The sequence below is a fragment of the Pterocles gutturalis genome, unplaced genomic scaffold (genome assembly GCF_000699245.1).
Source record: "Pterocles gutturalis isolate BGI_N339 unplaced genomic scaffold, ASM69924v1 scaffold18588, whole genome shotgun sequence".
Lineage (NCBI taxonomy): Eukaryota > Metazoa > Chordata > Aves > Pterocliformes > Pteroclidae > Pterocles > Pterocles gutturalis.
In genome coordinates, this window is record NW_010118485.1 from 1 (window position 1) to 61490 (window position 61490).

The window sequence follows — 61490 nt, forward strand, 5'->3', positions numbered from 1 at the left end:
TAATGATTCTATGATTCTATGATTTTGCAACATTGCTCTGGTGTGTTGCAACTGCACAGTTCCAGGGCTAAGTTCCCCCTCCAAACATGAGTGCTTTCATCTTCTTTAGAAGTACAATCAAATAAGAGCAGCTTTGAATCAGGAATGTGACTAGATACCACCACAAACTTAAGTTGGTATTACAGGAGATTTAATACAATTCAGCAATAAAACCCAGCATCTAGGTTGTGGGAAGACTGCGCTTGCTTTGTCTCACTTGTCGATGCATTCAGTATGCTGCCATAACCCTCAATAAAGTGCATTTCATCATAAGATGGGTAAAGGATCTATTACATGATGCTTCGATGCACAGATTTATCCACGTGTCCTATATGACTGTCTTGCTAATACAGCACCTTTTTTTTTTTTTTCCAGCTAATACTGTGATTGTATCATGCGTGGATACCTGTTCATCCAATAACACCACTTTTCCACTTTGTACTTTTAACAATTCTTGCAAAAGATCAGTGCAACAAAGAAGAGAAAACCAGATTATTTTACTGAAGGCCACTGTAAATAATTCCAATTTCCAAAATATTCCTTGCATGTGCCAGTCCTCCAGGAGGGAACAACAATCCCATAGTGAACACACAGAGTGTGAATCCAAGAGAGATGTGAATGTTGATCATCAAGGATCAGGGTCAGTAGATAAAAAAAGTAAGTAGGGGAAGAGAAATGCTTAATTTTGAAGTAGTTAATTACAACATAAAAGACATGTTTTTATTTGGTAGTTAAAAGAAAATTATAATATGCAGCTGTCTCTCTCTGGTCTTTGCAAATACTATGAACAATGGTTTTTTTAGCTTGTCTTTGCATGACTAGAAAATGCAGGTTTTATGCCAGATTCTCAGTGACATTCATTGTTGGCTGTCAGTGAAATGTGTAGGTAGCAAACCACTGATTTATTTTCTTTGAGGATCTTGTATAAAAATGTGTGTGTGGGACTGTCATTATCTTAGGGGGCTTTGTACTGGTCTGCAAGGAGGATGCTTGAGAAAAGGGTGCCTTATCCAACAGCCACCTGGAAAATTTCTGTCGCAAATTTGACCTCTGCCATCTGGCTTTTATGAATGCTTTTGTGTCACCCTCTTTATTCTTTTGGTCTTGCTAAAATTTCTAAAATATTTCATTTATTTTTAAAGAGTTGTAGTTTCTGATCAGTTTTAACACCAAATTTGCTTTTAAATGTCATTGTGGAACTCTACATGTTGAGTGCTGGTATTATATAAGTTGTTAGCAAGTATCTGAAGAACTGATTTGAAGAAATTCAAGAAATAACTATTTTTGTGCTTATCATCTATGGTGTCCACAACTGTGTAGTATCAGAAATGGCCAGAATGTTTCATAGAAGGCAGGACTGGCCTAGCAATATGGAGAAAAGTTCACAACATCCACATCTTTTCAGATGTGCCATGTACACTTGCAAAGTATCTGGAAACTTTTGGGGAAGAGAATACTTCTCAGTTTTGCTTTCCTAACATAACCAGTGACAGAGGCAACAGGCCAGCTCCTAAATATAAGAAATATAGTTCCAACTGCATCATTTTCTTATTACAAAATAGCTGGCTTAACAGATATGGAAAATAACTAAACAGAAAATATGTGCACAAACTCTGTTTTCACTTATACCTGTGCAACTCTAACACTTTGACAGTGTCTTACCTACCTATGGTTCTTGTCGACGTTGTACAAGTCTCACAGCTTGTGTGGCTTGAAGTGAAACAAGGACCTTCTGCAACTGATAGCAGATAGACTACATGCACACATCAAATGTCTTTTGTCATATGTTGTTTACTTGTTTGGGTTTTTTTTCATAGCCTGATTTTTGTCTGTTACCTTTGAGAACAGATGACAGAACAAAAAAAAAATGAAAAGCTCTGAAGCTGGTCGTAAAGCAAAAACGGGGTTATAATTTGCAGGGGAACTATATTTTGTATAGATAATCAGTACTCTTCAGATCTATTCAGAATAATTTTACATGGCATCCTTTTGTCCATTTTATTATAGTCAATAATGTAAAAGCCTACTGTATGTTTTTTGCAAATGAGACAGAGAAATTACTTTATTGTTCCTTCTGAGAATAGTGTCTCTGTCTACCACATATTATATAACAGTTTTGTTTTAATTTTTAGTTCCAAAAGAGAAAGTCTCGCTTGAAGTGAAAACAGAAGATGTTCTCTATTTTTCTAAATATTTTAATTTCACTACGGTTTCCAAGAAGGAAGAAGTAGAGCATAATACTTACTACATTCTGGAAATTCACATCAACAATTCTATGGTCAGAGGAAGAACTGCAGCCGAAGAATATCTAAATCATTCATGTCTAGTGGCAATGATGGAAGACCAAAGTGACTGTATAAATATTTCACTGCATCTGAAGTCTTACGTGGAATGTAAGTTACAAAGGAGAGTTAAGTTACAACAGAAATCAAACCAGAAACAACATGAATCTTGCAAATAATTTCCAGTAGCTATTTCTCTGCTTTCAGCAACCAATTTAAAATATTTAAGTATTTCACAAGAAAAGAATACAATTTTGGTAATCCCTTAGCAAAAGGCCATCTTTAGAAGGCATTGGACTGTTTTTATAGTGATTTAAAGGAGGTGTAGCTGTGGCGCTTTTTTTCATATAATCCTGGAATGGTTTGGGTTGGAAGGAGCCTTAAAGATCACCTAGTTCCCACCCCCCTGCTATGAACAGGGACCCCCTCCACTAGACCAGGTTGCTCAAAGCCTCATCCAGCCTGGCCTTGAACACCTCCAGGGATGGGGCATCCACAGCTTCCCTGGGCAACCTGTTCCAGTGCCTCACCACCCTCACAGTGAAAAATTTATTCCTAATATCTAATCTAAATTTACCCCCTTTCAGCTTAAAACCATTCCCCTTCATCCTATCACTACACTCCCTGATAAAGAGTGTTTCCCCATCTCTCCTGTAGGCCCCCTTGAAGTACTGAAAGGCCACTATAAGGTCCCTCTGGAGCCTTCTCTTCTCCAGGCTGAACCAGCCCAACTCTCTCAGCCTGTCCTCATGTGAGAGGTGTTCCAGCTCTCTAATCGTCTTCGTGGCCCTCCTCTGGACTCCCTCTAAAAGGTCCATGTCCTTCCTGTGCAGAGGACTCCAGAGCTGGACGCAGTAATCCAGGAAGGGTCTCATAAGAGTGGAGTAGAGGGGGAGAATCACCTCCCTCAACCTGCTGGTCAGGATGCTTTTGATGCAGTCCAGGATATGGTTGGCTTTCTGGGCTGCAAGTGCACATTGCTGGGTGATGTTTTTCTTTGAAGCAACACCGCAAAGTATCTGTACATTTTTTTTTTGCTTAGCGGTGACAGACTCACAAACTGCATGTATGACAAAACCTGGAATTACTTTTTTCTCTCCCCTCCCTGATAATGGCATAACCCTGTTGTCTTCGAGGTAAATTTAAAAATTCCTATTATCTTAAGTGGCAGAAGAACCAGGAGACAGGTTTGACTTTTCTTAATGTTGTACTGCAATATCCTACTATATGGCTTTATTACAGTACACTTAAAAGAGAAATCTTCATCTGAGCTAGGCTTAGTTTTCCCAGAGGACAGCCTGTCAGCTTTTTAAATTTCTCTTTGTGCTGCAGCAGTTTTTTTGTCTGATTGCCTGACCATGGTCAGGGCTTCCGGCCTATCTATAAGCAATGCTTGCCATCTGGGAATTGCTGAATTATTACATTTATTTAGTTTTGTATGGCAAATGCATTTTATGCTGTACCTTTGTTGGAAAAATTACATGTTTTGAAGTTAGCTAAACTTATGTTAAATAAGTCCAGGTAAAATCGTAGAGAACAGAGGGCAGCTTAATTTTTTTTTTAATAAATAGGTCTAGCTATGAGAAGAGTGTAGTGTTTAACTTGCCCTGCGAATTTGTGTCATAACTATGAGCTAACCACCCTTTACTAATGGTGGAAGTAGTTATCTCAAATTAACAATAGAAATTACCAATGCCTTTTTTCTGTTTACTTCAAAACAAAGCTAGAGAGGTCCTCAGGGCTTTGATTAGGCAAGGCTGATATTCAAGTCATTACAAGGTACTACAGGATGGGGTAGAGTACTCTTTGAAAGGAGCCTAAATGACTGTACTGAAGTTATTTTTTGTTATTTTTTTATTTAGAAGGGATGAGCTGTGCTTACCTCAAAGAGCCATGGGGTTACTGGCAGTTACCTCATGACTTCTCAATGGAGAAGATACCCAAGGGAAGTTGATGTAGGTTTAATTATGCTATTTAAAGTCAAGGAAAGGAAAACAGTGGTTGGCTATAGTCTGTAATTTGATTTTGTATGAGTCATAGTAGCATAGTTGGTTTTTAAAATAGTTATTTGACAATGCTAAGGTATGCATTAACATACAGCTACCAAAGAAGTTCGAAAGGTCTTTCAAACAACCAGAGAGGAAAGTTCCCCACGTTCTTTCTCTGTGGTATATAGTTCTGGCTTGTACTAGTTACTGAACTAATTCCTTGCAGAATGCGGGTGCATTTCTGCAGCAGCTGTTGTCTGAAAGAGCACTCAGTCCCACACTGATTATCCCCGAAGGCCCCTTTGGTTAAAAGAACTTTTCAGAGGGGTCCTGTTGGTGGCTTTTCCTCACTTTTTGATAAGAAAATTTGTATGTGTAGAATATTACCTTCTCCTGTGTATGAAGATAGACCCAGAGGTTGAGAATGCCAGTGTTGGCCAGTGGACCAGTTCCTTCTGTGTTCCATCCAAACAAAGATGGGATATATATTACCCTTGTTCTACCTTAAATATAAATGTTAATGTTTGAAATATTTTCTTCCTGGATGAGTTGCATATAACACTTTATACAAATAGGAAAAGTTTTAATTTGCTTAGCTACATATAACTATTTCAGACATGAGGAGACAGATACTGGTGAAAATGAACCTAAATTCTAGATAGGAAACTTAATTTCTAACAACAAAGAAGGCTGAAAGGAAAAGGCATAATCTTATCTTTTGCTTTAAATTTTCATCTGTGGGGATAGGCATATTCCAAAAACCGACCAAGATAGGTTGTTCAGCTTTTTTTCTGACAATGATTTCCTGCTTCATTTTCTCTCTTCTACATTTTATGGACAGATCCAATGTGTATGATGAAGATCATTTGGCTTACTCTGATTTCAGTAGTTTTTCTGTTTACTATCTCAATCGTCATCTACAAAATAGTCCAAGAGAATGAACACCACTGTAAGTAACAAAAAGTTAATCGGCATGAATTTAAATTTCTATGCAATGAAAAATATATTAATTTACAATAACAAAGTTGTTGATATTAATGTAGTTCAGACACCAATATTTTAATAGTAATATGGTAAAAGCTTCTTTCAGAGGGACTGAAATACTCAGATGATTGATACTATCACCTCTCACCTCTGACTTGTGGATGCAAATCCAAGCTTGTTGCTGGTGAAAGAAATAAGTTTTTTTTTTGACAGATGCTTGGTGGCCTATGATCCTTAGTGATATGAACTTCTGTTTTCAGACTGATTCCAGTAGATAAAACAATTACAGTTGCACCTTGTTGAAGATCTTAAGCAGAAATACCAATCACCAGTATAAGCAGACTGAAATACCCTTTCATTCCTGAAGATGATTCATCTAGGTCATGGTCAAGAAAAATTACAGGATGAATATGAGGAGATATGCACTCCATTGTTTGCCCTAAAAACTGGTTATCTAAATTCAGCGGTGGTATAATCCTATACAGGGCAACCAAGCTGTGCCTTCTTAACCCCAGAGCTGAATTAAGCCCAGATAACATTTCTTCTCTTTGCTGTTATTTCAGCAAAGAAAATAGCGTTGTGATTTCTGAATCAGCACTATTGACTATTCCAAGTGATTAAAACCTTGCTATGAAATAACTTGTCTTTAGTTCAGAGACTGAAACAATTGTTTCTACAGAATGCCTTTACCAGCCAAGACAGGCTCTTCCTATGCAATTCACTTGGGATACAGGCTGAAATTGGGATTTACAGTATTTCTTCTAGCAATATACAATGAAGAGAGCAAGAATAAAAGTCTAGGAGTAACCTGAGCAGGATACTTTTGAGCAATCAAGATAAAGTTCTCTGCACAAAAACAATGCAGAAAATTGACCATCTGTCAGCTGCTGGTCTTTGTTTTTCATCCCGAGTCAGAGGTAGGTGGTACAGGGAGCACACTCCCTCTCATCAGTGTGAAAAGAGTGTTACTTAACCTGTTAGCTGAGATTATAGCTCTTAGATGCTTTTCACAGCAATTTCCTGAGACTTTCAGCCAGTGTCAGCCCTGGCAGAATGCCTCTGGACAGCCAGTATTCGGTTGCTACTACCAGGCAGATGTGCATTCTCTTTGTAGTCCAGAGCTGCTGAGTGGAGACCTTGGTCACAGGGGTAATAAAAAATGATGAGCTATATCCTTTCCCCTGATTATCCTTACTGTATCCACAGGCGGTTTTGTAACAAGAGAGCAACAGGAGTCTAGCTTTAATCATAACTGAACAGAAGGGAGAGTGCCCACACACAAAATGTTTCTGTGATTTTTTTTGCATAATGTAAATATTTTATGCGTATATTTTTAATGAATAAGCAAAATATTTGCTTAAAATGGCAACCCCCCTCAATGATTAGAGGAACTCTTTACGAGATTATCTTGGTTAAAATACATGATCTTTTACTTACTGCTAGACCCAAATTCTGAGAGCTATTTTATGTATATAAAAATCCCATAAAATATAAATTAGCTCTTTATAAGGGGGCTATTAAATGCTTTAATTTAAAGGAATTTTATTTTTAATTTCAAAGCTACCTATAAGTGTCATGAGTATGATTCTCTATGCTTTATAGAGTCATAACATTCCATTTTTAATGCAGACTATTAGTAGTGATTATTAATGATTTACTGCCTTTATTCTTAAACATAATATTTCTATTAAATACAGGTTTTTCAGAATTGTGGACACAAGCAGGGAGGAAAAGATTTTCTGTTAATAGAGGAATAGTGTTTTTATTAGTTAAGTTTACAATATATAACATTATTAACAACATCAATATGTTACTGACAAAAAGACATGCGCATAAAAATCAAATTTAAGGGTTGTATGCCTTATGGGTATGATGCCACCTTTAATTGCAAGTCTACATACTGCCTTTTACAGTGCTGCCCGAGAAACACAGCAGAATATTACTATGTGCCTAAAACAGCCGCTAAGAATTTTTACAGTCATTCTTCAGTTAATAGTTTTTCTCTTAATTTCTGAGCACTACTGAAAGCTGTTAAGACATATAGAATTATTCATGTCCTCTTGAGACCTTCCAAGACATTCTGCTAGGCAGACTTTGAGAACCTCTGAAACATTAATGAAGTTATTTCCATGAGTGCATAAAATAAAATATCAAAATAAACTTGGTGGAGGTCAGTACCAATCCATGACACAGGAGCTAAATTAGAAATTAGTCCTTTCGCCTTTTCCCTTCCACTCTTGTCTTACAACGACTTCCAGAGCTTCCTTTGACATTAACTATTACAGTGCATGCTTCGGCCTCCAGTGCACGCTTAGGGCTTCAGCGCGTTAGATCTGTGCTGGCTATTCATAAAAAAATTATGACCTAAATAATGCTAATTTAGTGAACTTCTTGAAGACAAAGTTTTCTAGTGTTATCAAAAGAAAAAGCTAAAAATCAGTTCTCTTATGCAGAATTGGAGCAAGCCTGTCATCAGAAGCTGTCTGAGCCCTGAACTGTTGTCGTTGTAGAACAGGGCTAACTGTAACAGCTGCACAACCAACTGCAGTAACCCCACCTAAGAGTTCAGTATTAAGAGAGCAGCAGAAGGATGGAAAGACTGAGGAGTCAGAGGTGTTCAACCCAGCTCTATCTTTCTCTCTATGAGTGATGTAGAGCTTGTTCTCAAACTGTGCTTCCAAGGATTAACATGTCACACTTGCAAAGAATCTGTCAGTTTCGTGAGATGCTAGTGCACTCCATCCTTGCTATTCCACTGTCAGCAGTGTGAGACTGAACCTGTACTAGAAGGTGTACTTCTTTGATAGCCTTCCAATTTTTTTTCAGGGTATACAGTATAGACGAGGGAATGAATAATTTGAAAGGGGCAAACCTGAACAGAATTTGCAGAAAATTTAATTCAGGAAAATATAAAACACTAGCCCTAGGTTTTCCTCATCACCTTATTTCAAACCTTCCTGTTTTTTCATGGAAGGTATTTTAACAGCTTAAGAATAAGGTGTTTACCAGCCTTCCGTCTAATCAGTGCCGTGTGTAGTTCTATAGTTGAGGTTAACACATTTTGTTTAAAACAGATTGTAAACACAGAGAAACGGCAGTTTCTGCTATTCTAAGAAGAAAGAGTTCTAGACATGCAAGAAGGACCATATCTGCTACTAAAATTCATCCTTTTCCTGGTAAGTAATGCAAAAGTAAAATAAAAGCCTAACAAATCTTGAGGCATGAGGAGGTCAAGAAAGACCTTTTGAGTCTTTACTGTCAGAGGATGCTTCAGATTTGTTTCAGAGTTACCTTGAGCCTACACAAATGTGATCTCACTTATGTTATGGAAACATTTTTATATCATAAATAGATAATTCTGATTATGAAACTATAAGAAGACTTATGTATATCATGCGGGAATGCTTATCCCAGTTTTCCAAATGTGTTGCATTAATGATTTTGGGTTTTTTTACCTCCTTTTAATTTTTGGTCATGTTGTGTGCCACATTTGAGGTTTGGCAGCTGAGTGCTTTGTCTATGAAAAGTATACAGACATGTACACACATGTATGTATGCTCTATTTGTTTATGGCTCTTGACAAAATTTGCTACCAAAGGATGGAATGGATGGCTGTAGCAGGACCCAGAGAATGACTCTGCTGACACTTTGTAGCCTATTTCTAGGGAAAAACTCCTACAAAGTATGATTTTCTAGTCTCAGATAAGAACTAAAATGTGGTCTTCTGAGAATGTAGTATGTTTACCATAGATAAATTAAATGGCATGGCTAAACTCAAAGCCTTGGTTCCAGAAATTATGATTTGGTAATAAATCTCTGTATGAAGGGAAATTAGCAGCTGTAGCTCTGAGTGTTACTGATATTGCTGGAAGAGTCATATTCTTGTATTAAATTCCATGGATTCTGGTTTCATGAAGGGAGCTCTATCTTTAAAAATATTAACATGGACATACAGAATAATAGCTCTGAATGGCAAACCATCCTCCCTCCAAATGAAGAACAACTACAAAACCAGCAAATGAAAAAAAAATTGTTTTAAATTTGGCTGGGCTTGGGTACCTCCCTGTTTGTTTTGTTGGTTCTTTAGGAGTAAGAGGAGATTCAATAATTTCTCTCTACAACTCAATAACTCATGGCATTTCAGTTTTACCCAAAAAAAAAGCTCCCTGTCTGTCTGAACTCTCCTGGGAGTACAATTTATGCTCCATGCTTATAAAGCACTGGCTGCATCTAAGATATATTTATGAGCTCATTATTTTTATCCTGCAGGAGAGGAATTATCTTTCTGACATCTTTTGTCTTTGGAGTTTTATGGAAATTCAAATCTAGTTTACTAGATTTTACTGAAGAGAATAGGAATCCCATATTGGTCTATCATTCTTACTTCTGTGTTCCTCCCTCTTCAATCTATCCATTTAACCCAGAAAGATGCTTAGTTGTATGAACTGCTGTAATGGGTTTTATTTTAATATGAAATTCCTTGATTTCACACACCATAATTCCAGGGAATCCAGTCAATTTCCCAATTTATACCAATATAATTTCAAGTGGAATCAAGACCATATGAAAAGTTTATTTTTTTCCGCAGTTGCTAAGTTTAAGATTTGCTACTGTGATAATGGATTATAAATAGCTATGATGACTTCTTCAACAGCCCTTGATAATATTTTTACTGTCATTAGTACATATCTTGGAATCTTGAAACAAAATATTGAGATCCACTGAAGACAATACAACCACCCTGGAAATACTGTAATGAGACTAAATAACTATGTACCTGAGAGGATTGTGACAGTATCTCATATAGATGAAAAGATGTATAGGTACTACTAAAAGGTTATTCAAAGTTCGGGAAGGATAAGGGAAGAAAAATAAACTTTTACTTTGTGAATGAAAATTATTTCCTAGGTAGACTCAGAAAATTACTGTCCCAATATCACCATGGTCCTACAAAAAGAGAATTTACAGCAGGGATGCTAGTTCTGTGAAACTGTTAGTGGCTCTTGTCCATAAATCATTACTATTAAGTCTAGTGACCAGGCGAAAGGAGAAAAAATGTACAGTATGTTCTTGAGGGTAGGATTAAAATTACAGCCTTCCAAATTCATGGTACTACAAAGGATTAAGCACATATATAGTGAGGACAGGGGAGCTTCAAACCATTCTGGACATAAATGTTGACTAAATATTGTCTGTGCTGTTAAGACAAACAAAGTATGCACTAGAGCATTGGCTGTACAGAGCGTATTTTGTAGACTTTGGATCTGTTATGATGTAAAATAGTCCCTTGAATCGTATGAATTGACGAAACACAGTCGCCCTTAAATGCAGCCACAAGAGAAGGGAAGGAGTACAGGGTGCTTTTTCTTCAGTGCAACAAGTAGGTATTCTTCAAGTGGTTGATCTGTATTTCCAGACACAGAGCATTTTTGTATCAAATAGTGCTTGATAGTAGTATCACATGGAAAATAATTCGTAGAGCAAAAGTCAGTTCCTTGCTTTGTGTTCCTGACAGAGAATCTTAGGGAGATTCACACATAAGAGACTTTTATTGCAAGAATTTCTTTGAGGAGCTTTCTCAAATTGAAGAGGCAGTAGAAGAGGTTTTGGAACAACTTAATAAATTAATAATAGCAATTAGAAGGACTAGACAGTATTCCCCACAGTGTTTTAAAAAAACTCAGATAGAAACTGCTGAGCTGTCAAGCAGCTTACTGCTTAAATCAGCCTCAGTTCCAGAGAAAGGGAAGGCAGTTATACTTGCCCTGGTCTTTTACCTTTCCCTTAGCCCACTTTCCCTAAACCACTTTAGAATCTTTTCCACTACTAGTAACTGATTAAGTATAGCTATTCTCATATAGCTGTATCCTAAAAAAAGATAAGCCTGGGGACACAGCACAGAATTACTTGTTGGGAGCAGTCCAGTGTTTGTGAACTGTACACTACATTATTAAAAAAAAAAAAAAAAAAGTTGTTGCACAGGAAGCAAACTGCGTAAATCAGGGTGTTTAATACCTAGACTGAATCTGCCTATCAGGGACCTTTCATACTGGAAGTTTCATTAATATAACGATATCGGCTATACTTAAGTGTAAATTTATGTTAGTGGAAGTCTACCACTATAAATTCCCATTTAGACCTCGTTTTCCTAGCATAAGAATGACATTCCTTGTTTATTTTTATCCTATTTTGAAAGCAGCATAAGGTCTGTGAAAAAAAGGTCTCTTCCCATTCCTATGTTAGAATGGGATCGTGCAGATAGGGACTCATATTGTAACAGAAACATAGAATGGTTTGGGTTGGAAAGGACCTTCAAGATCACCTAGTTCCAACACCCCCTGCCATGGGCAGGGCCACCTTCCACTAGAGTAGGTTGCTCAAAGCCTCATCCAGACTGGTCTTGAACACCTCCAGGGATGGGGCATCCACAGCTTCCCTGGGCAACCTGTTCCGGTGCCTCACCACCCTCACAGTGAAAAATTTCTACCTAATATCTAATCTAAATCCACCCTCTTTCTGCTTAAAACCTTTGCTCCTCTTACTACACTCCCTGATAAGGAGTGCCTCCCCATCTCTCCTGTAGCCCCCTTCAGGTACTGGAAGGCTGCTATAAGGTCTCCCCGGAGCCTTCTCTTCTCCAGGCTGAACAACCCCAACTCTCTCAGCCTGTCCTCATAGGGGAGGTGCTCCAACCCTCTGATCGTCTTTGTGCCTTCCTCTGGACCTGCTCCAATGGGTCCATGTCCTTCTTATGTTGGGAGCTCCAGAGCTGGATGCAGTACGCCAGGTGGGGTCTCACAAGAGCAGAACAGAGGAGCAGAATCACCTCCCTCGTCCTGCTGGTCATGCTTCTTTTGATGCAGCCCAGGACACGGTTGGCTTTCTGGGCTGCAAGCGCACATTGCCGGCTCATGTTTTTCTTTTCATCAACCAACACCCTCAAGTCCTTCTCCTCAGGGCTGCTCTCAAGCCATTCTCTGATTTTGTTCATATCATCATGTTATTACTCTACAGTCTGTGTGGGCAACATTAGTTCAAATATAATGCCTTGTTCTACATTGCTCAAATGGCATACTTCTCTCATTTTCAGTGATACTCCATTGGCTCATGGAGTCACAGTTTGGTTCATCACATTTTAGGATACAAATACAGGATTCCTCAAGTCACTTGTCTGGCTCACAGTACTGCAAAATTAATTCTGATGGATGGTAATTTTATAACTCATCCTGAAAGAAGGACATTGTAGGATCATGGTGACAAACAGGATGCAGAGAATAAAATCTGAAGGTTTCTGGCCTGCAGCTGTTTTCTGGACTGTTTAGATTTTGTGACATCCGAAGCATTTGATATAAGTGGGCTTGACAGCTGTAATTTGCACGGAAGAAACAACAAGACAAATTTCTTGTCAGTCATTTGAATTCCTTTATTGTTTTCTGTGCTATCCTATTGAAAGAATAGTTCCTCTCCTACAAGTTTAGAGGAAACAGGCAAAATTCTGCCATCTCTCTAATGTATCCCTACAGCTTCAGGTGAGTTGACAGGTTGGAAATAGAAGTGAACGCTGGCTCAGTAGCGTCGGGGCTGGCATCCCAGTGAATTCAGACTCATTCCTCCTTGTATTCTGCAATACATTTTATTTTTAGTAAAGAGGACAGGCAGCAAATAGATGCAAAGCCAAGAAAGGAGACATTTATTTAATCTTGGCCTAGTGAAGCATCACCTATTTGATTCTGATCCTTCTCAGTTCCTGACGTAGCTGAATCATTGTCTTTTCCTCTGCAGCTTAGATGAATGATGCTAGGAAAAGCAAATCTTGTCACAGTATTCAATATTTAACACAGACTTACGTGTTCCTGAAATGCAACATTTCCAGGGAAAAATGTGAAGCCTTATTAGCAATTTGGGTCTTTTTTTATGTTTCAGAAAGGAGGATAAAATCTATAGGATGCAGGTAATTTTAGGGAGCTTTTCATAGCCCCTGTATGTTTTCAGTAGAGCACTGATGCACAGGGGGCCATTTCGCTGCTCAGTCTGCGTGCATGCGGAACAGTGTTACACGGAGGCTCTGAAGGGACAGTCAGCCTACATTCCCATTCTCTCCAGGTTCATCCTGAGTGTGAAACAAGATCCATTGCTATTTTTAAAATTACCCTAGTTTTATTTTAACTTTGCTTTTCATTTTCAGTTGCTTAATTACCCAGATTGAAACTTCACTTTTTAATTGCATTTGTAAAGAGAGAAGCTCAAATGATACAGTGAGTGGAGGAGGGATGTAGCTCCATGTAAGTGACACGTTTCATCTTTTTGTTATGAACTCCATAGAAAACCCATTTGTAGGTTTACAGAAATTATGGCTGGGGACAGGATGAACCTGGAGTTAAAACATTATTTGTGTTCTACTGTAGTTCTTTGGAAAATGCATTATATCCACAACTCTGACGTCATTAGCCTGACAATGCTATTTCTGTGTTTCTTTGTCTCTATCCCAGTAAGAGATCATATCAGTATATGTGTTGCCAGTCTGTAAAGGCATCACCACGCCTTTCCCTGCTTCTGAGGTGCATGTTGTCATCTTTGTTAACAACTGGATGATACCCGGTAGCTCTCCCTGTGTGTATGACGAGTTAATTGAGGACACATCACATGTTCCTGAGTGGCAATTTGGGTGGCCCTTATGTGAAACTGAATCAGAAAGTTCACGGTCTAGATTTCAGTTGTTTCCATTTAACTGGCCAACTGTACGCTTTTGAATTTTTGGAGACACTTAGATAACCCAAAATTTGCATGCTTTTTTATTTTTACTACTAGTAAAATTTCCAACAGCACTTTAGTTGCCTACCCTCGAGATGCTTCCCAGCGAGACCAGGGATCAGTATGTTGTAGTCCCACTAGTATCAAGAACAAGTTAAATAAAAACATGGTTAGTACTTTCAAGAGTTCCTGACATGTATCTGCATCTCTAGGCACTGAAATCCCACTGGCTGTCCACCTCTACCTTGTGTTCAGTCTCAATTATTTTCAAACCTGCAAATTCAATGTTTAACACTCTGCAGATGTATTTGCTGTTTAATAATAGGGATAAAAATTACTTTAACTTTTAAATAGTGAAAACCAGCAAACACCAGATTGCCCTTCCTGCACAGACCACAAAGATACTGCCCATAATTCCTGAACAAGACCATGGTCATGTGGGTACATCAACTGGAGAAGGTAAGTAAATATCTTATAACTCTGATTATTCTGTTTTGCCTCATATTTTCCAAATTAATAGTACACAATATCTGCTGAAAATAAATTACTACTTCTTCTAGCCAAGTATATGAGATGACAAACTGGAAAATGTGTTTTGTGAGAGCTAGGTGGCGGGGAAACAAAATCAATTTTCCTTCTGCTACCAAGAGTCCTCTATAAACTAATGTGTTAGCCTTTTAAACTGTGTGAGTCCCTGAAGGCCTCAGTGCAAATTCTGATGCTATTTTTCTAGTGTAGAATATTGTGTCCTGGACTTCGCCATTATGTTGACATTTGTTTCTGACAAGGGCAGAGGAAAGAATCAATTTGCAAATGATTTCTGAAGAGAATCACATGTCTGAAATAGTTTGCTGATTAACTTTCTCCAGCCCTTGTACTCCAGTAATTGTTTCAGGAAATCCAGATGTAAGGAAGCAAGTCTGAAAAGAAATGTGCAGTAAGAGATACCTCTTCCTGGCAATACTTGTAATGCCTAGAAACAGAACACGTGCTACTTGATTAAGTAATACAGACTAATATATCAATTGCATAGACAGGGTTATAGCTACTTGCACAGATTATATCACAGTTTATGGTGAGTTTTGTAGGTTAAAAGGTTAAGAAGGTCCTTCTTTACATCTGTTTAAATTGGATGGAGTTTTACTGAACACTCAATATCATGTCATGCTATCTTTTTAATGTGTTAAAAAAAATTGATGTACTGAAGAGCAGTTTGATTTTTGTGCTTCATGTGGAACGATAAACAATGAAATTGTATTTTCAGAGCAGAGCTAAAGAAGAAATTTTGAACAGCATTGATAAGAAAAGATGAAGTACTGCCCTAATAAATTAATTGAGATACATTATTGTTTGGTTTTTGAAAGAGTCTATCTGTGTTACAGGACAGTGTATTATAGTAATTAAAAATACTGACCACTTTTAAAGTGATTCCCATCCATAGATCTTATGAGGACTCACAAAGGTGGAAAGCTGTCATTATTACTGTTCTAAAATGAAGGTATCAGGAGGCAGGAAAGGATAAGATGACTTGGGAAGTCTGCGACATAGATGAGAGTGATTCTCAGATTATCTGAGTTCAGCTGTTTGCCATTTGGACATCACAAGCTTTTGCTGAGTGAGAAGGGCCTTTCCCAGAGACCCACCAGCCTTTCTGTGGGGCTGCTGTTTCCTTTCTCCAAGGACTACTCCCAACCACTTCAGTACTGGACCGTTTCTTTTTCTGATACCTGTCAACTCTCAAGTAAAGCTTTATCTTCGCATATCCCTGTCTGCCACGTACCTGCCCACCTTAATTGTTTCCTGTGAGAGCGTTTACTCTCTGTGATACATGTGATAATTGTCAAATACATGAAATTGTAATGTTACATGACAGTGTGGAAAGATTATTACAGGCTGTGCCTGGAGAAGCAAGAACTTAGAGCTAGATCTTGCCTTTTATCACATTAAGTTTTGAATAACATTGCTCAAAGGAATACTGTTTCAAAGCCAGATACTCTGTGAAAATAATAAAAGCACTTTCTGCTTTAGTTTTTCTTCACTTCCTGCAAACAAACACTTCTCCCTTCATCTGATAAGGTCAGATTCAACTCATTATTACTTGTGTTCGTGGGTGGCTCAGTAGCTAATGACACTGCAGTTACAGGAAAGCTTGCTAGCTGCAAGTCCTTTTGGTTACTTAGGCTGTGGAAGCAGGTTGTGATCTACTTTTCTCATGAGTGCTGTGGTTGTCTCTATAAAGTCTCTAGAATGCTACTAAAGCCTACTTTGTGCAACAGGCAGGAGCTAGCTGCATTAGAAGTGCTGCACATGAACAGCCAAGTACTGAAAATGAAAAACACCAAGATGATTAAATTCCCATAATTGACAGAGACAGTTATAGACTCCATCAGCTTGATAAAACCTGTTTTTTCCCAAGAAGGGGTTGGGTTGGAGATAAGAAGTGTGTACCAGGAGCTTCTTGATCAAAAGGCATCATCTTTGTATCACACTACCGGTTGCTCCCCTGAAGCACTTTCATTTCAGACCATCAATACAATAGCCTCAAACAAAGAAGGGTTCTGGCCTGAGCTAGAAACCTGAGCGAGCTCCACTGGGGATAGTGCTTACATCTGCCCTTCAGATTTGGCTTCAGTCCAGTTGGTAAGAGTTACCTCAATGCCTGCCCTGCATCAAATGGGCAAGAGAAAGAGAGGCAAACCACTTTTGGGTTATGCTTTGCCTCATTTCCAGCTGGCTGGAGCTGTACTCAGAGACAGCACAGAGTTTATTTGATTTTTGTGTGAGGAGGCTAGCTGCACAGTAGGTGTGGTAGGTGTAACAGGGGGTGGAAGGTGTAAGGAGGAGGAAATGGAAAAGCAAGGCTCACTCTTACCACTGTCATTATTGCTACTGAGCTGGAGAACCTGCTGATGGCCTCAGCAATGGCCCTTAACCCAACACATTGAAAGCTGAAAGGCAACACAACATTGTTTTTAGCCACAGGAATTTAGTAAGTCAAAATCCAGATTGGACAGGAGAGCAAAGTATAAGGCATGTTATTTGCTCATTGTTCCAATCTGCTACAAGGAAGTATTTGTCTTGTTAACAGATGGAGAGAGATCAATAATCAATTGCTACTTTCACACATCACTACTTTCTGCTTTTTTATTTCTTTTTATGTTTTTTAAAATGTCTTTTTAATGTCTTTATATATATATATGTATAAGACAATATGTGCATGGTCATGTTTATCAATATACTTATATCCTATGTGTATGTACATCTATATATCTATATGTGTGTGTATTTGTGTGTGTGCACAGAGATGCATGCACATGCTCCATTACTTACTGTTCATTAGTTATTATGACACTGACAGCTAATTCAGCTAGCAGAAAAATGTACCAACTTCTGCACTCGTACTTTTGCCAAAAGGGAATCTTTTCAGCATAGGTCACTTAATGTCTCTGTGTATTTTCACAGTAACTATTATTATGATATTTGAGTGCTGAAGTTAAGAATTCTTCTCTGTTTCTGACATCTTTCATTAAAACACCTTATTAGCAGATGTCCTGGAAAAAAATTAATGAGCCAAGCCTCTGAAGTGCTATAAGACAGTCCTCCCTTTACATATGACAGCTGTAGATGTATTTCCTTAGTGCTGTCAAAAGATGACATTAATTACTGTAAATTTCAAAGCTGCTGTTTATTTAGATAGGAAGCACGAACATTTTTTTGCATTCAGGGGCAATGCTGTTCAGGGGACAGCATGCTAGAATAAGGCTCTGGAGACCCAAATTTTCTGTCTCTGCTAATGACACCTCATTACTAATTTGCACCATGGTAATAACTGTTTATCCTCAGCTGAAACAGAAATTGTGTAGTGCTTTTAGCTTACAAAGCACTACTTGCATCAACTGGTATTTTTAACTTTAAAAGCACTACTTGCACCAACTATTATTTTTAGCAGCTCTAAAATGCTGTGGGATGTATATCTCGGTCTGCGCTTTTTGGTTGGTTTTTTTTTGGTTTGTTTGTTTGGTTGGTTGGTTGGTTGGTTGGTTTTTTTAGTGAATACTCTCTTCTGTGACAGATGAAAAGACAGAAACAAGAAGCTGGACTGATAGCAAGAAATCTGGGAGAACAGACCAGAAGGATAAATACAGAATTTATATATTGAAGATAGGCTACTAGCTCCCTTTACTTAAAAAAAATGCAGCATGTGAAACCATAAGAGGACATTTGTGAATGTACTTGATTCAATGGCAATTTGGGGAAATTAGAGACAGATACAGAAATGACAGTTCCTGGATGAAGTGCTGCCATTTTATGAGGAAAGAAAGAAGGAAATCTCAGTGTCTTAAAGCCAGCTGTTGTGGAGTCATGCTCTGAGCTGTTGTTAGATCAAATTCACATAAATTGGTCACTACTACCCCTACCCCAAACACTTTATTTACTGCATCAGTCTCTTTGACAGTCAATGCTCCAAGGACAAGATGAAACAATATTAGTATCCTGCCTCCCATTAATTCTCTTGATAGAACCAGTGAACACGTCAAAGGCTGCATAAAAGTTAATGAAAGTTCCACATCAGCAATTGATGACAATTTTTAGTACGCTGCCTTTTGCCATCAGCACTTCCATCTCTCTTTTTAGAGAGCTTTGAGATCCTTGAACACGTAAGGTGCTTCATGTCTGTTGTGGCTGAACCCCAGCCAGCATAAGCACCACACAGCTGCTTGCTCACTCCCCCCTCAGTGGGATGGGGACAGAATTGGAAGAGTAAATGTGAGAAAACGCGTGGGTTGCAATAATGACAGTTCAATAGGGAAAGCAAAAGCCATGCACATAAGCAAAGCAAAGCAAGGAATTAATTCACCATGTCCCATCAGCAGGCTCATCAGGAAAGCAGGGCTCCATCATGTGTAACTGTTACTTGAGAAGACAAACGCCATCACTCCTAATGTGCCCCCGTTCCTTCTTCTTCCCCCAGCTTTATACACTGAGAAGAAAGTCATATGGTATGGAATATCTCCCAGCTGTCCCAGCTGTGTCCCCTCCCAGCTTCTTGTGCACCCCCAGCCTACTCGCTGGTGGGGTGAGGAGCAGAAAAGGCCTTGCCTCTGTGTGAGCACTGCTCAGCAGTAACTAAAACACCCCTGTGTTATCAACACTGTTTCCAGCACAAATCCAGAACACAGCCCCATACTAGCTACTTTGAAGAAAATTAACTCTATCCCAGACAAAACCAGCACAACACCTCTGTATTTCTTTCTGAGTGACAGTGTAGCTGTATAGTTAGATAAGACAAGTAGGTCTCCCAGTGAATATAGAATTTAAGGCACAATCTTATCTTCAGGTGAAATGGGTTGTAAAATGGGAACATAAGGTAGATGACAGGTAACTAACAGGGAGGATGCACAGGGGAAGCATGTGTATGGCTAAAAATGTGAAAACCTCTTTAACAGAAATTATAAAATAAAATAAATTGATGGGTCCCTTTCCTCTCTTACAATCTAAAAGCACATGGACATGAAACCATACCTTGTGGGGTGGCTGGCACAAGAGATCAGTAAGTAACTAAGTGTATGAAAGGCTATCCAGCTACATTCACAGTATCATCACTGCTGTCATTTTCTAAGGATCCCCTCCCCTGGCAATTTAGAAATTTAATTGTGCAGAGTCCAGTCTAATACCAGGAAAATTCAATGCAGTCCACCTACGGTGTTACCACCTGGGCTTTGGCTCAGGCCCTTGCTGCCTTCCTGAAGAAGTCTTTAAATGCCATCATTGCAGAACTTAGTAGCACAAACGGAAAGGGAACTAAAAATATTCTTTGCCTGCTTTTCTTGATGTGATTGTGGCTTTCCAAAAATGTTTTCATATTTAAAAGAATTCCCGTCTCAGCTGTCTTTGAGCAAGACACCCACACACACAACAGAAGATACAAATTATGCAGGGGAAACAGTGAAACTTGTAGTTCAAAACATTCTAGCAAAGGCACATACCAAGTGTACTCTGGAGCCAGAGGAAGATTACAGTTAAGCTGTTCTTATAAATCATGGACGTATTTGTAAGGAACAGTAGGTGTGATTTGAAATTGGTGGGATCCTTCCAATTATCCTTTTGACATTTTTTCTGAAAAGCATAATTTCAGTACTCAGAAGTGACAGTACTATGGTTAAAGTAATCATAAAATTGTGTGTGATGCTGCTGAAATCCGAAGTTCCTACTGGTACTGACATACTGGGTTTACCAGTTGGCCATTGTTTTAAGACATAATTTTTTATGCTTTCGTGAATTCCTGCAGGTAGCTATAAAAAAAATATGTATGCCCATAGGCAGCTTTAAATTGTTTTCAGGACTACATGCTGTCACTCAATTACATATTTAGTTTTTAAATATAATGAAAGATAATTCCTCCTGTTTCTACTTCCATAATAGATTCAAGTCTTAATCATACATTAAAATGAAAACTCCTCTCAGTATGAAAGAGCTCACAGGATCAGATTGCTGAGCACATTCCAGGGTACTTGGCACAATTATTGGGTTCTGCATAAAACGCATGCCAGGATGTGTTTCTTTCCAAAGCAGGCACTGGGAGGTTTTTGAAGGGAAGCACTCCTGCTTGCTTGCAGAACTGGACTGTAATGGGCACTGTGCAGGCTGTTTAAACCCCCTGTTACATTAGCTGGCATCAATTTTTGATGTGTTGTATCCTCCTTACACTTGTCATCTTCTAGCTCACTTCAGCAGCTGCTGCCTCCAGTACGATTTCACAGCCAAAGAAACACTTCTTATCCCAGTTCTTACGATGAAGGAAAAGGGAGACAGATGTTGTTATTGGGCCTGCAGCTACATTAACTACAAGAATGGGTGACAAGCTATATAAGAATAAGAAGCATAGAAATCCATTGCTTTTACCCCTAGCATTGTACAGTTTCCTAAAAACTAAAGATGAGCTTGACTGGGCATTTTCATATTTCAAGGTTCCTCATCACGTGCTACTTTGCGAGCTGCAGTCCAAATTTCAAAAATCTCATTGATGATTACTGAGGAGTATTTTTCACTTAGTGATGTGGAAAAAGCTGCTCTTATTTCATTATTTCAAAATTTGTCCTACTGTATACAAGTATGGTACAGGAAACACAGTTGGGCACAGGTCTGCAAATTCTTCCATCCAGCTGGTGGTTTTGGTTTGATCTATTTTTATTTTTACCCATTAGGATAATCTAGTTTATTTTGCCTCAGCTGCAAGAGACCTTGTTAATACCCCGGATTTACTTCTGAACACTCTGCTGAAGGTGGAGTGCATGAAGAGATGCCCAGGAGCTAACACAGAGCAAGAGATTCTGGAGTGGAGGCAGACATCACACAAAACACTCCTCCCCTCATCTAGCTGCCAAGAGTGAAGAAGAGAGTGAAGCCTGCTCAGTTATATGAAGGAAAGAGATCAGTCACCACCCACCTTTAAAAGAGTTCCAGACTGAACCCTGTGTAGATGGAGACACTGCAGGAACCCAGTCAGAGACACTTCAAGTACATCGTTACTGGCGCTCTTCAGCCTGGTGGATGTGGTGAATGCTCTCCCAGGCAGCTTGGGGCTCTGCTCACCCTTCGGTTGCCAAGCTTCACTAGATAAGGTCCAGTGCTTCTCACTCTGGTTCGTGGGGCAGGTACCTAAACACCATCCTGTTGGCAGGTACCCTTTGTAGGTCTGTTGCTCCAATCTGACATGTATCTGCTATTTTGTCTGCCTCTTAATACTGTTGTTTTATTTTGCAATAAAGAGGAGAATTCATTACTGTGAAAGTCCAAAAAATTACATTTAAGATAAATTGGAAAAGTCTGCTTTTTTAACCTCCTCTATTTTCTGATATTGTTTTCTTTATTTTCAGATGTTGCCACATGAAATATGATTACTGCTGGATGAAAGAAGGCACATCACACACCACAGAAGAAGGCATCTCCGTTTCCAGTTTGTGGAGCTCTGCTACCCATCTTCCCATGAGAATGCCAACTATGCATTTTAGTGGAGAAGCTCCATTTTATCTATCATCAGAATTATTTGGTATTAAGAAAATATGAATGATGGACAAACATGTTTTGCTGTAGAATCAACTTCAGTAGAAGAGTATAGATTTCACATCTATTTTCAGTTCATTCAGAATTTATACTTAATCATATGGATATGAGATCATCCTTGCAATAATTTCATTTTCTGTGTGAGAAGGAATTTATTTTGTATTCTCCATACGATAAGAAAGACTGTTTAAAGATAGAAACTACCATCTATGTTCATGAAACAAGCACAGTTTTCAGCCTGTTTAGTGCTTTAGGTGACTAAGATGCTTTAAAAATACAATTCCTGGCTGAAGGATCATAAAAGGAAAGAGTTCTACATTTTAATTTCTGCAGTAAACCAGGAAGACCTTCATAAATTCTGCAAGATCTTAGTGGATAAAGAAAAGAAAATGTGGAAAAATGGTAATTTGTCTTCAAACCACAAAATCATTATTATTGTTTTTTAATAACTCATTAAGACACCAGAAGGGTTTCATACTTTTTGATAAATTGCATTTCTCTCTTTTGTACTAGCTTAGGTAATTAGTATTCAGACTCATTATCTCCTGGAACTTTTCCTTACTTTCCATTTATAGTAATGGAGCTGTTGGGGCTGAGCAGGGTCCCAAACTCATTCGGTACTAACACATTATTTGTAGGAACCATTTAACCATCAATTACTAGGCAGAGACAGAAATTGCAGAGCCAGGGCTTCAGACTCCCTTGTGCTAAATCCATCAGGATGAACAGATTGTAAACTGCCCATTGCAAATATGATATGCAGCAATTTAGCATCATGTTAATACTTCATAACCTCCATCCCTTACATTTATATTGCTTTTCCCTCCTGAAGCTTTTTGAAATTGCTTCTTCAGTCATTATACTGCACCAAGCAGTTCAGATTTAATAGGAATAGTTGTGAACATTAGCTTCTGAATGATTTGAGGCCATATGGATTTTTTTATATTTAGTTGGATAAGTCTGAAGCATTTGTTTCTACTGTTTGTTACCATCTTTAAAAATCAGAGAAGAATAGCGACTTTCTTGATTTGGGGGCTTTTGAGGCTTTACTGCTTATCTGTGGCAATAACCTAAAGCTTTTCAGAAATGCTTTTTTTTTAAATACAGTGTATAAAATAAACCTCTCACAATTTGTTTCTGTTTTGGTTTTTTTTTTTTTTTTTTTTTTTTTTTTTTTTTTTTCTTCTTACTATAGAACAGCAACTTACAGATAGACATATCTATCTCAAATCACGGAAGAATTGCTAAGGCCATTTTAGTCAGTGTTTAAATGCTTCAAATGATGGCACTATCTATCACTCTTCCCCTTCAGTAATCCAGCGATCTTGTTGATAGGGACAGCCCTGCTCTTTCTGACCCCAATTTCATTTCCTTTCTCCTATAATTTAATTCTATGATTCTTGCTGTCTATAACCTCCTCCTTTTCCTTGCATGGCTAAACTGTGACTTCCTATTTTATTACCCACAGTTATCCCACAGCTCTCTAAGTGGTTTTACTACCCTGGAAGGTTCCATCTTCCAAGTTACCTTTAAAAACACCAAAAACAAATAAACCCAAAAGGCTCCTATAAGCTTTTAATCTCTGTTGAGTAGAGTTTACCTGGTCTTGCAAGTATGATCCAAACTACAGGAAACAGTGGGAGAATGGGGAGACATTTGTCAGAATAGTAAGAAAAAAAGTGATCCTAAGGTAACTCAGGTTGAAAAGCACCTCAGATAGTCTCTAGTCCAACCTCCTTACACTAGAGGAGGAAGGAAGGGGCTAAGAAGCAAGCGGTTTAGTGTCTCCCCATTTTCTCCTGAGATCCTCTGGGTTTCTCTTCTCCCATGTCCTCTGAACCCCGTCTTCATCTCTGTTTTTTCAAAACTGAACATGTGAGGAGACAAAGGATATACTGGTGCAGCCACTCAAGCACACAATGAAGGGCAGGAGGGAAGAACCTCAGGGACCAGTGGGGGGAAGGAGACATGAAGGTGGAGGAGAGTGCAGTGAACAAAACTGGTAGGGAAGGCAGAACAGGTGCACAGAAATGTGCAAAATGGACATGGGGCAGAACTGGTAAGGGAACTGGAGGAAAGCTGCTGTTACAGTGTCTGAGATAAGCAAGGGCAAGAAGAGTACGACTGCAGTTTTACAAGTCTAGTAAATGGTTTGAGAGGTTTCTGAAGGTGTTTAAAGTTTTAGAACTACCCAGTGTTCTGGCTTTCATTTAGGTGACACTATCAGACTCCAGAACTGGCACCTTTTGTGGAATGCCTTTCAGCCTCAACCCTGCAGTGCGGAAGAGAAATAGCACACACTTGTTTGAGTAATGTCTTCACATCTTCCTTTTCACAGCAGCAGCAAATTCAGTTCACTAAGAATTATGATTAGTCCTTGCTGCAGTTTTTTCAGACTCCTTTTGCACATGATTGTGTAAGAAATATTCTTCCACTCCTTGGGTAAGATGTTTGAAAGGCAGAATGAATAGCTAGTGCTCTGCTTTGAGTCTACTAGAGCACCTCCTGGAAAGACTATAAAGGAAAGCTGTGAAAAGGTGATCAAAGTGGGGAGAATAATAAATTCTTAGCAGATGTGTGCTCAGTGACTTTTGGGGTGCAGGCAATAAAGGGAGAATGAGCACTGCAGATCTGTAGTGATCAAATTAGCTGTCTTCTTTCCTTTGAGCTCTTCCTCTTTGAATGTTCTTATCTTTGACTTACTTCCTTCAAATTAATGCAGATTTTCGTTTTACTTCGGAAGTGCAGTTTTTCCAGTTCTGCTGGAACTAATCAGGTGTCATCTCTTGTTTATTCTGAACAATGCAGAAAAACTCTTTGAGAGCCTTTTCTCTAATCCAACCTTGAAAATTGTTCCTATTTCCAGAGAGCATATCCTTTTATGTCCTTTGAAAATAACTTTCCCTCTCCCATCTTTTTAATGCAACTCCATTTTTGACATTTTCTTTTCTTTTTTTTTAATTCTAAAACTGCACACCATTGTCAATATGAATGCTGAAGCAGGAGTCAGAGCATGGAAAATGTACAGGTTGTGCATGAAAAGCAGCTATGTCCTCATATTCTCAGCAACAAAGGTTGACCTGAGACAGAAAGTGTTTAGAGTCCAGAGGGCTTTCCAGTCAGACTGTAAGAATTTCAAAGCAGGTCAGACTGGCTCATGGTGTCACATTAAGCCTTGCTCCAAGATAGTTTTAAAAAGAACTCAGGGAAGTCCTTTTCCACTCTTACATTTTTTGAGACTAACAGAAGAGACAGGGCTGTCATTTGAAATAGAAGTGGAATGTTTCAAAGCTGTTTCACCTATGAGCTGGCTCACTGCTTGTATGATAAAAAACACTTTTATCAATCAGAAAAAAGGTGAAAATCTGTATTTGTCACTCAAAACACTGTGGTGTTTCAGACTCCTTGTAGTTGTTACGAATCCTGACTGGTGGATGCCACTGGAAACATCATTAAAAAGCATCTCAACTTGTAATGATTGTGATTTTTTATTATATGATTGAGGCACATTTCAGAGGAAGGTATTAACGGCTTCAGTGGGTGATCTGAGCAGCATGAAAAAAGCGGAAGAGACAGTTCTTTTGTTTAGCTCTCTCAAGCAACGGATGCTGAAGTGTAGGAGCAAATAATGGGGAAGAGATGTTTACACATTAGACTTTACCCTGAAAAGCAGCAAACAACTTACAGCTTGCTTTGTTTTGTTTGCCTAGGGGAAAAAAACCCCAAAACCCAAATATCTTTAATTAACAAATACAGCAAATGACTTGGCTAATAGTTTACTTCTAGCTCATCCTTCACTGATGACCTGTAATAGTGGATCATCTGCAAGGCTGCAGGTATACAGACACTGCTTGAGGTTTCCTCTTGATAAACTTCCCAACCTAGTGCAAAAGCTTGCCTCCTTTGTCTCTGCATAGAAAGGTGTGCTCAAAACTGAGCAGAATGTCATGAAAACCAAAATAAGAGAACAGGTAATTTTAATAATCTAGGTTATTTTTTAAATAAGTACTTAAAACCTTGTAGTTCAACAAGTGCTGAGGCACACTCGGTGAACTGAACTGGAAAAAAGCTGGTGATGAAAGAGAACAGTCTCCCTTAAAAGTTTATGGCAGTGTCTGTTTTTGTCAGACTCTCAGAAAAATCACATTCATCATTCCAAAGATAAATCACAAAATCAGAAATACTTCACTGAGCACCCCCCTCCCATGACATTATTCTTCAAAACATGCTTTTTAGTATACTAAGTTCAGTATCTCAAATGATTTATTCAATTGATGGAAAAATACAAACCAGTGTAAAAAAAATATTATGGTTACATCCACATAGTACTTTTCTACTGAAATATTATTTATGTAAAATTGATTTAAAGATATAACGTTCAGTCTTCCTAGGACAAGATGACTGCATCTGAGATCAGGTGGAGTATCCCTATGCTTATATTCTGCTCTATTTCCCTTCCCTGTATGGATGCAAATACTTTAAGTCCACACATTATTTTTTATAGCTTCTTTTACTTTAGGCAAAGGTACTCTATTCAATACATACATAATTTAAGCAAGACTGAAACTTCTAGTAAGGAATATCTCAGACAAGCAATCTTTGTCTTAAGAATGCCACTCAACGATTTCAAACATTATCCCCTGAGGCTTCTAATACTGTTCAGCCTCTGCTAAAAGGCACCACTATTAGTCAACACATTTTTCTGACAGTTTTAACACTGTATATTCTGCACCACATTTCAGAGAAAAAAAAAGATCCATATGAAAAAGCAACTAAAATCACTTATGTCTCAAAACATTAACCCAGCATAGGAACAATATGAAACAGACATTGCTATGTTCTATGAGTCATTTGGCAGTAATACCATGGTTACAGATACCTGATGCAGAGCTCTACTCCAGCGTGGACAGAAAGGCTTCTTGATGAAATTAAAGTTAAGAAAAATCCAGGAAGTAATGATTGATAGGTGGAAACACTAGACTTTTCTTGACAGTCTTCATTTGAAAAATAATCAAGGTTTTAAGCAGGTATTATATTCTGCTTGCCAGCACAGAACAACAGAAAAAACCACTTCAAACAACTAGGCCTTTTTACAAGCTACTGAATGCTTTCACTGATGTCTTGATCTTTAATACTGAAAACCGCTCATGATGAAGTGTATGGAGCAAGTACGCGGTCCTCGGTAATCTGCACTGAGGAGCCGTTTTTCTGGGTCAAAGTGTGTATGCAAGAATGACCTCTGGTCAAGTGAGCACAAGTGGGTGTCCCCTCCAGTAGCCAGAGAAGCCTGGTAGGGAAAAACATGTTTATTCCCCCCCAAAGTGTAGAAGCCAGAGAAGCACTGGGTACGATGCAGTGTTTTTGCATCAACTAAACATTACTTTGTAATACACTTTTGCAAAGACGCTTTCAGGAATAAAGCAATGCCAGATGGAAGTGTCATGGATGCACCAGTTGGTGGCAGCTGTATCCTGCCTTTGGGCTAGTGGGTCTGCTTACCAGTTACATTTTCCCGTTTCCCTCTTTTTTCCCACGTTGTAGTATTGTTAGCTGTTCAATATGGCATAAATACCAATGAATGCCAAGCTCTGTTTGCCTTTTCAGCTTCCAAGGGGCTTTCTTCTTTTTGTTCACATTGCTATAGGTTTGGGTTTTTTTTATATTCTGTGCAACTGGATTTGAAGACTGTACTCCTTCTACTTACCCAAAAAGGCATCCCAAATCTGTTAAATTATGACAGAAAATAGATTCTGTGTAATAAATCTTACTTCAGGGATAGCAAAAATTTTGTCTCTAAATAGATGGAAAAATCACAATGTGCATGACAGCAGAAAAGGGACCACAATAGCGTAAGACACAAACAGACCTTTTTGTCCTCTCTTATTTGGACTCGAAAAAGTTACCATGTGCAAAGCGGATACATGGTTTCTCATTTCTGACAAACAGGATAGTATTTTCCTCATGCTCTTTCATTAATTTTACAATGTATGAGCTGTGCTTCTATGATTAAACATATTCAGTTGTTAACTACAATTAAAAAGCATTTAAATACAATTCATGAGTGTTATCAAGAGGAAAAAAATACAAAATAGCTTAAATAAACATAATAAACATAAAAATCCAGGAGAGAGGCTACATAAAATATTGGAAGGTTCTTCCTGTCTACGAGGTAAACTAGCCTGAACAAATTCTGAGGTTCACAGCTCAGGATATGGATAAATTACCACGTTTGCTAGTGTTATTATGAATCACCGCTGCTCATTTATGCACTGTCTAGCTACTGCCTCGGAGAAAAGGGGATTGCACTGACATACAACCTCCCTACTCAAAGCAATTCTCTAGTAACTCCTTTTCACAACTTCCTTTCTATGCCCAAAACCTGTATTTCTGAATTGTCAGTAACTCCATTTGATAAAAAGGTTCATAATGTTTAAAGCCCAAAGTAAACCCCTAAGTGCTAACCTGGTGACACATGTGAGAGGAGATTATTTTGGGGGTGTTTCAACTGCCAAACAAAAGGGAACTTTTCTGTTCCTTGCATATTGAAAAAATTACTTTGGCCTGCAATGTTGTTCAGTCTCTGGAGTTAAGAAATAGACATAAATGATTATAAAACTATGGGTCAGCAAATGGAGCTTTACCTGTATTTCTAACTGTCTCAGAAAATTTCTTTTGAATATAATTCTGTATGCATACTCTCCACAATTTTAATTTAGTAAACTAATGCCTATTACTGTAAAATTCTTTCAACACAAAGTGTTATATAAGCAGTACAGATTATTATGATGTTATTATTTGCTACTGTCAAAAATATTTAACAAGCAGAACACTACGATAATTTGTTCACATTGGCCAAAATTAAATACTGAAACCAACTTTTGAAATATACCTTTTTAACTGACAGCTAAAATGCAAACAAGGGAAATCGTCATTTGGGCTGAAATGTTTTAAAAAACTTTACATTCTCATTTGCTTTATACATCGCTTACAACTGAAAGGGTCAAGATTTTGAATCCGTATTTAAGTCAATGCTAATATTAATAAACTTCAGTTTAAATTAATATAAAGGATATACTCTAATGGAAAAGAAATTACTCATTTCACTAACTACTTCTAAAGTCTAAAAGTCTGAAAGAGTTTCAAAATGCTGTTCAATATTGTATGTGCAAAACCGCGTTTAGTGTCTTCAAAGGTCTCTAAGTGGCCAGACATCTCCCATACCATTTCCTCTACCGGCAAACATTGAAGACATTAGGTCTGTGGTTTCTGTTAAGCCCCGTGGCAACAACTGCTGGGAAACTCTCACTCTTGTGCTTTCAAACAACTGGTCTGGATATGTGAAATTTGCAGAACTGGAAGCAACAGCTGGAAAGCATCCTGAATATAAGTAGTACTGTTGCAACCCTAATAGGGAGAGAAAACACGTGGTTCATCAGTACAGTTGCCATGTATTTCGGGAATTACATTGGACTTTTTAAATAAACATTTTTTTTTTTAACATCTGCATCATGCTATATTAGCATAAGTATTCACACGAGATTTTAGAACCTGTACATAACAAAAATGGTAAATTACAACAGTTTACAGCTAACAAGGACAGCCTGAATCACTATATAAAAATCTGTTTTCTGCTCAGTTTGAACTCTTGGACAGTTTTGTTTGTAATGTGAGTACATGAAATGCCACTGTGTTCAGAAGTAGATTTGACTTTTTAAATACAAACCAGCTAGACTCTCTGTCAACAGAACTAATTCTGAATTTGCTGTAGGTGGAAGAAGTGTCACTGAAATTAACAGTTTGAATTACTGTAACGGTTTTAACATGTAGTACTATTATTGGAATTTCTAATACTGAACAGGATAGCAGCCTGTAATTCTCCATGAACCTAGGCTGTACTAATACATATTTGTATACATATATGGGATGTAAGAAGAACAAAACATTATATTCCATAATTCTGAACATTCCCAGATTTTGCAGTTCCTGGGGCACAGAAAGATATGTCAGCTGCAACAGGAAATTTACCCTATAACAAATGGAAATGTAATCTTTACCACAGCTCTATTCAGCTTTCTATGATTTTCCTTAAAGGTATTGTTAATTCAGTGCAAAATTCCTTTTTGTAAAACAATCTTTTCCTCATTTTAAAGGGAATGCAACTGTTATTTGTAGTCACTACTATACGTTTATTTATATTTGAAGAGAAGTGTGATCTAATTAGCAGAGTTAAAAAAAATTCATGCTGCAGATAGTACACACTGTAGTACTTTATGAGCATATTCCTCCCCCTTCATCTCTCTTCTCCGTAAAACTGAGGCACATTTTACTCACTATGCTTTTCTGAAGAAAAATAGCTCATGGTGCCTAATAGAAGAGGTCACTCATAGGTCAAAGTGTCTAATAAAAGAAATCACTCATTAACATTTTGGTGACATCTGACACGTGGTTATGCATGTGCTGACCAAGCCTGGTGCTAGACTGTGAACCGCTGTAGAAATCTAAATGCGTATAGATGGGAAGGACTGTAGCATACCTGAAACTGAAATTTTAAAGAACAGAATAGTCTGAAACTATCTGTGTATCACAAATACTTTGCAATATTTGAAGTAGGTGATGGAACAGTAAGAATAGACTTATCCCAGGCAATTTATGAATGGGTTAGAAAATGGTTAAACAGCACATTACAAATTATCTCCTGTACTCTAGCCAATACAGCAGCAGAATTTAAGAGCTGGCCAGTCTCACTTCAGTCATACAGTTATTAAGAATCCTCAGTAAATGCAATATTACCATTATAGTATTTGTGGGAGAGGCTGAACACAAAAACGAGAGGTTTATGAGCGGGCACTGAACAGCCAGAATTATATTGTCGTTACTTTTTATATAGTTCTTTCTGCAGACATAAATGTGACTGTTTCATTTCAAAATAATTTTACTAGAACATTTCCTAATGTGAAAAAAGTGAAGGCTCACCTCTAACAGCACACTGTCGATGATGGGTTTAAGAACTTCTGCCTTCATACTGCTCTGTAAACCGGAAAATAGAATGAAACACCAGGAGAAGAAATACATTTAACAGAAACATATTGATACCTGAGAAGTAGTTTTATGAATTCTATAAAGGTCTTGCTTCACCTTGATTCTTACTCGGGCTGTTTATCACAATACTCCTGATAACTGTGTCTACCCTTCACACACACTTCAGTAGACCCTACGCATTTCTATCACTGAGTACAATGAACTAATACAGGCCCAGGGTTTTACTTTTTCATCAGTTTATGTATTACAGAGTTTCAAATTGCCTGGTTTGCCCTGGATGTGAGATTTATGTGATGACATTGTCTGTCCACCTGTCTGTCGGTGCCCTTTTCATCTCCTACAAAATTTTTTAACCCGTTGCTCATTTTCAAGGAAATAAGAAAGAAAAATACAGGTCAGAAGGAAAATGAAGTTCTTAGAAGTTTCACAAATATCTGTGGTTAGGATGAAATGAAAGGCCCAGATTAGCTCCCCTACAGAAGGAAAAACAGGTGAAACTCAGATGCCCAAACTGGAGCTAGACAACACAGGCTGGCCAGTTAATATAGCTCAGCATGCACAGCATTTTTCTCATCCACCACATAGGAATAATGATGGGTACAATGAGTAGTGACACTACTAGTGGCTAGAAAGCCAAGATGTGTCATGTCTTCTGCTTTTTAAAATGGCAAAGGTTCTTTCCTTTTTTTATTCTCACTGTTCTTTGCATTGTGTTTTTTTTAGAATGACAGCAACCTCCAGCAAGAGTTGCTTTCAATACTGAATGATGGACTTTATCAGTACACACGAAACACAATACTGATTAATATAACTGATGGATTTCTACTTCAACCATGTAGCTTTCATATGGCAGATTTAAAGAAACATGAACCACCTTAATTTTAGTTTGGAGAGAGATGGCAGAACAAAGGGAAGGTGGCTAGAGAAAAGAACAATTTGACTGTCAGTTACTAGAAAATACATTACGAAGTCCACTGTTTAGCTGATTGTCAATAAACTGAAACAGAGAGCAGTATCAATTAAATACTATTGATTATATGAATCAATAAGTTACAAGTTTGAAAGAAATCTTGCACAGCAAGTAAAGCTGTTATTTCTTACTTCTGCATTACTGCTCACTCAGAAACATTGCTGACATTATGGGTATAGCCAGCACTACAACGAATGTCTGACTTACACAGATATAACTGTAGGGATGGCATTACATTAAAAAAAAAAAAAAGTATTTTCTGTTCTAAGCCATTTCTCAGTTTCCCACAAGTTAATTCACTTTACAGGACACTGGATGTCTTTATGAACCCAGATGCTGTTGGCAGATTAAGGAGGAAGTTGAACCACTGGGACATGCAGGAAGATGTAGATTTTCAACAGTCCTGTGTGACAGGTGCTCCTTACTTTCCTACTGATCATGGTAAGCAAAAGTCACACATTCTTCTGCAAAAGCTTACAGGGATGGCACAGCACTTAAAGATCAGCCAGACTGCCCTCCTAAAACTCTCTTCTAGAGAGTATTTTGGCAGTGGGAAGTGTCTTTGTGGTCAAGTTCTTATGTGTCCACACAAATGCCTTCCAGTACTTAAAGGGGGCCTACAGGACAGATGGGGAGACACTCTTCATCAGAGAGTGCAGTGATAGGACGAGGGGTAACAGTTTTAAGCTGAAAGAGAGTAGATTTAGATTAGATATTGTGAAAAAAAAATTACTGTGAGGGTGGTGAGACACTGGAACAGGTTGCCCAGAGAAGCTGTGGATGCCCCATCCCTGGAGGTGTTCAAGGCCAGGCTGGATGAGGCTTTGAGCAACCTGGGCTAGTGGGAGGTGTCCATGCCCATGGCATGGGGGGTGGAACTAGATGATCTCTAAGGTCGCTTCCAACCCAAACCATTCAATGATTCTATGATAAAATACAATTCCATAATGGAAAATAAGCAGTTTCCCCCAGAATAATGAGAAGGAATGTAAATTATTCAGAATCAAAGCAACACAATAAAATCATGTTCTCTATAAACAACTCTGAAAAAAATTGCTCAAAGGTGTGCTCGAAGAGCTCATGGGAGAACTGGGAAAATTTCCGCTGATGCACATTCACACTTTCATAGAATAATCAGGAGAGACAGAGTTTCTTCTCTGATGTTTCCAGAAAAATTTTAGCAACAGCACAATTTTTGCCTCTGGATCCTCCTAGAAAACTCAGATGTCAGTCACCTTTGAAACATCTTGAAAGGCAGGACACTATTTCAGGCAAAGAGGTTCACAGATAAATGGATGTTCCTAAATGGAATATCTTGAGATATAAGATGGACAACCAGACAGATTTTATAACCTCTTAAACCTTTTGAAAACACAGTGGCCCTAGGACAGGGGATTTAGCAAAGACTAAGAAGACAGCTAGTAAAACCATCTTAAAGTACTGGAAGTGTTATCTGTTAATGACTTTTAGACAAATACATTCAAAAGGGATAGGCGAAGAAAATAATCAAGTTGTCGGACTTCAAATGTGGGGACCCTTCAGTACAGGAAGACAAGACGTGCTGAGTGGTGTTCAGGAAAAATGGAAAATGGTATCTAGAAAGACAGATTTTAGAAGGCAGAGGATGCAGCGCAGCCTATCAAGGCTTATAAACTTTCTCTGCAACAGGGATTCTGCCATAAAAATACTCTGTGTTATTGATCTGAGGAAAGAAGTGCCCTGTTTGCTAGCACCTCATGTAAAGTCACTGGACTCAGGTAATAATTTCTGTTTTAAGAAGTGAACTATGTTTAAAAAAGCCCAAATGCTACAGAAAATGCTGTTATCTTACCCCAGCTGCTGTTAAAGAATCGGAAAACTTCTTTGACAAACATGAAACTTCATTGCACATGGCACTTGTTAAACTGGTTTAAAAAAAAAGAGAGACAAATATAAAAACACATCCTTGTTCTGTCAATGGATAAAAACCCTGTGACTCTCCCAAGCACAAACTTCATCTTAGAAGCCAAGATGGTTCGTAAGACAATTTTGCTGTTAGTAATTTTCAAAATATTTTGGGGTAACCTTTGTTCATGAACCAGTTTTTATATTCCTTCACTGAAAAACCCATTGTTGACTACAGCAGCAAAATGATGTCATGTTGGCTCAAATACTAGTCTTTTTTCTTTTTTGATAGGGCAATGTTTCAATTTTTTAAAATTCTAAACTAGTTTCTAGTTTAACTATTGTTTTTCTGATGACTGAAGCAACACAACTCCTAGAAATACTGTCGTAAATAAATCAAACGTTAAGGAGAACAGTGAGAAGTTTCCTATCTGAGTAATAAAACATCTCCTCTACTGAAAGAGGAAGCATCCTTGTGGTTAAAATACGAGAGAACAAGGAGATCTAGTTCTGCTCCTAGATCTTTCACTCTTTTGCTAATCTTTCACAAGTGCATCATATAGAACCTCATCCTGCAAGCTGCACCATACCTTAGCTCTACCTCTGAAAAATACTTGAGTACGTCATTTTAGACTGAAGTGTTCCTATGGACTTTGCTATTGTTACTAGCATTCTTAAACACTTGCTTAAATACTTTACTTACTGAGGACTCAAGTGCTTACAATATCTTAATGTCAAAGCCCACTGAAACTAGTAAAATCATTTGCAACAGTGAGCTTGAGATATGTATTTTGAGTTCCACTAGATAAACTGGGTTCTTGCGTGTATGTATGTGTTGTCATGGTTTACTACAAATTTGCAGACAAATGTGGTCTGACTATTTAGAACTACAGATTGATTTTTGTATATTTTTGGCAGGGCAGATAAACACTAGATAATAACACTATAAACTCTACTGGGATATAATAAGACTGCATTATGCATTCTAAAAGCAAATTTTGTATATGCTAGCACAGCATCTTTTGCAGAGGGAACAGGAAATGCAACCCAAAATTAGGATAAACGTTCACTTGCTGGAGCAGAAACAACTTTCAGCCTGTAAATAGGTCATGTTTTTGTAGACATACATTATGTTAGCCATGTCAAAAAATGACAGGTAGCCTATATAACTTGATTCCATGAGAAAATATAGCACCAGGACCCCTAAAGCCAATGCTGTTTGTTGATCCATGAACTTACTGTGTCTTCAAGTGCCAAAAGCTGAACAGAACTTCATAAGCTTTAAGCAAATGTCAAATGTTCATATATGAAATACATAATACTCACTTTGTCAGTACTTTTGCTTGATCTTGAGCTGTTTTTTCTACTTCCTGCCCATGTAGAATTAATTCTGCTACTTTATGAAGCTGTTCAATACAACGAGCAGCTACCTCAGCCAGACTTTCAATGGACAGCATGTAGATTTCCTTAAATTAAAACCAGGGAATAATATAATCAAAAATAACAACACTGATAAAGATACATATAGATACATACATATAAACAAATTTGAAACCTATGAGCCCTCCCCACCCCAACTGGAAATACCACCACATACATAGTGAAGTAACATTAGCCATAATGCCATCCAAAAAATACTGAAAAATGAAATATCCACAAATTATAAAATACAGACCTTGTACTCATCCTGAAAAATTAGTAAGAACAAGTCTACTGTTTATTTGGATGGGAACTAGGTCAGCTCTTGGATTTTCTAAAACAGCACTTTTAAACCTAGTCCTAACAAATACAAATCCCTTAACTCTGGAATAAGTCATAATTACTTTCATACGGAGCCAAGAGTAGAAATGGATAATACTCCCAATAAAAAAGTGGCTTTTAGCAGTAATAATAAAAAATTCTACCTAGCACTATGGCGTTACAGCTTTCACAAGCTGATACCAGCTGGAAATCTGCAATTGCATAAAAATCTGTAATGTATACAGTGCAACTCTGTTTCCTTCTTTGGACCTTTTTCGTAAGGGAACATGACAGATTATTTTTTTTATTAGAATTCCTTCAAAAAATCTTGACAAAGAAATACTTCTATAACTTGGCGTAAAATTTTCAGTCACAATTTAACCTTATCAACAAAAGGGATTATCTAAACAGACACCATACTTTTTGCATTAAGGGCTATCTTTCATAAAAAGAATGAACACTTGTGAGTTGCCTAAGTAATATTCCTGTTTTGTCTTGTTTGTGATTTAAACTGTTTAGGAGTTTAAATAAAGTTTGAGAATTTTTTCCATATATTCTCACTGGGAAAAAGAGGTGCCAAAGAGTGCTGAGATATAACTTTCAGTGTGTTATCGACATTACACTACAGAATCCCTCAGCTCACTGTACACTGTGTATACATATACATACACACAAAAACATAGATATAAAAAATAAAAACAATGTGATAGGCAGAGGACCTGCTACTTTGATATTTACTTATGGGAACAGATTAACAGTAAAAATATTTATGTAAGTTAGCTTTCTATTGGTTCTACAGTGAATAGCTACATATTAATATTTCTTAATAGTTCCACGAGTTTAAAAAGGACAACATATAAAACCAACACACAAAGATAAAGAAGTAATCTTATCAAACAAAGTATGACAATTTTCTTAATGAAACTTATCCTCCAAAAGCTATTTTACCTCCACAGTTTTGTTTTTATCTACTTCTTTTTTATCACTGTCAATTTTATCTTCTTTTTCAGTTTTTTCTTCACAAGGTTCTCCAGGTTTTTCTTTTAGCTTCTCTTCTATGTCTACTGGGGTGGAAAAACTGGTTTCTTCCAGCCATTCATGAGCTTTTTTCCTAGCCTGCCAAACAAAGAACCCAACCCCAAAGTTCAGTTCAAATAGGGAACATCAAATGATGTTCCTGAACATTAATTAACAATACATTTAATTACTTCATTTTTACATTCAGAAGTTTAAACATATCAAGCTTCTGTGTAGCATTTAGTTAAGTGTATCTTTAAGAAACTGTAGGTAGAAGCATTTCTGATTGCATAAAGATGGATCAGCCAGGCATAACTCCTGTACAGGTACAATATTCCTAACCAACACATAAGAGTTGGTTTTAATACTGAAGTTACTAGTATTTTTCAAAGGAATTTACATGGACATAATTTTCCCAAATAAAAAAATAAGAAGGTGGTATTAAAAAAAAAAAAAAAAAAAAAAAGAGATGTAAGAGAGATGTCCTAAATTCTTGAAGGAAAAATAAACAGAAAAATCCCTGTATCTTCAGCTGCCTTTCCAGGCATGAAAGTAGATCAAAGTGGAAAAGCCTTGAGGTTTTATATAACTTCAGACTACTGTTACAGTTAGTAGGTAACTTATGATTTCTCTTTTTTAACATGAAGTCAAATTAAAATATCTCAAGACCTAAGCCTAAGCTAGTCTATCTATGTAGCTAGAGGGATAAACATTCATCTGAGCCTAAGATCAGCAGGTGAATCACCTTTAAAGGGGCCTGACAGTAAAAATGTGACTTGAGATGTGACTAGTTTCTAGCCACCTAACTTTTGGATGATTGAAGCTAGATGAGATAAATTCAAGACTTTGCTTCTAGCTGAGAAGGTCTAGAGAAGTCCCTCAGAAGAATAACCAGGATGAGCAAGAAAAATAATTCTGAACCTGAGCTTTGTTCCCAGTATGAAGACCAAATCTGCTGTGTTCATGAACTCTGTTCCACTGAGACATCCATGATTCAAGGCTTTCTAACACAGCCCATTGTGCTAGCCAGTCGTTGCCAACTGTATTGCCTTATTAATCTCACCTCGTCTACAAAAGCTTTTCTATACACATCATTTTAATCCCACCCTCCTATACTTTGCTTTCTCAACTGTCTGAACAGAGACAGGTACTGCTCTATGTCAGATTTCAGAACAAAGCCCTCCCTCTTTGTCCAAGAAACAGAGGGCAGCTCACTAACAGGTGCTAACCTTATTAAGTTTGTCAGGAGTAGCAGCAACGTGCAATTCAAACAGCAGTTCAGTGAGCATGCTGACAAACTCTTCTCCCATATCTGCTGCAAGAAAAAACAAGACAATTTTTATTAGGGTATTATCACTATAACATTTTACACTATCAAACACATCCAGTAAAATAGTTTTAAATAAAGGGGGGTGTGTGTGTATGTGTATATGCTCAAAGTCAGAAGAGAAAAAGCAACAGAGACACCTGTACAACCAGACATGCTAGCTTGACAATTCAGCTACTTTTTACACCCCACTCTAAATTCAACTAAGTTTCACAAAAACAGGTAGGATGAGAAGAAGCTGCCTGATCGCTAGTTACCTGACAAAAACTCATAGAATCATAGAATCATCTAGGTTGGAAAAGACATTTAACATCATTGTGTCCAACCATTAACCTGACACCACCAAGTCCACCACCAAACCATGTCCCTAAGCACCACATCTACACATCTTTTAAATACCTCCAGGGTGATAACTCAGTTACTTCCCTGGACAGCCTGTTTCAGTGCTTGACAACACTTTCAGTGAAAAAATTTTTCCTAATATCCAATCTAAACCTCCCCTGGTACAACTTGAGGCCATTTCCTTTCATCCTATCACCTGTTACTTGGGAAAAGAGACTGACACCCACCTCACGACCAACAAAATAACCAAAGAAGAAGAGATACTCACCTCTTCTTTCAAGCCAAGGAATAACAGCTACAGCAGGGCCAGATACAAATAAGTTTGAGAGGAAACATACTGGAGAACATATTCTCTATCACTCTGTCTGCAAACCACAGCTAAGAGGTGTGTTTTCTTTCTATCTTAAGATTGAGTTTTGCTCAAATGAAGAATGTCTTCTGTTCTGCTTTGGAGTAATGAGCTTTAAAGATTCTGCACTTATTTTCAAAAGATTTATGAGCAAAGATAAATATAACTAGTATTCAAACTTCACCTTGATTATACATATTCCTTTGACTACTTGCATTTGCCATATTCTAGCATACTCTACGCTCGTAAAAGTTGGTATTTTGATTGGTTCTGTTCATCTGCACTTACTGAATTTGGAATCTTCATTAACATTTCCTGGAGTAATATATCAAAACCATTTTTTTTAGCTTGATGGTGCTATAAGGTTACACCTCCCATAATAAGCCTGGCAAAAGTCCAGCTACTTCAAAAATTAATTTCATGTCTTGCTGTATTCCCCCTTTTTTTTTAGTTCATGTATTAGGTAGGGCCAGTTTTTCCATTTTTATGCAAATCTTTGCTACTGAGCTTAAAAGTGGAGGGCTATTACCTCCAATGAGTTTGGAGATTTTGGTACAACTGTTTACAGTCCACAATACCTTGGAACATGTGGAAACGTGATGGAATCTCACACTCCGATTACAGTCTCCTAGAGCAAAAGACATCTCACCCTTGCCTGTAAAGAGAGTGCCCATCTTTGGTGCTATAAAATAAATTAGCATTTAGCATGAAGTACTCCTCACCTGCAATGACCAACAGACTGAGCCTTCCTCTTAACAGCTGGGGAACAGCTCAAGAAGAATGTATTCTGGCAGGCCAAAGAGATACACAGAGTTCATTTAATTGCTGCCCTTATCAGTAAATTTTGGCAATAGGATTTTCAAGTTTTGCAATACAGCACCTCTTGGATACACTGAATTAACTTGTTCTTAAAACAAGGCCCAATTGTTTTATAAACTACACCATGCTGCACTGGATCAATGCAATGTTACCAAAATTGTTGATAACTAGCGTATTCAATTAAATTCTCATTTTGGTTACCGTCTCCCTTAACTTCATATTTGAAATATTTTGTTAATTTGCTTTCAAACTGTAGGTAAAGCTTCTTTTTCAGAAATTCTCCTCTCATTATTTCATAAACAACTGAAAGGAAAAGAAGCTGAGGTGAAAAATACATAAAAGGGTTGCATAATCAAAGTGAGAGAAAACATTTGTGTCAGAAAATACCTTTTCTCTGTCTCTCTTTTATTATTCATTTGGCACCTATCTGACTGTTAAGCAAAGACACAATAACCCTACAATTCCAGTTTCCAAGTTGCCAAGAACAAAGCCGAGCCCCAGTCCTTTCCCAAAACAGTTCTCCAAAGTTCACTGCTGTAATTCTTGTGTAGGACAGAAAGTGTTTACTGTAGAAACTAAAAGCAGAACAAACATCTACAAATTAGATCCTCAGAGTCTAGGATAAAAAGGGATCCTGAGAATTTACATAAAACAAACGGCCACCCTTTTCAAACACTTGAATCCAATGTAGTCTTTCCTCCCAGCTAGTCTTTTTTTTTTTGCTGAATATATATAGCACTGACAAATGACACTATATAAATAATTTGACTTTGATGACAAGAAAATGGTAACAAATTATCAATAACTGATAATTAACTTGTTTTCAAATACTGCTCAGTGCCTGGGTAAGATTTAACATTTTCAAACCCCATTAATCTCTGTCTTTTGTAGGGTGGTAGCTTCCTTACATAAAGGAAAAAAAATACAAGTTTTGTTGAGTTAGGAAGCACAAATTAAAATCCTGCTGCAGGTAAGTTAGTTTTAAATTGTTTAGCAAGCAGGATTAAAACTCAGAATTTCTCCACAGAATTTACATAGCCTGCTACCTCTTGCTAGATTAGCTATCTTAAGCAAAAATAATTAATTCTGTAATAAAAGATAAGGTATTAAAAGAGCATATGGTTTACTGACTTGATTTTTAAAGTGAAAAACCTATTAATGTGGTCAACAGGACCTTAATTGTATTAACTAACCTGAGTTAAGAACACATACTAGAATGAAGCTTTCTCTACACAGCACGACATGAGCTGCATTTAATCCTGATCAGCCAACCTGTTGCTAAACTTTACAGTCTTTTATCTATGCTGGATGCTAAATCATGTTTAAAATTTTTGCTAACATTAAATGCAGACCATTTTCTTAGTGTAAATATTAATTATGCCACAGAAATATGCTTAAGGTCCCAACAAGTCATTTCAGGTAAACAATTCCAGTTTAAAAATAAAACCAAACAACTTAAACCTAGACCCTAAAAGATCAGGTGTGCTCCCTGGAAAGCTAAACTTATTGATAGAATACGACCAGAACACTAAGTGTAGTCAAGCACAAGTCACAGGAATCCAATTTAAATTATGTAAAGATTGGCAAACCAAAGTCTGAATGAAGCATTAACCTGTTCAATAAAACTGTTATGCATGAGGGGAAACAGACATGCAAATCACATACAACATTACATGTACAGGTGCTGGACATTGTTTTTATCTAAAAACGGCAGACAAGTGTCATGTAAGGGCTTATTAATAGCATTCTTTAAGTTCTATAAAGCTTTATGCTTTTGCTGTACTTAATAAAAATGCTTTTATGATCCTGTGCATAGAGCAATTCAGGAAAAAGGTTGGTTTTCCCTGACTCAGGAGGATCATAAGAACCCTTCAATCACTCTGGTAAGATTTTAATGAAGATAACATATTTTGCGAAGGGTACCCAGACTAGGCCACTGTCTAGAGGGGATGTGTCAAAGCACTATACAGTGTTAAGAGCACTCTCCATGCGGTGTTGCATGTACTATGGATTATGAGTGAGAGACCGAAGAAAGAAGTAAAGGCCACATGACCCAGGTTAGGAGCCTGACCACAGAATTGTCAGCTCAGCCCTAACAGAAAGCTACTTTGAGAAGTGATTAACCATTCTGTTATTTTGATGTCCTCCAGTGGAATTAAATTTATCCAACTTAATACTAATATATCAAATTTATCTGTAGTTCAAATACTGATAAATCTTGAGCCTGACTGCACTAAAAAGTATGTAATTTTGAACTGCAGCCTGAAGTAACATCCATTCAGCTGTAAGGTGGAGAGAACATGTGTGTGCTTATTATTTCTGCTGTCACAGACAGGAGATGTTTCAGTGCTGACTAATTTGCTTTTGCTGGGGGAAACCTGCAGCACACTCTGATTTTGTCTTTTTGATTTTAAGGTGCACATTGCCTATTTAGAAGGACAGTTAATGTTTCAAGGAGTGTGATCAGCAGCTGTGCTTCACTGAAAAAACAGAACTGACCAACAGAGAAAACGTCACTTTATGCAAGAAACAGAGCTTTTCCTGGGGCTGGTTTCAAAGCAAGGAGCTCTTTCACACAGAAATTAAGGAGCAACAGACATCTCGTGAATCTTCACTCTTAAGCAGGTAATACACTTTCTTGACTTCTATTTCTCACAAACCCAGTTTTAAAAAAAAGTAACAGGGGAAAGAAACAGCAAAAAACTACCACACCAAGACTACACTGAACACTCGCTGTCCCCCCAAGAAGAAACAATAAGAGACATTAGGCACATTGGGTAAGCACTGCTAGAAAGAGCAGTCTGAGCAGAAAAGACTTTCCGGATACAACATGTGGATGTTAACACATTTTTTTCTAACTTTTCTGAAGGCTAGAGAAATCATACCTCATCATCTTGCAAAATGTAGGTTTTATGGGCAAAGAACCCCATAGAAGATCAAGAGGACGTGGAAGAAATATCTTTCTATATTTCTGTGTTTCTGAAACACAACCATATCGTGTTTAATGGCATGAGACACTCAGCAGTCAAGTCAAAGGGATTGTTCCTATTAGCTAGGAGAAGATTGGCATGGATCTCATAGGCCTGGAGACAAGAACTATGGTGGCTTTAAGCTAACTTCTTATCCTTCTGTTCCCAGCCTGTTCTGGGGAATGGCCCATTTAAAACACCTATTTTGCCCCTAACCAAAGGGCCCACCCATCTTATTGTAACTTTTGTGAGCTGACCTATGGACTGCCATGCTGGTCCCATTCTCTTTGATGCTGTGCACTGTGTCATAGTTATTTCTCACACTCCACATGCCACATCTTGCCAAGCAATACTTAGAAAGCAGCTTTGCCATTGTGTTTCAAAGGGACTTTCCTTCAAAAAGTTCAGGTTCTTAAGTCCCTTTATTGCACTCTAATCTTTTCCCTATCTAGCAAGGGAGGGTGCAAAGTAAGGATGAAGTCGCTAAACAGAAAAGCATTGCTAAACTCTCCTAAACTTTCAGATTACACAACTTCATAAAGAGATTCCATAAGAAAACCTCAGTTATCCAAAAGGTTATTCTTATTTTTGTTTTGCTTTCACTGACAATATAGTAAAGTAATACAATACTTCCTGACCTTATATTTTCTCTCTCACACTTCAGCTACAATATAAATTCAAAATTAAGCATGGATCAGCTTCCAGTACTTTCAGAGTATTAATTTTACTTGCTTATGAAGAGTATCAAGATATCAGAAATTCTAGTTTGGATTGTAATTTTCTAAACTACTATATGCAGAAGTAATGATTATTCATAAGGTTAAGTCTCTGTTTTTCTAGTTACCTTTCTCTGCCTGTACCACTTCATCACCCGATTCCTTTGGAATGAAAATCTCCTTTATAGCAATTAAATCATTTTTCACAGTCTCCAACTGTTCTCCATCAAGTCTTGCTAAATATGACTGAATCTGTAAAAGAAAGGACAGAAGGAATTCCTAAACAAAACTGAGCCTTTTTCTTAAAGTGCTAATTTTGAGCCTGATACCAAAAGAGGCTAAGAAATGGAAACTTCCATTATGCTCAAATCTTGTCTCTAACCTTCCAACTTATGTAGATGCATTTTTAGTTCTCATCAACAAAATTAATTGAGTAACACAACAATTACACCAGCCTTGCAAGATCATCAGGTCTCTACCTTCTCACAGAACATTTGTTTTGAATTATAAAACTGTGGTTTAACTGCAAACTGTAAAAAGCATTTTGGGATTGCTTGGATGAAGACACCAGGAAAGAAGAGCACAGGCAGAATTCATGCTTAGCCTGAGCACTCACAGGAGAAGTTGCAAAAGGAGCCTGTTTCCCCTCCTTCAAAATGCAACCAAAATTATCGACAGTCTACCAGTCTACCCATTCTGAAGAACATACTGACAGATCTTTGGGTGTCTCCGGTATCCGCAAGGCACTGCACATCTAATAGTGTGGCAAGCCTAAGGGGGATGGAAACAGATTCTTCGAATCACTGTTTGTTTGCAGTACAGTTATGTGGTGTAAATCCCATGATCACACACTCTGCCAAGAGAGAAATGCCTTCTCTCCATTTGATACAAAATTTCACTTTTAGGTTTGTTTCAAGGTTGTTTTTGTTAAGCTTGCTTGACAGATGTGCAGACTGGCTCAGTGAGAGACTGGAGAAAGCCATTATTTTCTTATGTTCCTCCTTGATGTGGCCAGCTCATATGCTCAGAGTTAAATGCAAGATAAAGTTGGAAGACCCAACTCAGGTTGTGAAGGAGGACTACCCAGGGCTTTTTGGCCCTTGTTATAGCATTGTCCATTTCACAGCATTAACTGGGACTTTTTTTAAATGGAAACTTTAAAAAAAAATTGAAATATTTTTAAATCCCTGCTATTAGAAGGACATAGGACATTAGCAATGCCTTCAGTCTCTCTTTCACTCCTCCTGTGGCCCACTGGAGTGTGGCTTTTGGGCTGTTAGTAAAGGTCTCAAGCTTATAGTACTGTGAGTATTCTCTGTGTGTGTGTTTGTAATTGGAAGATGTTCTGTGAGTATTGGAACATATATCAGGGAACTGGACCTGTTGACCCAAACAGTTGCCTTCAATCCTGTTAGAGTGAGTAGGACTATGAACCAGGGGTTATCTAAGACATAACATGAAGCACATTAGAAACCTCATGGTAACAACCTGCAAGAAGTCTTCCTTACCCTGTGGTAAGGAAGTAAAAGTTTTTTAACAGTAAAAAAAAATAGTGTTGACACGTGCAATTAACCTGAGCTTGTCTTCTATTTATCTCTTTCCTGTTTTGTGGGTTTTGGTTTTTTTTTTTCCAAAAGCAGGCCCTTGAACCTCACATATAGCTTTTGAATTTATAATTTTGCATTTAGACATAAGTGCAAAATGCAAAACCAGTGTGGACAGTATGTACCTAGCTGTTATTAAAATCAGCTTCTTTTGTGACAGCAAATAACCAACTTATTTTTTTAAATGTTTTATTTTTTATTAAAAATCACCTAGAGTGCAAGGAGTGATAACTACTAAAACAGAAGAGAAGAAAACATGCCTTTTAAGAATTTTTTTCAGAAAACTGCCTCAGTACAAAATACCACTGCTGGGAATCTAAAAAAGTTCTATTAACCTACTGTCAGAGATCTATTGACAGCTGAAATTTAAAAATATATTTATCATATAGGCCTTAGTAACTTTAGCATGTTCTTCAGAGAGACATATAGTATTTGTATGCTTCCAGTAATGATATCTTGGGGTAGTATTATGTAAATTTAAAACCTAACACAATAAAGAAGACTTAGGAATTGAATAAGCAATATGGCATTAATTTCAATTCACTACCCTCTAGGTGTAGGTCTGGAATTCCTGAATGTAAGTACCAGTGACTGATACAAAACCAAAAGGCATCAACCTCCTAGCAAATTCTGAAAAGACATCTGCACAGTGTCACAAGCTGATATATGGTCCTAACAAAAATAACATGTAGTTGTGAAGTTGCTTGTTTTGAGTTAATCTTGGATTTAAATTTTACATGTATTGAGATTGATTTCCTAAAGCCCAGGGCTGGCCCGCGGGTCCAATTCAGCTTTCCCTAAAGTCAACTGAAAACTTACTACTCATTTCACATGCACCTGCAGAGTGAAATTAATGTAAAGAACAATTTTTTACCAACCATTTTGATTTATACTGTCTGCATACTGTACCTGGGCTTCACTTTCATTTGAGAGGATTTCCAGAGCTTCAAGATGAGACAAACCTTGGAACTCATCAAAAAGTAGTCCATAATGTGCTGTTCTTTCAACTGTAACTTGCTGGGCCCGCCTCTGTTTCTCTTTTTCTTTAGCTTCCCGCAACAGCTGCAAAAATATACATCATTCCTGTTGTTTTATTGGTAGTGCTGTAGGTATGACAGATTTTATTACTTTCTGCTTCTGCTTGCCTAGAAAGTAGTAATAAAATTTGGGAGTATATCACACCTGCAGAGCTGAAATTTTAGAGCTGAAATATCTAACTTTTTTTTGGATAAACTTCTCTAATAAAATATTTAAGTAGCATTTTAAGTGTGTTTTTTTCCCAATGGTAACTGCTAACCATCTTTAAAAAAAAAGCCAATGAACAAACAAATAATCTTGCTCATGTTCTCCAAAGCAATGTCAGCTATGGATACCATATAATAAATTTAGTCACCAATTACAATGGAAGAAAAATAAAAAGGATTATTTCATACACAGCCTTAAAGAGTCAGGCAGTCTATTCCACAGACCACCAAATGGGAAGAATATTGTTTTCAGGACCTACCTACCGACTTGCATAAATAATGCACCTACACAAATATTTCCTATAAAATACTTTTAGCAGATACTAAAGTCGGTTTTATGTGACAGCAGGACTGACAAAAGAGATTGGCCTCATGAGGTATGACTCCTACTGAAGCTGGGGCAGAACTATACTCCATTTTGTAGTGATCTTCACAGAATAGTGCATAGAATAGGATCTTCTATTCCTTCCTTCTATTCCCAGGAAGGAATGGCCTCTCCTATGAATTTGCTACAGTAAAGCTGGTAAATACATGGAAACTGCATCTTAAGTCACAAACAAGCCTCTGAATACAAGTGAACTCTCACCACTTATGCTATTGCATCATTCAGAATTTATACTATATTGTCTTCAGGTATTAATTTGTTATAAAAGACTTATGACAGCAGAATTTTCAGCCTCCACCTTCAGAAGATCATTTATAAAGTTTTATGCACAAATCACCAAAAAGGAAGCACTGTGTTATGTGACCCATAAGATCTGATTTATGTCACTTTCTGCCTCAGATTTTATGTGTGAATTCATGGATATCGGTTAGGAAAGTATTCTGAAAAGCTGATTTTAACCCTTTGGGCTTGAACAAGAGTTACTTGCTTTTGGCCTACTACAACAGTACCAGTCTGTTTACACTTACAATGACCCACACTAAAGATGAAACACCTAATTAAAAGAAAAATACCTTACTTTTCTCTACAAGGAAGTAAACATGTATTTAAATTAAAGTTTTTTTCAATGTCTACTGATTTCCACAGCCTCCCTCCTCTCAGTGTTCAGAGAGCTTAAAATGATTTTGTACTGACAGCAGTTATACTTCTGTTTTTATCATGTCGCTGAACTTTTAAACAGGTGAGTCATCACTGTGTAAGAATGCCATTAGTTTAGATAGACATTAAGATATAACGTTTCACAGCTTTAATTCCTAATGAAACATATGCCACATTCCAGTATTACTCATTTCCAAGGAAAGTAGTATAGTGATGTTTATGCTGGAAGATACGTATCTACAGCTCTTACAAAAACACCAACAATTTGCTTCTGTCTCCAGAGTGTAATGATTTATTGCCACATACACTGTGTTATCAAAATCAGCTACTATGCATGTGATTATGCAGAGAAGATGATTTTACATTATCTTTTGTGGTTCTGTGAAGAAAAAGAAAGTGGAGCAAACATAAAGCCTAGCCAATATTTACTGCAATAAATAAAGCATCTGAAACTGCATTGACAGAGCTGTATTTAAATAAATCCAACCTGAGATAGAGAAACTGTTCTTGCCATCAGTGTTTTCGTCCTCTTAAATCCAGGATCGCTTTCTGCAAGGACATTCATGGTTGTCTTCCCAATAAATTCCAAAGCATCTAAGCCTCCAGATAATACACTTTTCCCCTGTGTAAAATAATGCAATGCAGTTATTTTCTTTCAATTTTATGCTAACATGAACTGTAAAGAGTACTGCTTTTGCCGGCACTGTCTTTGAACATTCAGGTCCCTAGATTTTCGATGCCTTAACTAATGATTACTTAACTAATCTATAAAATTATGTTACTTTGTTCTGAATACCTTTTCAAAAAGAAAAAAAATGAAGTATACAAATATTTCTAGTTAAACAACTCACACCAGAGGAAAGGGAACATCTGTTGCCAATAAAAAAATTATTAATAATACCACTTTGATTTCATCTGAAGTGGCATCTAGTCTGTGGGAACATATTTTAGACATGAATAATATGGAGCCAAAATCTATCATGAACAGGATGGCCCTACCTTACCTAACTGATTTCTAAAATGTTGACACTCTGGAAATGTCTATAGAAATACAGTTGTTTTTCCTGGGCCTTGGTATTAGCATTAGCCCTCACAATTTTTCATGTCCACTGAAGAAGAATTATCACTGGCTAAAGATTTCCATTTCAATCTGGATTGTGCATCTGTCAGATACTCACATGCTGATGTAACCTGACATATAATGGAAAACCCTGCCAAAGTCTCAAATGGCATTACAGGCAACTTACTGAGACCTTAAGTTATTCTTTTTGTTTGGTGACATTCAGCACTGTGGTACGGTGGCCTCTCTAGGTTTGCATAAGGAGCACATTTCTCTTATTTGAAAATCTTTTACAATGCTCAGGTAATGCTACTGGTGTCCGGCTCTCACAAGCCCTACAATGCTCCAGATTCTGTAACAACAGTCCTAGGAATAGTCTATAGGAACCTCCCTCTGCTCCCAAAATCTTTGATATTAGAGCGATGAAGCCCTCAGGATGAACTGGGTATGCACTAAAAAATAACTGCTACTTCGTAAAACATGCTCAGTGGGGAGTTAGTCTCCTATGCTTTTTTAGCTGATGCTTAAAATCGCTTATAATTTCAAGGGAAATACCATATTGAAAAGCTCAGAGGAAAGCATTTGCTATGGTAATAGTCCATAAAAAATTTTGGGGAAAAAGATGACATAAAAATTGATTTGGAAACAGTATGGTACAGGATTTTTCTAAAGCTAAAACAGAAAAGGATGAAGTGCAACACATCAAAAATATATACAGAGTGTAATAGAAAAGAACCATGGACAAAAGATTTTGCCTCACTGAGTCTGCAATCAGACCACCTCCTGGGAAGGCTAATATGAAATGAGAGACTAGATAGAGAAATGAAGGTAAGGGCCAGGGACTAACAATACAGAGTTTATTTAGTACAAGCCTTCAAATAAGCAAATGAATTATTTTCTTATTTTATCTGCCTTCAAAAATGATAACAAATCTTATCATACTTTCTCTGGAAGGACTTAACTGTAAAAGAAATTAGATGACGGTTCCACAACTATAAAACAGATTTCCCAAGAATTTGCAGAATTCTATATAGCTCAGGAGAAGACCATATTTTTTCACTGAAATTAGTGCCAAAGCAGTAACTGACTTAGTTGTATTTTTTTTTTTTTTAATTTGAGAGTTATTTTGCCATGGAAGAGACTCTAAACAGACTTACAACAGAACTGTTTTAACAAAGACCTACAACTTAACAAACCCTACCTGTTAAATGTGACCTACAGTGAAGTTGCACCTAAAAATAATGAAGAATATCTAGAGCAGAGAGGCCAGCTAAAATGACTCACTGTATTCTGTACAGCATTAGTGATAGCTGACAACACGCCACGAGATCCAGATGGAGAAGGAATATTCTCAGAAGAGCTTTGGTCCAGAGAATCTTCTGCTTCTAATAAAAGAGAAAAAGCAAGCTACAGCATACTTTCAAGTCACAAATTACAGTAAACTGGATTCTGTGATCATTTTGTAAATTGGACTACTTTGGTAGTGTCAAACAGTTTTGTTCCACTTCAGTGAACTTGAACTTACGTGTAATTGGTGTTTCAGCTGCAGAAGGCTCTGTTGTTTCTGAAGATGCTGAACTTGCGTTATGAATTCCTAGGGTAGTTCCTGCTTTTTCCTTTACTGCTGTTATCCCATGACCTGCAGCAGAAGCATATTTTAGATTATACGATTTGAAAACTTATTACTAACAGTACATAGTATTCTTATACTACACAAATTATGACAATCAGAATAACTATTAAACTTATCTCAATTGCCTTATTTTTTTCTAGGTTAGCAATTCACTTGTCCTAGTATATCCATTATATTAACTGACTAGAAACAATAAAGCTGGAATATAATACAAATGACACTGGATCTGAAATCCAAAACTTGTTTCAGTGGCACAAGTAAGATTAGTTCTCTGCTTTTCAAAATGCTAAACATTCTGTTACAATCAGTTTAAACAGAAATTGATGGCCCTCCTAATACCATAGGGCTTGGCCTGATCTAGTTTTCAGAAGTCTAGAACAATTAACCCACAATTAATGGACTGTGGGTGACTGCAGGGCTGAGGTAAGGAATCTGGTCTTCAGTTTGCTGTGTAGGTGCTGTGTTAGGTAGGTATTTTAGGAATACTCATCCAGGTCCTTAAAGTTATTTCAGGATTTAAGCTCCTCAATTGTTCATTTGAAGTAAAATTCTGAAGTGTCTCTCCTCAAAGCTGCTGTTAAAATACACTTTGTAAAGTCTGTTGGTGTCAAATGACACAGAGAGAATTATTGTTCCAGTGGTAGCTGATCTTCTACAGGAATTTTACCACCTTTACCTTGTGCATATGTAGTGATTCCCTAACTCTCTGTTCCATTAAAATGATCTAGCTTAATGTAAAGAATATCTGTTATTCATGTTTTTATCGGAATAATTTTGACAGAATGGAACTGATTTGCTGCTTTCCTACACAGAGTTTATTTACACTAGTAGATCATGTGGACTGGTAATGTTCCACTACATGTTAGGGTGGGATTGCCTGACAGTCAGCAAAAGGAGGCAATAGCTTCCTAATCTGCATCAGCTGTAGCTGAAAAACACTGCTTTTAAAAAATACTACCCTCAAATTGTCTGCCTGTTCTGCTTCTATCAGTATGTTAATATACGCTGTTAATATCCATCAGTATGTCAATGATATGCTTCTCTCATTACACATGATCCAGCTAGTACACCTTTCTTAGCTGGAAGTGTCTGCACATCAGCTGCGAAACAATAAGTAAACAACCAACCAGGTGAGCAATACTTCTTCCCAACACAAAATGAAATGGCTTCAGTGACCCCATTGTATTTTTTCTTGCACAGTACACTGTTACTGCATCTCACACAAAGCTGATCACTTCTAGCAGTAGGACAATATAGAGTGCTTTAACTATCTGCCTAACTACATATGAGAAGTATTAATGACAATTTCATACTTCTTTGTTTTATTACCTTAAACTGAACTGTAAATACATAAATTATTTCAGAAAAGCCATTAATATAGATGCTCGGGCAGATACCTAGACATCTAAGGCGTGAAGTCAAGCACAACGATTCATTAATGTTGTCCATACTTTCCCACAACTGTATGCACTTTCCACTAGAAAAGTTCAAAGCATCTTCTCTGAGTTATATTAACTGCAGCAAAATAGCCTGTCATTTGCCAGTGCTCTGCAGTGTTCTGAATATATATGTGCACATCTGTAGTCATACAAATATGCTTTTGAACATCTGATTAAAGAAAAATGCAGCAAAACCATTTGAAATGGAGCAGGAAGAAGGAAAGCTTACATTTAAGATTCTATGATTTCCAGATGGATTGCACATCAGGTGCTCTACGAATTCAATAATAAATATACTCTAGAAAACATATGTGAAGCAGCACTACTGAAAGATCACATACAAGAAAGCTGGAGTATCTGGAAGTAAACAGAAAGATGTCCCCTAAGGAACAGACAAGCAGAAACAATAATTTTCTATATGACAGCATAAGCTGCATGGGGTCCTGATGTTTTACACTGAAACAGAGAGACTAGGCAGGTAAATGCTTTTACCTGTCTAAATCAAATATGACATTTGTCTATTTTATCTCATGTCTTACAAAATGTAGCAGTATATCCAACTGTACAGGACACACTAGGTTATGCACCACAGTGATTTAAGTCATTGCTGGATAACTTCTTGCCTTTTGCAAAATCTGTTGCAATGCAGATACTGCAAAGCAGCACACTGCTTTCTCTAATCCCAATCTACTGCACATTTTAATTGGTTCAATGAAAATATCAGCATGAATAGATTCTGGAGTCATTCATTTACTCTCCCAATTCCTGGGACTCACTGAAATAACTATTAATTGTGCTTTTAAATTAATATATTAAGATACTCCATGTCACGTTCCTTTCCATTTCTCCTGCTCACAACTTTTTAAATGAGCAAAAGAATTCTATTATTTCCATTGACATAAGTTGGCTTAAGAACTTGACTTGATAACCAAATATTAGTGTCCTAAATAAAAATTTAACTATGAACATTAAGAAAAAAAAATTCCCTTTAATGGTTCTTGAAAGAGTTACAGATTTTCAGATTAATTTTCAGGGATTTTTTTTTTAATCTAAACATATTCGGCAGGAGGGGGGGCTTATACATTTTGTAATTTGGTTCTCATAGTTTTGCATAAAAGGTTATACCTCCAAGAGAAGGAGGCACACAGTTGCTGTACTGATATTTGCAGACATATGAGAGGCAGCATTTTCAGGGCTGTGGTTAAATGTACTAGAAGGTCTTACCGATGGCACTAGAGGTAAAAAACCCCAGAAGTACACGGAGGGAAGCACACGCATACAGCATGATAGAGAACAGATTTTCCTTGGAAATGCAGCTTTTTGAGTGCCATAACCTCAGCACCTTATGAACGACATAATTAATCCATACAAAACAACACAGCACATGAAAGGCAAGGCTTGTAGGAGAAGGCAGTAACTTTCATTAAGCTAGCAGATAGCTTCGTTGAAAAACAACGCAAAGCGGCACATTTTCAAACATAAAAGCTGTTTTTAAAAATGGAAGACTCAAGCTTCAAGCACAGACTGAGACATATATTTTGCTTCACTTAAGCCCTTTGGATAAAAGGTCTGCTGTTACAGCTAAGCTGATCTAACGGCTTCTTGGTGCTGGTAGGAGAGGCTCTGCTCCTTTCATGTTCCGTATTTGTCCCTACTTCTTGCCCTGGCACTTATCTTAGTGAGCTGGTTCAAGGACCTAAAGAAGCAGAAAATGGATTTTTCTTTCCTCTAGAGTTATTCTTATGTCAGTTTAGCTTCTTGAACTGGATTACTGGGACCTCAGAGGAGCATGAGTGCTGGCACAGGGAGGAGGAAGAAACATGCAAGGGAAAAGACCGCACATTGCAGTGGCTGCCGGCCATCAGATCGGCTTAGCTGCAGTGGTAACCCACTGTTAGAGCAGAGTTTATCAACGCGGTTACTAAAACACTGGATGGTGTAATTATTGATTTACTAAAAAATACAATTTAAAAGAAAGAGGGTAAAATGGTGACAATAAGTACAAGTTGTGTCTCCAGATCACATCTCATCATCCAAACAACTATTTCAGTGGATCTATTCCACTGTGGATCCACAAGGGGGGAAACCAAACTTCTTGCACGTTTTAGAAACAAAAGAAAACTCTTCATCTCTTTAATGAGGCAGATTCAGTAACTTTTCTTAGTGTGACATCTAGTGTCAGACACTAAGCATGGTTCAGGCAGTGACTGCTACTAATCCAAACGCATTACAGATTCTGTTGTGTAAAGGAGTATCACACCTGACTTGTGGCAGGGACCTTGATCTGAATAATGTCAAAATCAGTTCAAAGACAACAGACATACTCTTTAGAATACAAAATGATTGCCAAAACAATCACTGGCTATATGTGCACAGTTAGTTAAAGATAGATAAAATACAAATTATATGGAAACAACCTTATTATTAGAAACCAAAATCAGCTATGGTAAATGAATTATAGCCATGCAATAAAAATGCTAATCTGTTTCAGAGCTCTAAATCAGGGTTTGAAGGATAATGAAACTGAGGTCCTTGGAACAACCATTTCAGCTCAGACTTAAAGAGAGAGGAATACAAGAAATAAATTTTTTACAGCCATAACAATCATTCACTGGAACAACCTCTCCAGGGACCTGGTAGAGTCCCCATTGCTGGAGGTTTTCAAGATGTAACTGGACAAGGTACTAAATAATCTCACCTAGGTGCCCTTTCCCACAAAAGCCTGGACTAGATGATCTTTCGAAGTCCCTTCCAACCTGCGCTGTCCTATGATACTGTTCGTTAAAAGCTGAATGTATCTGGTAAGGCCTTTAAGATGTTATCTAGTCCACCTCAAACTGTTTCTGCTGTTTTTATAGAGTACAATTTTGAAGAAAAATATAAGGAATAGTAAATATTTGACATATTTAACCAGACAAGCAGCTGTGTTGTACAAAGGTAACTACAGAGCAACAGAAAAATCACATACCAAAGGTGTTGCTGGTAAGTCTAATTCCCAGAAAGCAGCTTTACTTATACTATTAGCTACACTGAAGGAATAAGCAACATTAAAATGGACTGGATCATGGCAAACCTATTTACTGATGTAGAATAGGAGATGAAGTGTTGGTTGAACTGCTCAGATATTAAATGGAGTAACTTGAAGTGGAGTAATACATATTTAACAAAAAGAAGAAAGCTTATAGACATTCCCAATAACTTCAAATTTTTTCTCTCTCTGCCTCTCGCTAGGAATTATCATACTGAAGCAGATATATGATATATGCAGTCCCACATCCTGTCTATGACAGTGACAGACAGTAAATATTTCACAGGATCAAGCTTGAATATCCATAAAAAACAATTAGAAAATAAGCCCTCTATATTGGGAATATAAACTATTACCTGCTGCATTGATTTCCTGGAACACATCTAAGATTATCTATGTGGTCTTCCAAGTTACCTTGGGTTCAGTGAACTATATTATAACATTTGATTTAGTATCCCAAGTTATAATGTCACAGAAAATAAATTTAAATGTTGTCCTAAAGATTTAGGATCCAATATCAGACTCAGGATACCATATAAGGAAAAAAAATAACACAGGGGAAATATGTGACAATGGGATGGAAGAATGTACATTTGATTTCTGCTTAATTCAAAGTCTATTTTATTTAATAAACTAATATAAAAAAATTATTAGACAGTAATATGGGAAATCAACCCTACCCCGAGCCCAAGGTCAGGAAGTCCAAGTTGATTCCAGGAAATGGGGAGAGAAAACAGAAGTGCTTTACATACATCTGCTTTTGGGCTCTTTCCCAGTTGCTCTTGATCACTGCCAGAAACTAGATAGCAGATGGGCCTTCAGTGTGACATAGTGCAACCATTCTCATGTGACATTAAAATAATTTTAAAACCTTCTTTTTCTGCATGCAGATACTCCTTTGCGTAGGCAACTTGACCTGTTCCAACTCTGATAATTTTTACATGAGAGTAATTCTAAAAGTATATATACATGGTGATGGTATGTCTATTCAAAATAGACAATATCACACAACCTTACCAAGTCAAGCTGCCTAGCCGACAAACTTGTTTGCATAGTTACACTCTGTGAAGACAGTCATGATGCTGATATAGTCAGATGGTGTTAAGAAGCCAATACCAATTAAGCATGAATTTTACTGTATATGAACCAAGATGTTATATGGCCTATATAAAAATGACATAATGTCATTAAAAAGTCCACGGAAATCCACAGAGATACAATGCTTGAAGCAGGTTTTATAAACAAAAGCAACAGGTATGTCTTACTTACTAAGGAGGGATGCAAACATGTTCTTGTTTGTCTCCCAAACTTTTTCCAACAGCATTCGCCATTTTCAGGCAAGCTCATGTCAGTTGGGCAAGAAAATATCTATGACCATCCTGCCCCACAGAAAATGTATACACTTTGTTATGCTGAACTGATTACTGTGTGAGCCCAAGACTGCTAAGCAACAGAAGACTGTGAGTGAGATTGCCACGGCAAGCCTGCAAGAACAGTAACTGTTTTGTAACAAATAATCTCGTTACTCAGAAACAACATCAGAATGTACATTTGATAGAATACTAGTTATTGCAAAAGCTAAACAGAATATAAATATGACTATCGCAAAGTCAAAATCTGGATGATGTGAAAGAGCTCTGTTCAAGGAACCCACCGCTGCAACTATAAAAATGAACTGAAGACTTCATCAGCATCACAATTCCAACAGTATTCCAACTGATAAACAGTAAAATTACTTTTATGCACATAAATTTTCTTCTTTAGTTATTTATGCTAAGCCAAATTCTTTTTAGAATGCTGCTGTTATGAGGGTCTGAGAATGTAAGAGAGGCAAGGCTTGTGGAAGTCTGTGAAAGCAGTACCCTTTATTAGATGTACTAACAGTTTTGGGAAAAAAATGGGCAAAATTTTTGACACAGAGGGCATTCCTCAAGTCTGAAAGAAAAGCACTAAACTTTAAGGTTAAATACAAGTTGAGAACACTTACACAGTTCCACAGATAGTTAAGCTGCCTTTGTCCCCATTGGCATGTTTTGTGTGTTCCCATCATTTCCCATTCAGTAGCATTCGGGTGATCAAACGGTGAGCCAGATTAGAGAATTTACCAACCGATCCAACTGAAGATCCAGCTCTTACTTCATTTCATAGAATCACAGAATGACAGAATCATAGAATGGTCTGGGTTGGAAGGGACCTTAAAGATAATCTAGTTCCAACCCCCCTGCCAATGGCAGGGACATTTGTATTTTCCAAAGTCAGTCCCACAAACCAGCTCCCCACATCACTACATGAAGGCTACTGCTAGCATAAGAGAAGGAAGAAATGCATTGCTGGGGCAGGGCAGGCCTGCTCCTTTCAGCCCCAACCTTCACTTATGACAGTTTAAAGACATCTTAGAAACCCATTCTGAATTTAATTAGATATGTTAATTGGTTGGACTATCTGAAAGAAAAAGTAGTTATGAACCCCTGAGTGTGGGTGTTACTGAAGAAGAGAGGATAAGGCAAGTTCCCTCCTTCTCTGAGAAATAGACAGAAATAATTTATTGCCCATGGAACAGAGAAGGATAAGGAGGAAAATTATTCAGCCTAATATGGGATCATAAAACTAGTACTTCCATTGATTCTGTTATTTTTAGTAACTAGCATTTAATTTTAATTCCTAGATTAATCTTTTGAAGGTGTTTTGTGGATTCGTTATGAGAACCCATTAGTTAACAGCTTAGTAGCTGTTTCGTGAGACGTGATTTCCCACTAGAAACTAGGTATTTGCACACATCTCTTTTTTTCTGTGAGAGTTTTCAATGTGTAATGATTATGTTTACCTAAAGTCTTCAAAAGGACACATCGTACTGACATACTATCAGAAATGAGAGTATAAGGAGAGGGAGTATAAGGTCCATGTTTCAATATGTTGTTCTACTCTCTGAAGTCTGGTGTGATAGCTTAACAGTTTCACTGAGTGTCAATGAAAGCTGGAATGATTTACGAGAAGTGAGTTCATATTGTACAGATAGAAGTCATAGTGTATAAACCACAAACATGCATGTTCATGAATCTGTGTTGGAGTGTTCTGACTTCAAAAACCATAAGACTTTGGCTGATAGTAATTGTATCAGATTATGTATCCTTTCTGCGAAGAAGCCACAAGAAGGTAACTGAATAACTCTACAACAAGCCTAGTACCTGGTCCATAATCTGACCTGAAGAAATATTTATGTGCTTTAACAGTTTAGGAAAGTCCTTCCTACTTAAAAAAAAAAAAAAAAGAAAAAAAAAAAAAAAAGATTGCCAAGCACATCAGGACAAAACTGCCTACGAACCTTTAGGAGACAACATTAATGTATCTAATGACACATTACAATTACGATGTATTTCCACGTACTTTACTGATTGAACACTTACCCACTGTGGCAGAAGCTGATGACAGGAGAGACTTTCCCCAGATACCCCAAGCTCCCCATCGACTTGCTTTAGATGAGGAGTCTGTGGCCTACAAGAAAAAGAAAATATTACTCCACTGTCTAAAATTCACATTTTCTAACAGCAGAAGGAAACACAAAGAACCTGTCAAGTAACAAAGTCTGTCATTTAACAAATTATAACCAGCAAAAATATTTGTGCCATTGCTTACAAGGGTATACAATCTGAAAATAGGCACTTTGTAATATCATACGTGGCTTCCCTAATCATGGTGATGCCTTCTGAGGAATGATTCTCAAGAGACAGAACATACAGAGAAATAGACCAGAATGATGACTGACAAAAACTTTGCCACCAGCTCCTCTGCCAGATGCTTAAGCTTTTGTACAAAGCAGTCCTCGCGTGAAAGCTGTCATTCTTACGGCACTGCAGGGTTGTTACTGTTCTCACCTCACCCCTTCTTCCCCCAGGAGAAAACCAATGTCATCAACCTCACTCTGATGTCTGTGAAACTGATCATTTGGCTGTTTCAATGCAAAGTCAGATCAGCTAATTCCAACAGCCTTCTGTAGTGGGTTAAACTAACCCTGCAGGCTGTGACTGAAAGGCCCCATAACGGGTTCTGTAGGCTCTACAGCAGAGTGTAACTTCTAGCTGAAGATTTAAAACATCTGGCTGGGAAGGTACTAATGCTGGTGCACTCATCTGTGCAGTGAACACATGACTACAACTTCAATGTGAAACAAAAGTGTCCATATGGAGGATGAGTTAAGAGTTTGGTGTCACACTAAAGCTTATTTCACATACAGCATCCCTCGGTAGACATGTCCTTCTCTAGCTCTATTACAATGACTGATTTATATTACCTTTATGTTCACAGTTTGGCCACTAAGGACAGATTTTTAAAGGTCTTTTCATTCCCAAAAGTACAACAGATTCTTAATGGGATCCTAAATGCTTAGGGCCAGTGCTAGATTGGGTATTATGTGGAGTTCAAGCTTCTGCCCACAAGAAAGCAGAATGGGAATCTTAGTTCATATCACCTATTCCTGAAAACACCTGAAACTCCAGAGTTGTCTTTACAGATGTCCTAATATTTCTTCAGGCATCCAATCCTGTAAAGCCATACACGTTTATCAGAGCTATCATTACGGAGAAGCAGGAACCCGCTTCCTTCCTGAGTTCAACCAGCAGCCAGAGTTAAGAGGCTTCTTTGCCCGAGTCTCTTCAGAGGTGTAACCCAGTAGATGTCCACAGGGAACTCCTGAGCTCAATGAAAACACAGCCAGAGGAGGTGCTGCCTGCCTTTTACATTAATGTGTGGTAACAAGTGATTATCAGTATCCCATATTCAAATCATATTAAGAAATTGTTGTCTCAAGAAAGTCTCCAGTAACATATCATCCCTACACAATCAAGACCAAAAGCTGAAGTATTCCAAGACAGCTCTGCATTTTGCAGTGCACAGATCCCTTGTCACCTCTTTGAGGCAGGTCCCTCTCACTCGTGGAGAGAGTAAAAGAATGTGTTTTAACCTCTTCTAATTTGTGGATGTCTGAAAATTTTTCAGTGGAGATGAGAACTTCTTTAGCTCTGTCACATATATTGGATTTGGATGCTGTGTAATCCATAAAAAAGTATTGTTTGTCTTAGTTTTATTTTATTAACCTCTTGCAATTACTCATAGGACTCCCAGAGGTCTGTGGAACAGAAATCAAAAACCACTGGCCTAGAACAAATCAAAAACTACTTTCTGTTTCACTGAGCCTTGTGAAACACATACTGTTTTCGTAAAGTCAGTGACTTGAAAATTAGCAAGTATAAGATTCAGTGCTGCATATGCAGCTTAAATTCTGTCCTCTTCTAGGTTTATTCTGTGAACTGAATGACACAGATTTGTACAGCAATCCAGATAACAAAATCACAAGAGTATTATATCTATACAAAATGGACTAGATTCTTAGTAATATTTAGGGTCTGGTATGGTTTTATTGCATTCAGGCTAGAAAGATCAAATTAATATCATACTGGCAAAGAGAAATTAAACCGTTCCTAATTTCCAAAAGCTTGGTGTTGCAATTTAACTTATTTTATTCCCATGCAGGTTCTCTGTATGTAAGTCCCTAGGCTTTTATGAAAAACAGCATGTAGATTGTACAAAATTCTGTCCTTACAAAGCAGGGAAGGGAAGGTTTTCATGGAAGAGCAAGTATTACTTACCGGACTGCTTTGTTCATGCAGTATTTCTTCAGATTCAGGTTCTACATCAAGGCTTACCGTCTCATTGCACTCAGTGGGTATGTCTTCAGTTGCCTCTCCACTGGAAGGCAGACTTTCAGTTATTTTTTCAGTCAAGGGGTTTTCATTAATAAATATATCTCTTTCTTGTGCATTCCTGGCACTCTGAGTGGCCTGTCCATGTTCATCTTGTGAAGTTTCATGCAAGATTTCAGCTTCCACAAGGTGTGGTACTGACTCGTGAGGCAATACCTCATTGCTGGGCACTAGTTCAGGTTTTTCTTCAGATGGGATGCCATCGCATACGTCTTCAGACATTTTCAATTCTGAATATAGAAAATAAATTAAGTCTTTTAGGTTCCATAAACATTTGAATATGCAGCATTTACCATACGCTATTGTAGAAAACCAACACAGCATTGATGTAAGTCCTCCTGAAGCATGGAGCCCTGTGGCACATGCATCATGCCGGCACTGATATCACAATGATACTCTGAATACTCTATTCGCCTTGCAGGATCTCATTCAGGTACGAAGAGCAGCATTACTGTTTTCCAAAATACGTTTTGGTGAGGGAGAAAGGATGTTTGTTTGAGTGGAGAAGTCAAATATGAGAGCTTCCATGTGGCTAATTCCTGTGTTCCCTATTAGATGTGTATGAAAGGCCACTGGAGAACAGGATAATCCCAGCTTCAATAGCCAAGCACTTCTTGACCTTGTTCTCATGATTTCCATATACACAGGTTCCTATAGACTGCTGCCTTATGGAGAAGAGGATGACAAGCACAGTGTGACTAAAGCTGTGGTGATACTCATGTGTGGGAGAAGGGGCATAATTTGAGAACATGACAGACCATGTTCCCTGCAGCCATTTCATAGACAAAAAGTTTTCATTACTCACACCATTTCTGTATCACTTGCTCAAAGGCTTACTGTTTTGGGAGTGCAACACTTCTCACTTGTTCCTAAAAGTGCAGACATCAGTTCTGGAATGAAGCTGTGTGGTTAAACTTCAATTCTGAACATGCATTTACAAGTTTTGCAGTTTTCCATTACAAATATAGCAAATACCATAAAATGCATTAGTGTAGGTAACACTGCCATTGTTTAAAGATTACTCACAGTGTGATGGGCAGCATCAGCTAAAGAAAATTTTTATATTTGTAAAACAAATTCCACCATCAGATAGGAGGATCCTTTACTAAAGCCTGTAAAATCTATACATACATGCACCACAATTTCACCCAGGGGTTAGATCTGAGTAAGAAAACGCCCAGCATCAGCACACTTTGTAACCGATCACACACAGATGCGTGCATGACTTTTTTGCAGGACAGGGTCATCTCTGGGGACTGCTCAGGCCAAGGTCTCTGCAGGTGTCTGCTAAACCCTCCTCATGGCAGCGAAGCACGTAGCAGCAAACTACCACACCTGTCTGAAACCCCGAGCTGTGCTCGGCCCAAAGGGAATTACTGTCTACAGGTAGTTCACGAGGGAGAC

General features: G+C 37.7%; 2 protein-coding genes across 2 annotated transcripts; one reads left to right on the forward strand and one right to left on the reverse strand.

Moving 5' to 3' along the window:
• Nucleotides 1-414: 414 nt before the first annotated feature.
• LOC104459696 (transmembrane protein 156-like) lies at nt 415-20903 on the forward strand (the record flags this gene model as incomplete). The annotated part of the gene is made up of 6 exons (XM_010076225.1): nt 415-696; nt 2172-2432; nt 5151-5258; nt 8368-8469; nt 14399-14503; nt 20767-20903. Coding segments are annotated over 6 exons (995 nt in total), but the record flags the coding sequence as incomplete, so codon positions are not given.
• An 8507-nt stretch (nt 20904-29410) lies between these two features.
• Nucleotides 29411-60308, reverse strand: FAM114A1 (family with sequence similarity 114, member A1). The gene is made up of 13 exons (XM_010076224.1): nt 59973-60308; nt 57735-57822; nt 49756-49869; nt 49515-49615; nt 47658-47792; nt 45794-45946; nt 43409-43532; nt 37988-38073; nt 36690-36857; nt 35328-35467; nt 33949-34021; nt 31082-31135; nt 29411-29512 (listed from the first exon to the last, which is right to left on the reverse strand). Exons 1-13 carry the CDS (start codon nt 60306-60308, stop codon nt 29411-29413), a joined length of 1674 nt encoding a protein of 557 aa, XP_010074526.1.
• Nucleotides 60309-61490: the final 1182 nt, after the last annotated feature.

What these genes read in the sequence shown, in the direction of transcription:
- FAM114A1 (XM_010076224.1), bottom strand. Translation starts at nt 60,308, where the DNA reads ATGTCTGAAGACGTATGCGATGGCATCCCATCTGAAGAAAAACCTGAA. An exon ending in GAACAGTTTCTCTATCTCAG is followed by an intron (nt 45,947 to 47,657) that starts GTTGGATTTATT and finishes ATATTTTTGCAG; the next exon opens with CTGTTGCGGGAAGCTAAAGA. An exon ending in CTCCTGACAAACTTAATAAG is followed by an intron (nt 36,858 to 37,987) that starts GTTAGCACCTGT and finishes TTTGTTTGGCAG; the next exon opens with GCTAGGAAAAAAGCTCATGA.